The 72,089-nt window shown below is 33.2% G+C and overlaps 5 protein-coding genes across 5 annotated transcripts; all 5 read left to right on the top strand.

Moving 5' to 3' along the window:
- Nucleotides 1-14,463: 14,463 nt before the first annotated feature.
- On the top strand, nt 14,464-15,390 carry LOC113199127 (olfactory receptor 4K15-like). Its single transcript, XM_026412015.2, has one exon. The coding sequence runs from the start codon at nt 14,464-14,466 to the stop codon at nt 15,388-15,390; it is 927 nt and encodes a 308-aa protein (XP_026267800.2).
- A 10,360-nt stretch (nt 15,391-25,750) lies between these two features.
- Nucleotides 25,751-26,722, top strand: LOC113199132 (olfactory receptor 4K5). The gene has a single exon (XM_026412020.2). The coding sequence runs from the start codon at nt 25,751-25,753 to the stop codon at nt 26,720-26,722; it is 972 nt and encodes a 323-aa protein (XP_026267805.2).
- Nucleotides 26,723-36,523: 9,801 nt separating this feature from the next.
- On the top strand, nt 36,524-37,459 carry LOC113199140 (olfactory receptor 4K1). The gene has a single exon (XM_026412026.2). It carries the CDS (start codon nt 36,524-36,526, stop codon nt 37,457-37,459), a length of 936 nt encoding a protein of 311 aa, XP_026267811.2.
- A 1,952-nt stretch (nt 37,460-39,411) lies between these two features.
- Nucleotides 39,412-50,884, top strand: LOC113199168 (olfactory receptor 4K15-like). The gene is made up of 3 exons (XM_077800130.1): nt 39,412-39,460; nt 48,629-49,583; nt 50,833-50,884. Exons 1-3 carry the CDS (start codon nt 39,412-39,414, stop codon nt 50,882-50,884), a joined length of 1,056 nt encoding a protein of 351 aa, XP_077656256.1.
- Nucleotides 50,885-62,151: 11,267 nt separating this feature from the next.
- Nucleotides 62,152-63,196, top strand: LOC144255361 (olfactory receptor 4K15-like). The gene is given in 2 exon segments (XM_077799860.1): nt 62,152-62,495; nt 62,497-63,196. Coding segments are annotated over 2 exon segments (972 nt in total). The 5' UTR covers nt 62,152-62,223.
- Nucleotides 63,197-72,089: the final 8,893 nt, after the last annotated feature.

Below are 72,089 nucleotides of genomic sequence, written 5' to 3'. Positions count from 1 at the left end.
AATTACAAAGTACAGGGCTTGAAGCTTTAGACAAGCTGTAATAAAAATTCATAAAAATAGAACAAGACCCCTCACACATGCTCACAACCTGGCCCTGTGATGATATCTGGACACTCATTTGAAGGATAGCAGATGCAAAGCCAGCTACTGCAGAAAACAATGAACATTAGGATCTGGAAGCACATTAGGATGTTGCCACAATGCTGGGCTCTGAATGTCTTATCCAGATACTGAAATCCTCACCTCTAGTATATAGTATTAGGAGATGATTAGATCCTGAGAGTGGAGCCTCCATGAATGTGCTTTACAAAAGAGGCTCTGTAGAGCTCATTTGTCCCTTCTGTCATTGTGAGGTAATTGTGAAAAAGACGTAAAATACTGACATAAAATACAGACAAATATCACATCACTTACTGCATGGAGGTATCCTATTATGTTTTTACCATGTTTTTAAACATAACTCATTCCACAAACTTGTCACCATCATTACTTTCCCCCCTCTTTTAAACTGGATGAATTACCAGTTCTATATTGTGCAGTTGCATCTTTCCTGGTATCAGCATTATAGTGAAAGATTACTTGGACAGCAATAACTGTTATAGACACCCCACTTAAAATTTTTCATCATTTTCTATATAGTTTTCCATAGAGAAGTAGTAAATTAGTGGTCACTTAAGGATAGGAACCGTAGGAGGAATAGTGTAGCACAGCAGGTAACTGTAGTTTACAATTCATTATAATCTCATAAAGAACTAGAAAAAAAGGAGTTTAAAGTTTCCAGAACATAGAAGTGATAGATATTTAAGGAAGAAGAAATGTTAATTACCCTAGTTTGATCATTATACTTTGTATACATGTATTGAATTATCATCTTATGTTCCATAAATATGAATAATTAAAAAATACAACAAAAATGGGTTCTACTCATAAGAAATGACATAAATCTACACAGAGCCTTATACAGAGATATCTATAGAAAGTTTTTTTTCTCATATTTGCCCCAAACTGGAAAACAATTAGATATTCTCCATCTGGTAAATAGATAAAGAAAACTGTGACACATCTATAAATAGAATATTGTTTGTTGATAAAGGAATAAACTATGGATGCAAACACCATCATGGTTGTGTTTTAAATACATTTTGCTAAAATGTCAGAAAGAAGCCATGTCTAAAAAAATATATGACCAAAGTCTCCTCCAGTCTTTTTTCTTCAGATGCCATGATGGTTCCATAAGGACATCATAGTTATAACAATCTATTTTAAGGGATAACAACTTAACTTAACCAATGTAAATACTCAACACTTCAATTTTTTCTCTATCTTTTCTCTATGTTATGATCTCAGATTTTTCCTCTTTTATATCCTGTGCATTCATTAACACATTATTGTAGCTGTAGTTACTTTGGTACTAATACCAGAGTTAAAATGATTTATGCAACACCCATATGGCCACTAAAACATTCTATGATTATATTCTTACCTTTACAGTAAGCTTTATGCGTCTATGTTTTCATGTTGTTGGCATTCTTGTAGTTCAACTTGAATAACTCCCTTTAGCATTTTTTGTATGGCAGGTGTAATGGTGATGAATTCTGCAGCTTTCTGTATCAAGGAGTATATCTATTTTTCCTTCATTTGGAAGGAGAGTCTCATCAGATGTAATATTCTTCATTGGCAATTCCCCCCCCCAGTATTAACATATCATGTTATGTAAACATATTTGTTTATTTTGGGTTTAGTATCCCTTTTTCTCAGGTGCCTGTCTGTTACTTAATGTGATTTTGGAAATCAGTTTTTCAAATGATAGATAGTCAAACCCATATATTTTTTCTTTAAATGTTATTTTATATTCTTATATATACTGCATATATTGATATTCAGAAACAAATTTCATATGGTATCTTCTTTAGATTTCTTTTGTTTAAATGTTTTCTTGTAATAATGATTCTATTTCATTTGTAATTTACTTGATATAATATATAAGCTTTTATGTTCTTTAGAATTTATGAATAGTTTACCAGTAGTTCTGGTGATCATATGTTGAATACTTTCTCTTCACTAATTTGTGATAACTCTTTTTAATGTTAAAGACTTATCTGTTCTAAGACTTTAATCCTGGATTATTTGTTATGTTCTTCTAATTGATTTGTCATTTTTTCTGCTAAGTCTGCTGATTTAATGAAAGCCTCATAATATCCTTCAAACATAGTAAGATTGTTATATCATAATTATTATTTTTGTCATAACTAACCTTTAATTTTCTTATTTGTTTAGATAAATTTAAAAGAAATTGTCATATACTTTGCAAAAAAAGCATGTTATGTTTCAGTTTGGATTGTACAATTATCTGAAATCATTTTGTTAGTTTTGTATACATGTATTGTGCCGTAGTCTGGCTGGGCACAAAAATCACTAGCCACTCAAGCAGGAACAAACTTTATTTTTGAAACTCCCTGCCAATGCCCTGTACGCTCCCGGGGAATCCCGGGGGAAAAAAATGCCAACCAACACAAGCAGAGTTCTCCTGGACCCTCCAACAGGAAATCCCTCCTCCGGAATTCCCTCCTACCGAACTTCCCCAACCAATGGGAACTCTCCAGGAGTCCCTAGCAGGCCCAGGTGGACAGCAGGGGTCTAATATCCATATGAATGCAGATCTTAAGATAATCATATCATCTCAATGGCTTGCTGGCATCACCTTTCAACCCAAAATGCCATGCATCATACTACTTGGCTATGGCTCTTAGCAGTATTGAATTATTATCTTATGTTAATATTTTTTCTTCATCTTGGAAAATTGGATGTTCTTTATTTAGTGAATTCTTCTTTTACTTCATGTAAGTTTTTTTTCCTTTTATACAGTTTTACTTTTAAAATATACTACCTTCTTTTGTAAAATTTTTATCTATTTAATTATGTGATGAAATTGAAGGGTGCAGTAAAGTAAGAATTTAATAAAATTAAAAATAGTTAACTACACATTATTCTAATTTACACTTTTCAGTTTTGAAAATACTCAGTGACTTCTAAGTCCAACATCAGAGTTAAGACAATAATTTTTGCAGCCCATGCCCCAAAGAGATCTATGATTATTAAATTACATTCTCCTCATTAACTTACTCCAAAGACAGAAGATTTCATTTCAAACTATACATGTTAAACACCCACTTAGTCACTTCATGGTATTGACAATGAGGAGGATACATTTTAAATTAGTTTCCAAATAAAAGAATAAGTCTTATAGCAGTTTCTCAGACTAAATATTCCTTCACTCATTATCTCTGCCTCTTAAAGCCTTTGTTCATTCAAGGCACTTCATGCATAGTGCACAGTGGCAATCCTCATTGCCTTCATCCCTTCCAACATGGTTTTCCTTCTTTATATGTTATTTCCTGATTCTTTTAACAAAATATAACCTTTCCCAATGTTAAAATTGATGGAATTTGTACTTACGATATGTATATTATTCTGTTTACATTTTGTGACATTGTTTATTTTCTTTAATTGTCTTCTAAATTGTGAACTACTTGCAGATAAGCACTTTGCACTCATTTTGCATTCTTATTCTGTGGTTTTACATGTCATAGGTATGCAATTATTATGCATTCCTGAATTAAATTTAATTGGGAGATGGAGAAAAAGACATTGTTTTGTCTAAGTGATTATAGGTTTACCATAGTGCAATCAGTTGTTGAATCAGTTGTTATGCCTACAGATAAAAGTAATTTGAATATGGATTGAAATGATATGCAGTGTGTAGAAAATAGTAGTATTTGGGACTATATTGAACCTACAGAGGGAGAATTCAGTATTAATGGTTAAAAACAGAAATTTTGCCTTTGCATATATTTCCTTAGAAAATAAACTCTACACTAGTTACAAGAGGCTCTCACAATATCTAGTATATAGATAAACTGGGAATATGATTTTAAAACCATGAATCCCTAGATAGAAATGATATTTGCTAGTCTATGATAAAAAAAGAAAGCCTTGTTAGCAATAGTCCCACGGGACAAAAACTCATCAATAAGAAATACATTTTCAGTTTTACCTCCTCTTAAATAAAGTATGTAGAACATAACAAAATCAGTATGAAAAGAACACACTCCTGATACCATTATCATACTTCAGGGTTTTCATGCGGCACTTCTAACATTAAAAGAGCTGAAAAATTCCAACTCTATCTTAGAGACATCTCTATGGCAGCCTACCAAAGACTCATGTAAGTTTTTCATACTCTGCCACTTCAAAGAGCTCTATGTGGACCACCTATTTTAATACAATGTTCCATTGCTTTTGATTGCATGTGAGATTGAATGTCCCTTTTTATATCTGAACTCCCACTTAACATTCTGAGATTTGCTGGCTTTTTTTCACATGTCAATATACTTCACACCCTTCTGCGGACTTAGCCATTGTTCTCTGAGTTTATTCTGACAGTTACATATCACATAGTGTGGCACCACAGTAAGAGGCCAATATATTCACTTAATCTAAATCTCTTCTTTGTATGAATAGGTACACACATATATTTTCAGATGTGGCTTCCATTTTCACACACATAATTATGTCAACATACTATCTTAAAATTCTTAACCTGTAGTTTCTGCCATGAAAATGTTAGCTTTATCACTTGTTTACCATATGATTGGACAGTTATTAACCTGAGATTATATAATAGATGGACAGAACTAAACTTCAATTGTGATTGTGAGAGTTCCTTGTAGATAGGCATATTGCTCATGATTGTGAGAATGTGTGTAATCCATTTTGTAAATATAATATCCATACCTATACTCATAGAAAAATCTTATCACATAGTGTATAAGAAATGGTAACTAATTTTCTCATCCCAAAGTTATAAGGGAACACATATAATCCAATTGTATTCTGTATTTAATAACTTCTAGATTTTTGCATTATTCTTTGAATATAATTGAATTAGAAATATATATATTATATACATATGTAAATGTGTATATATATATATATATATATACACACACAAACATACATGTTCACATGAAATCTTTCTGTTGTTTCTTTACTCCTTCTCTCTTTCTCTTTCTGTCGTCTCCCTCATTATTTCTTTGTTTAGCAAAATCATGATTCAAGATGATTAGAATGTGGACTGGCTGTTTTTATTTTTATGTCTTCACTTTTAAAAATGCAATAAATTATTTATAACTTAATTATTTATAACCTCATTTGTATGGTTTCTTTCTTTATAAACAAGAAAACAACAATGATGTAATAATATATATGTATGTGTATTTGTATTCATACACACAGACAACATATATACATAGTATCAGAGAAATTAATAACTGAAAAAACCTGATTGTACTAATTTACTTACTTCTATAACTTTTTAAATTCTAATTAAAAATTATTGATGGACAATTTACAGATTGATGACACTCGGTAGCATTTTTAGTTTAGAATGAATTAGATTATTTCAGGTGCTATAATTTTGGAGATTTCATTATTTCTATACTGACTTCAGTGATTAAACTGCTTTGTAAGTGAAATGTCCAAAATTTAGTGCCCCCAAAAATCACCTATATAAAAATCTCACTATCACACCTTCATGAGAAGTATGAGAAGCTGTCCTGTGTTTTGCATATAGCTTTCAGCTTGCCTTTTAATGAAGTTTGCTTTTTCAGACTTCAAAGATTTATTTATTTGTTCTTTCATTTACCTATTTAAAAATTGTTTTTAGTTATAGATGGACACAATATCTATATTTATTTTTATGTGGTGCTGAGGATGGAACCCAGTGCGTCATGCATGAGAGGCAAGCAATCTACCACTAAGCTATAACCCCAGCCTTCTTTTATTTACTTTAACATACTTTATAATGACCTCAGGACAGAAGAACCTACCCACATCCATTTCCATAATGTTTCTATTAGGTTTGTAAGGTGCAGAATCAGTGCACCCTTTAAACTAGATTACTCAAAATTAAATGGTCAAAGGCAGATATTTAGCTAGAGATTTAGTTTTTGCTTCCTATAGAAATTACATAAATGAGTGATCCAGAAATTTTGTTTACATTCAAAAATTAGGGCAAAAAGTTATTTGTTATTCAAAAGTATTGATTTAAAGTGAAGTATTGTTTAAATGACTCTAGACCTTTAAATTTTCAATAAATCCACTTTTGCATTTATTTTTGTATTATTACTCAGCTACAAAAACAGAAAGAATATGCTGATGATTATTAAGACAAAACAAGGACTTTACTAACACTTAATAAATTAGAAGAATAATAAATAAGAAATATAATTAGTCTTAAAATATCCTTTCTCCCCCTGTTCTTTTCTGTCCGTCCTCTCTTTTACTTCTTCTTTTCTTCCTTCTATCCCTTCCTCCCTCTCTCACCTCCTTTTTCTTTCCTCCCTCCTTCTTCTTATTTTCCCTGTCTTCTTTCAACAAAGTCATGGTTCAAGATATATATTGGGATTTTTAATTAATTCATGTTTAAAGTCTAATTAATTAATTACAACTAAATTACCTATTTGTTTATAAACAAGAGTTTAATGATGATGCAATAATTGTATTTCATTAGTCATTATCCTCTCACTCAAATGGCATTGCATTAAATCATTCACACATAAAATTATTCATGTGATCATTTATGACTCTGTTCATTAATTTGGCACTATTTATAAATCAGTCCTTTGTACCATTTATAAACAGGTCCTTTTGACACAGGCTTAACTGTGATGGGAGGAAGACATGAATTTTTCATAGAGAAATAAATATATAAAAATATAAATTAATATGTAAATATAAATATATGTAAAACTTCTGAAATGCATACTTGTGATATATTATAAGTAAATTATATATATATATATATATATATATATATATATATATGTGTGTGTGTGTGTGTGTGTGTGTGTAAAATATATAGAGAACCTTATCAACTTGAGGTATTATATTATTTGAGAAATGATACTTCCAATTTCCTTAGCACCTGAATATGATGTAAAGAAGAATTTGATAATGTTAAGCTAATTTTTGTTTTGGGTTAGCTATCCTACCATAGATAATAAACAAAAATGCCATCAACTACATTCTGATGAATGAATTTTTAGTTTTCTCTGGAAACTTCTTATAGTAAGGCTTGGATTATCTTAGGAAATTAAACACAGGGAAAATATATGTTCAGTCAAAAGAAACATACAAAAGTGATCAACTTACAGTAGATTCCATAGCTTAGTATTAGAAAATGATCACAAGCCAAATGAAATAGAAATTTTGTGGAGTGATTTCAGAAGTATGCTGAAAAACCTCATTTCTTATCTTCTCAAATCTTAGGTTGTAGTCGTAATTTCCATGAGAGAATTTTTATTTTCTTTAGTTAAGGTTTTTATTGCCCTAGAAATGCCAGTCTTCAAAATTATCTTCAGTTAATCTTGGAGCTTCTACCTTGTCCAATAAAAAGTGGTATTTAAAGCTGTGACCTTCAAACTACACTATTAGAAACTTACTTAATATTCTTTTTTCCATAGTGACCACTGTTTGAAGGGCTTTGTTTAAATGCTGAATTTATTAATTAATGTTTTGGTACATTTTTTGAAGTAATGAATATAATCGATTGCACAGAAATCCTTTAGGTAAGACAATAAAGGGGAAAGCCACTCAGCAAAAATAGATTTTAATTTACTTAAATATTTTAAGCAATTTAAGTAAAAATAACATAAATAATATTAAAATGAAAAGAGTAAATTAAAATATCTATTTAATATCTGTACAAAAGATAATCCCATAGTATGGAAAATATTATAAATACATATTAAAAAGATAAAGTTCACAGTAGAAAAATGGGCAGCAGTCATGTACAGGCAAATGAGGAACTAAAAAAAAACAGTTCACACATAACTACAAATAAATGGTCATCTTTATTATTTAAGTGCATTAAAACATCAATATGAGTTTTTATGTAGAAAGTAAAAATAACAGGCATAATAAAGTAATTTATTTTAAAAAACAAATTGTGGAATGGTCATTCTCATATATAATTTTAATAAAATAATTTTTCATATAATGAATAAAAAACATTTGAAGATTATGATCATATATTCTAAATAAATTATATAAACCCATAAATTATAGCTAAAATAAAAAGTAATTTATTATATATTATTTATTTATTCTAATTTGCTCTATATGACAGCAGAATGCATTTCAACTCATAGTACATACAGAGAGCAGAATTTTTCATATCTCTGGCTTTACACAAAGTAGAGTCACACCATTCCTGTCTTCATACATGTACTTGGGGTAATGATGTCTATCATATTCCTCTGTCATTCCTACCCCCTGCCCACTCCCTTCCCTTCCCTCCCTTCCCTTCCCTTTCTTTTGCCCTATCTAGAGTTCCTGCATTCCTCACATGCTCTCCCCGTCCCCAGTATGGATCAGCATCCTCATATTAGAGAAAACTTCGACATTTGGTATTTTGAGATTGACTTACTTCACTTAGCATAAGATTCTCTAACTCCAACCATTTACCTGCAAATGCCATAATTTTATTCTTTTTTATTGCTGAGTAATATTCTATTGTATATATACACCAGAGTTTCTTTATATATTCATCTACTGAAGAGCATCTAGGTTGGCTCCACAATTTAGCTATTGTGAATTGTGCTGCTATAAACATTGATGTGGCCATGTTCCTGTAGTATGCTGTAGTATACCTTTGGGTATAGATGGAGGATCAAATGGTGTTTCCATTCCAAGTTTTCCAAGGAATCTCCATACTGCTTTACATATTGTTTGAACCAATTTGCAGTCCCACCAGCAGTGTATGAGTGTTCCATTCTCCCCACATCCTCACCAAGAGTTTTTTTTTTTCTCTCTCTCTCTTCATGGTATATTTTGCCAAGGATGTTCTGTTGTGCAGGTTTTTGAGTTGTAAATTTTTTTAAACTTTTGTTTATCTTGGAAGGGTTTTATTTCATCATCAAATCTAAAGCTTAATTTTGCTGGATATAAGATTCTTGGTTGGCATCCATTTACTTTCGGAGCTTGGTATATGTTGTTCCAGGATCTTCTAGCTTTCAGGGTCTGGGAATAAAAATCTAAAAATATCTTTATTGGTTTCCCACTATATGTAACCTGATTCCTTTCTCTTGTGGCTTTTAAAACTCTCTTCTTATTCTGTATGCTAGGTATTTTCATTATAATGTGCCTTTGTATGGATCTGTTGTGATTTTGTACATTTGTTGTCCTGTAAGCCTCTTGTATTTGATTTTCCAATCCATTGTTCATGTATGGAAAAATTTCTGTTATTATTTCATTGAATAGATTGTTCATTCCTTTAATTTGGAAAACTCTATGCCTTCCTCTATCACAATAATTCTTAAATTTAGTCTTTTTTGGTTATAGCATAATTCTTGACTGTTGTGTTCATGGTTTCTTACTATCTTCAGTGTTGGTTAACATTCTTTTCAATATTACATATTTTGTCTTCATTATCTGAGGTCTTGTCTTCCAAGCGATCTAATCTATTGGTGATGCTTTCTATTGGTGATGCTTTCTATTGATCTTTTTATTTGGTTTATTGTTTCTTTAATTTCAAGGATTTCTCTATTTTTTTTCAGAATCTTTATCTCCTATGGAAGTAATCTTTTGCTTCCTATATTTGCTTATGTAGCTCTTTCTAGAAATGATCATTCTCTTCCTATATTTGCTCTTCTATATCATCCTTTAATTCACATAACATTGCAATTATGTACATCCTGAACTCCTTTTCTGTCATTACTTCTGTTCTTCTGGCCATAGATTCTAATAATGCAATATCTTGGTTTGTTGGAGTCACTTTCTTCCCTTGTTTTTCCATGTTGTTTCTGTGTCTTCTCTTCTAGTAATCCAAGGCATTACTGCTGTTACCCTATAGACTTATAGTGCCCCTGAAGGTTTCCAACACATCTCCTTTAATGGGGAGAACAATGTGAACAGATCCCAATACAAACAATATACAACCTTAAACCAAATAGCTGCTATTAACATGTTTACGGATTTGTCACAATATACAGAAGTTGTAAGTTCAATTATTATCTATAATATAAAGAGTAGGTTTGTAAAAGGGACTACAATTTCTGATGTTGGACACAGCATTGGGGGTGAGGTGTAGGATGAGACATTGAGGGGGAAGGAGGTGAGGATATAGAGTTATTAGATCTTAGAAAGCATGAAAGGGGAATCTAAATAAGTTGTTTAGTATCAGGAGAAGAGAGAGAAATTGATTTTGGTGAGAGAAATTAGTGGGAAGACAGTAGATTACACAAAACAAATATAATATAAAACGTAAAAAATGTAGAAATAGGACATAAAAGAATATACAACACCATTGCAATATACTATTCAGACATCCCCGTCCTCAGTCTCCTAATTCATACAAATTACTTGGTTTCACAAACTCTGGGGATGTGAAGGTGGAAGAAGAGAGAGAGAGTGAGAAAAAAATACCCTGAAGAAGATACAAGGATTGTATTTGTTGGAGACCAATATCTTTCCAGCTTCCCTTCTCATCCAATAGGTGAATTTGTCTGTTGTTTGCTCCTATCTCCACCCTCAAGATGGTGAAGGTTATTATGGTGGGATGGTTGGTCTTGGGATGTGGCTCCTTGAGGTGGCTTGTAATACTTGCCGGTTCCTGATGGAAGACTGCCCCCCAAGGATCTCCTTTGGGGCTTGCTTGTGTGGTGTGGGTGCCTGGTCTTATCTCCGTATATCGCCTATAGACCTCACAATTCCTGGTCTCTAATTTAGTCTCTAAACTGTATCTCACTCACTTCCTCCTTTTCTACTTCCCAATCAGGAATCTTTCTCTCCAAAGGTCTTGTGGGCTGCTCTCTGGGGCCTGTGCACCTGTCTCAGAGAGCTGTTTTATATTGGGTAGTTCAGGACCTGGTTTTGCAACCCAGTTTTGTGAGCTATGGACCGACCACGTAGCTGGAGGCACTGTGCAGATTTAGCAGCTTCAGGGGAAAGAGGATGAATTGGAGACTTTTGGTACTTTGATATTATTTCTAAGCCCCAGCCAGTGTTACAAGTTGGGAGTTGCAAACTAAACATGGCAATGAATGTGTTGTAAGATGGAGGCTTCTGCTTTCAGCAATGAGGAGTGGGGTCAGGTGGGGCCTGGCAGTGGTATTGAGCAGTATGTTCAGAGATGTAGCTCTGTGGTGTGCAGTATTGTGGCTGACAGCTCTCTCTGGAGCCAGTGCAGTGTCCCCAGGTGCAGGATACTGCCTGTAGGGGATGATGGGAGTGGTTGCAGTGCTCCAAGAAGGAGGCCACCAGAGGAGCCCCACATTGGTAGATGGGGGTCCACATGGGAGGGGTGACTAGAGTTCCAGTGTGAGCTACAACTGGGTGTCCTGCATGGGTGGGCTATCAGGAGTCCTGTATGGGTGCTAATGCCGGTGGTCCTACCTGGGTACCTATAAGATCTGCATGGATGAGTGGCTAGGAATCCTGTGCTGATGCTGAGGCCTGGAGACCTACATGGTACAGAAGCTGTGATTCCTACATGGGAGCAGCTGTTGTGGGTTCTTCCATCACTTGCAGAGAAACAGTATTCCCACTACTTGAATCCCAGGTCCTGGAGCGACACAGAATGCAGCCTACCCCTAACTTGCCATCTTAGATCTTCCTGATTATATGTTAATAGGGAAAATTTAAAACATCCATGTAATAAAATAACACAAATGTACAAAAAAGCTGGCATACAAAAAATATTCTATTGATATAGAAAATATTTATAATATGCTGTTGAGTAGTTGATTATAAAATAATATGTATGGTACATGCAGTTATAGGGTATATTTGCATTAATATTTATTATTTATGTGTGTTCTTTTTAAAAATTATTTTATTTCATTTTGTTAACTTTTGATTTTTCTAAATTAAAATTAATAAGCAGTGGAGTAGATGAAGGGGAGGACAGAAGGGACGGAAAGCACATGAATGGTGAAATAAAATTGAGCTAATTATGCTATGTTTTCATATGAGTGTACCACAGTGAATTTCACCTTTATATGTTAAAATAAACTAAATAAAAATTTAAAATTATAAATAAAGGAAAATCATCAGAGAAAGAGGAGCAGTATATAAAAATCATATTTCTTGCATGAATGGTTATGTCAAAATGAACCCTAATGTTATGTATAACTATAATGCATGAATTTTGACATATATATATATATATATTATAAATTAATTTTTAATTTATTGTTTTCTGAGCCAAAAGATATTACATTCTCATTGCATAACAAAAATAAACTCAGGCTAGACACAATAGTGCATACCTGTAATCCTAGCAATATGGGATACTGAGGCAGGAGGATCCCAAATTTGAGGCCAGCCTCAGCAACGTTGACTCTCAGCAACTTAGTGAGACCCTGTCTCAAAATAAGAAAAACTAAATAAAAAGAACTGGGGATGTAGTTCAGTGATAAAGTGTCCCTGGGTTTCAACTGCAGTATCAGAACAAAGAAACAAAAAAAAACAGTAAATACAGAAATATCTTATGATTAAATTATTGTAATCTCTCAATCTCTCACTTGGAGACAACCACTGTTTATACTTTGGGCTAGACCTGTCAAAACGTTTTTATGTATATGTATTCTATAGCAACAGTAGCAAGCAATTCTCCTAGAAGTGAGTTTAGCAAATGACTTCTGACCCCAATAGTATTTTCTTTTCATTCCAGGTAAATAAAGTTTAGAAAATTGAAAATAATTACTTTGTCTGACTTTGGGTTTTGCCAGCTCTCTGGCAAAAAGGACGTAATAATCTTATGACCCTAAAACGGAGCAGTCAGAAAGGAATTCCACTCAGTTGGTGAACAAAGGAAATTGGTGGAAACAGAGGGACTGAGGATAGACTTTAGCACCTTGGCTGTTATATCTGCTGTTGGAAAACAATTTTCTGCCCCACAATGACGTCCTGGCATTTCTTCCAGAAACAGTGCAACGTACAAAGAGTTAGCTCTGTCTACCCTCCCCAGGACCAAAGTGAGTGCACATATCCACACAGGTGAGCTCCTTCAGTGTGGAAAAAATATTTACAGTGATCTTTACATATTTGAAAAAACATTTTTTCTCAAATTTCAATTCCATTTCATAGGGTATGTATATTAATGTAGAGGTATACATATGTAACTTATAGGTTATTAAATATACATTAACTTAGCCCTTTTGCTAGTAGAGGAGTGTAATGAAAAACAAAATTGTAGATTACCTTTAAAACGGTAAGTTTCCATCTGTTGTTGCATTCAGGCATTCCTTACTATGCATCCTGTTTCTTTGTAATTATTTTTAGTCAATTAATTTTCACACTTGATCCAACTTTTCGATTTGTCAAAATAGAACCATTTTTGTAGAATAGAATCAGAAAATTTTTTTTAAAGTTTTATTAAAAGTACACAGGGATAATTTGTAAAATAAAAGCAGTTATTTTTTTAGCTGACATGAAACTGAAAATGCACTTAGATTAACAAATACCGTCTATGGTTTATATAGTGTGAAGGAAATAAATACAAGGATTTTTTAGAACCATAGACCACATTTACACAAATTGTCAGGGAATATAGATTGATAATAGAAAATAAAATAGTCTGTTTTGTACTTGATACTAAATGAAAATCACATTAAATTCACACAAATTCAGTCATGGGGTAAAGAAGAGTATGCATTAACAAAGAGCTTGAAGTAAGAATTGTCTGACTAAAAATGGAAAAATGGGATATTGTTATCTCAAATATTAACATTGTTCAATGTAAAACATGATATTAAAAGTACACATAATAGCTATTTTTAGGAAGAGGAAAACACATTTTGATATTTTAGGTACCACCCTAACTTGCACATGCAAATATTTTCATCATTGATGAAATAAAGATAGGTATATAGTATCTAACTTTAACTGAATACTTACTAGGTCAGGCACTCCACTACACATTTCAATTATTATAATTCTTTTAATCTTCACAATAATCCTAGAGGTCATATGCCCTTATTTTTGTTAATTTGCACATAGAAAACCTGATGTATGGAGAGCTTAACTTTCACAAGTTCACATCTCTAGGAATTACAAATGATAGAATTGAAAACCTGTCACTATGACTAGAGTTTATCTGTCTCTTTTTATAAGGAAACTCAAAATTCTAAAGGTAAGGTTGTACACTGGTATTTTTAGAATTTACACCTGTCATGAAACCATGAAAACCAAGGACACCCAGTCACTACAAAAGAAATGATCCCATGAAATACATGTTTTGTTTGCTTCTGAGGATCTGAAGTAAATGTTGGATAGAATTTGATGCCAGTCTTGGCTTTTCTCATGTACGCTTACAATCCTGTAATATTATTATTTGTAACATTATTATTTCCATTTCATGTTACAGGAAAATTTCTGATCAGATCTCTGAAATTTGAAACCATGGATCAAGGCAATAAGTCAAGAGTGACTGAATTTGTACTGAACAGTCTTTCAGGTTCTCGAGAGCTACAATTTTTCTATTTTGCATTTTTTACCGTTTTCTATTTATCCATTGTGCTGGGAAACCTCTTCATTTTGCTCACCATCATCTCTGAACCCATGTTGCACACACCAATGTACTTTCTACTCAGCAACCTCTCCTTCCTGGACGTTTGTCTGTCTACCTTTGCTACCCCTAAAATGATTTTCGACTTCCTTATGGAACACAAGACCATTTCTTTTGAGGGCTGCATGGCTCAGATATTCTTTCTGCATGTCTTTGCTGGTGGGGAAATGATGCTTCTTGTGGCCATGGCATATGACCGATATGTAGCTATATGTCGACCCCTACACTATGCAACCATTATGAATGTACACAAGTGCATTGTCCTCGTGGTGGGCTCCTGGATCATTGGGGTCCTACACTCGATAAGTCAGTTGGTCTTCACAGTAAACCTTCCATTCTGTGGTCCCAATAAGGTGGATAGTTTTTTCTGTGACCTTCCCCTGGTAATCAAACTTGCTTGCACTGACACTTATATTCTTCAGGTACTGATGCTTTCAGACAGTGGTCTAATGGCCATGATGTCCTTTTTCCTCCTGCTGATCTCATATACAGTCATCCTGGTGACTGTGCGACGTCGTTCCTCAGCAGGCATGGCCAAGGCACGGGCCACCCTGACAGCCCACATCACCGTGGTTACCCTCTTCTTTGGCCCCTGCATCTTCATTTATGCCTGGCCTTTTAGTGACTTGCCCGTGGATAAACTTCTCTCAATATTTTATACTGTTTTCACCCCTCTCTTAAACCCCCTGATCTATACCTTAAGAAACAAAGAGGTGCTATCAGCAATGAGAAAACTGAGGAATCGACAGATAAGTTCCTGACTGTCTCCCTTCTTTCTCCTGTGAAAAAAAATGGCACATAGTAAAGGCCAGGTTGATATACTTTCCTCTGTAATGACTGAAATAGCATAGGACATGTTTTATTTTTCATAAAAGTAAATAGTAAACAAACCATCTAGGATAACCATCTTGGGAATCCCTACCTTTGGCTTTTGAAAGAATTTTTATTTGATCAGAATGTAACTAATTTTAACAATGATTTTTTTTTTCACTAAAAATATAAAGTGGAGGGCTGGGATTGTGGCTCAGCAGTAGAGCACTCGCCTAACACCGGCGGGACCCGGGTTCCATCCTCAGCACCACATAAAAATAAAAGCATTGTGTTGTGTCCATCTACACCTAAAAAATAAAAATATTAAAAAATAATAATAAAATAAAAATATAAAGTGGTCTATCAAATTTGTTTCTTCGGATTAATTTGCTAAATGTGAACACATAAAAATTCCAAAGTAATAGGAGATATGTAAGTAATATATATAAATCATAAAATATATTATACATAAAATATATACAATTGATATATATATAAGTAATATAAAGAGTATAAATGTAAATCAAATTTTTGAAAATATTTCAAAATAATAATTAAGAGGCAGGGTATGTGGATCAGTAGTAGAGCACTTGCTTGGCATGCATAAGTCCCTGGGTTTGACTGTCAACATTGCAAAGATGAAAAACAATTGAAAGAAAGAAAAAAAAGGAAAGGAATAGACAAGGAATTAAATTGCAGTTATTTTTCTGTTTGGTATCACAAATTAGAGATAGGTATTATAAACTGTATAGAATGAGGAAAACAGTATAGCTTTCACCATTTTTAGGAGGCAGAAAATGTCTTCTGATAACAGATCTTATCCCTCTCATGTCTCTCTACTCTGACTATCTACAAGCACACACTGAAATCTCTTGCACTCTAAGCTATTTTTACCTAACTAAAGAATTAAATACATTGAATTATTTTGTATATTAAAATGGTATTTCCTGCAATCTACATTCTCACTATAACTATCCAAATTTTGCAACAGAAAGTAAATATATTATGACAGACATTATTGTCTGAATTCAGAAATCAAATATTCCATATTTACATTAACCATGCTCTAAATAGCAAAACCTAAGCCCCAAATTGATGTTTCTTTATATCACTGTGTTAAGTTGAACTTTAGATTTTCACTCAGTGATCTCAGTTCAATGACTACATAAAAACTGGTAGCTCTCTGCATATAGGTGGATTGTTTTCATCAACAGTTTGAATATGTATTTGTTCTGTATATTTCAGGTCTTGCTCCCTAATTTATACTAGCAAATAAAATAAAATTGAGGACACATTTTTAAAGTACCTCTAAGAGTAATGATTATTGTTTTGACTTTTTTTTTAAAACCACAGATTTATACTTACATTCAATACTTATTAATCTTTCATTGTTTAGCTCCCTTTTCACCAATTAGGAAAGGAAGAGTCAAGTATACCAGTTAAGTGAATTAGACACTGCTATCAACTGAAAAGAGTCTCCCCAAAATTAGAAACTAAAACCCAATCTGTCATATAATATTTGGAAGAGGGGCCTTCTGGGAGTGATTAGGCCATGAGGGTTGGGCCCTCATGAAAGGTATTAGTGAGCTGATAACTGAGACCCCAGAGAGGAACTTCCTCTCTTGTGCCACTCGAGGTGTCAGAGAAAAGATGACTGTTAATAAACCAGGAAGTGAGTTCTCACCAGATACTGCATTTGCTGGTGCCTTGGTCTTGGACTTCCCAGCATCCATGCTGTAAGCAATAAAATTCTTTCCTCATAAACTACCAAGTCTGAGGCATTTTGTTAGAGTGGTATGAATAGACTACTAATATGCATCTCAATAAATTATTTTTTTACTAGTTAGAGCAAATGAAAAAAAAGAAAATTGATACATGTAATAGTAAGGATAAATTTCTAAGAAGTAAGCCAAGTGAAAAAAGTAAAACCCAAAGGTTTTATACTGTTTTATTATGATTATATAACATTCTTGAATGTTTTGTTGTTACCAAGAGCTAAAGAAGGAGTGGTTGGAAGAGAAGTGGGAATGGCTAAAAAATGACAAAATTAGGATCTTTATGTTGATGGAAACGCCCTATATCTTGGACCAACTAGTAATGCCAATATCCTGGTGGTGATAGTGTACTACAATTTTAGAAGATATTGCTATCGAATGAAACTAGATAAAATGAACACATGATCTCTCTATACTATTTCATATAACTTCATGTGAATTTGTCTCATAATAAAAATTTAACTTAAAAATCAAAAATTCATAACAAACATGAAGTAAAATTTCTAAAATTTAAATGGCAGTTGCTGATAACTCAGTAATTGGGCTAGTGGACATCTTCAACATACTTTATTAAATAATTAGTGATCTTGAAAACAGATCTAAATTATTTACATAAAAGAATTACTGATATCTAAAAGAAGAAATAACAAAGAGAAATTAAAAGACCAAGGAAAATTGTGTCCACATAAGTAATATATGTTATCAGATGGTGAGAATGGGAAGAAGCAGTGCTCAAAAGATAAAAGGCTGATCATTTTCAGCATTAAAGTTCTAAATTCCAGATTAATAAAGCATGATTAATCTAGAGCTGGATAAGTTAAAATAAGTCCTTATCTAGACTCACAATAGTGAAAGGGCATAAACTTACACACAAATGAAAATAGTATAAAAGCAACCAGAAAGTAAAAAAAAAAAAAAAAATGGTGATAGCTACAACACAATGATAGCTGTCAATGAGATTTATCTATAGAAACAATAAAGTCACAAGATAATGAGACAATATTGTCATTTAGCATAGAGGAAAAGAATCAATTCCCTGTACTGCTATGCAATCATTCAGGGTGAGAGAAACTTTACTAAATTTTTAAGTCAATGACTGAACATTAACTACTTATAGACCTTCAATTAAAGGATTTTCTGAAAAACACATTTTCTCATCAAGGAAATGGAGTCTGGGAGGAAAAGTCATTAACAGGAAAGGAATATAGACTTTGGTAATGTGGATAGGCTTAGATCATAATAATAATATGACGAATAACATGGAACATAAATTATCAAGTGAGTAGGAAGAGAAAGAAATTAAGCCAGATGCCCTGCTGTCTGTTCACTACTTTTAATGTGGGACACTCAGGTTTTTGCAGGTGGGTGACTTGGTCTAATCTTTAAATATGCTGCTAACTACACCACTTGGTAAAGATCGTAAGGGATATGCTAGGAAGATAATCCATATGTCTGGAATATAGAAATACTCTTATATGGATGCCTCTATTGAATTATTTATTACGGGAAGCAAATTAAGAAATTATAGCTTTATGAGGCAACAACTCCTTAATCATAGTATAAGAAAATAGAAACAGTTCATAGAATTGACACATTTCTGCTAAGTAGTTAGTTCTTCAAACCTTAAATTTGGAGAGCACATTTATTATGCTGGATTATGGAGGCCCTGTCAGATGTGGTTGGAAAGAACAAAGAATCCATTTTTGATGTTCCAGATCTCTCCCTGATTTGCTTATGAGCCTTGATTGCTCATGTCTCTGAAGGTATTAAGATATGATTAGCATAATAAAGGTAAGATCTCAGATTCATTAAAGTCAGACTTGACAACACAGTCTTTTGCATGAGCAATAACAGGAGGGATTGTTGTAAGATCTGTATGGTCTTACATTTTTAGGGGGAGGATAAAAATATCCATTAATTTTGACTTACAATGTCAAGTATGCATGTTAAGATTGTAAGGGGAAAACATGAAGTAGGAATAGAATACATGATTTTCAAGCCAATAGAGAGAACACAATGAATCAAAACTCAATCCTTTTAAAGGAAGGCAAGAATGAAGGGGGAAAGGAACATTGTAAAAACAAAAGATAAAAAATAGTGAAAATAAATCTAAATACAAAATAGAATTAACAAGATATTTATTTCACCAGCTTTTAATTTTGAGGGATAAACTTTTATGATGTTTAACCCCTACTAAGCAATATGGTAATCGAAGACTGAAAAAAAAGAAGAAAATAAAACAATAAAAGACAAAACATAGCTGATGGAATTATATAAGGTTTATTAATACCAACCAAAGGGCAATTAATGCAGAAAACATTATAAAACATAATTGAGCGAATCTGTATTGTTAAAAGGGAGGGATTTTAGTAAGAGCTGTACGGTCTTACATTTTGAGGTGGAGGATAAAAAATATCTGATTCAAATGTATGATATGTCAAGGTCATTGTACTGTCATGTGTAACTAATTAAAACAAATAAAAAATAAAAAAAATAATTAATTTTGACTTATAATGTCAAAATTTTTCTGGGATTATATCACCTTCCTAATATGATACAGGTGCTTCTTGATGTACAAGGGGGTTACATCCCAACGAATTCACCACAATTGAGAACATTGGAAGTCAAGATGTATTCAATGCATCTAACCTGCTCAACATCATAGCTTAGCTGCTCATCACACTGTACAGCATCAGTGTACCTTCTTGATTTCATGGCCTGCTGAGAGCTGTGACTGGCTGCCACTGCCCAGCATGGAAACAGAGCACTGTACCACATAGCACTAGACAGAAAAAGAAAAAAAAAATTAAAGTACATTTTTTACTGAATGTGTATCACTTTTTCATTATGGTGAAGTCCAATATCCCAAGTTTAACCATCACAAGTTTCATACAGAGAACTGTCTGCATAAACCTAATGACTATTTCAATATGTGCAAAATGCAGAACTATAAGGATATATATATATATATATATATATATATATATATATATATATATATATAATGGTCATCATTAGATTAGAGATTTCAATAAAAGTAAAAAGAAAAGAGTTTTCTAAACATATAGGAGCAGAATACACTTACTAGAGGATAATAAGATGGAGGGACAGGGTAAATAATAAGAGGGTAGATAATGTGTACCAAAACACAGTTAGAGGAGAGAGAAGTAGTCCTAATGTAATATAGTACTGTAGGGCAAGTCTAGTCTACAACAATTAATTAGAAGAGAAGAATTTAAAAGTTTTCAACACATAAGTGATAATATTTAAAGAATGTAAATGTTAATTTCCCTGATTTGATGTTTATACATTGTATACATGTAAAACATTACAAAACTGTACTCCATAAATAAGTACAAATATTTTATGTCAATTAAAAAAAAGAAAAAAAATGCTAAGTCTTTAGATCAGTTGAAACATAATAACCTGACTCTAATAAACATATAGGTAAAAGAGATTGCATAATTACTTTACTTACAGTTTATTTTCCATACATTAGCATACTTCTACCTGAACAAAGTTAACTGGAGTTCTGTGATGAGGGAGAAGGGGGATATGTTTGTTGGGTGTTTATTACTAGATTCTACCAATGCTAAAAACAGGCATTTCACAGGAAGAATTTAAATGTGTAATAAACTTCTGAGACAAATTATAGCTCACTAATAACCAAGAAGAATCTTTAGAATATATTTACTCATGTGCTTTATTTATTTAGTTTTAAATAACAAGAATTTGGAACAACACAGATGTCTATTCACCAAAAATGGACAAGTAAATAATGTATTTAAACAATGGAAAGACCTGCACAGTTAAAATGAATGAATTAAAGGTGTATTCATTACTATTAAAAACTGCTCAAAACAAATTGCTGAGTGGGAAAAAAGTAAATTGTAGGGATGGGGTTGTAGCTGAATGGTAGAACGCTCGCCTAGCACACTCGAGGCTCTGGATTTGATCCTCAGCACTACATAAAAGTAAATAAATAAAATAAAGGTATTGTGTTCAACTAAAAAATAAATACTAAAAATATTTTTTAAAAGTATTTTTTAAAGAAATGCAAAGAGAATAATACCACATATATGAAGTTAAACAAGCTATTTCTTTATAGATATGTCCTATGTGGTAAAATTATTTAAAGTCATAGGAATTTTCAATACTAAACTTAAATTATGGATTAATTCTGGGAAACTGTTTGGGGGCATTATATAGTATGTTTCCACTAAATATATATTTTTTTTGTACTGGAGATTGAACTCAGGGGCATTTGATCACTGAGCCACATCCCTAACCAGATTTTGTATTTTATTTAGAGACAGGTTTTCACTGAGTTGCTTAGTACCTCACTTTTGCTGAGGCTGGCTTTGAACTCATGATCCTCCTCCCTCAGTCTTCGGAGCCACTGGGATTATAAGTGTGCACTATGACTCCCAACTACATTTTATTTTTAATAACAGAAGTAGGGCAAAATATTAAGATTTGGCAAACTTGACCATTGTATGCAAATAATTTATTTAATAGTTCTATTTATTTTTAACATCTTTGAAATACTAGAAATCATTATATAGAAGGTGAACCAAGGTTTGAGAGTTAAAGAGATTTGCCCAATAATTTAGTTATTGGTCAAATTGAGAACAAGAACACATTACTTTTAAATTCTAATTAATTTCCCATTCTTCTACATCATCACTTTCTAATGTAGCAAGAACACAGTATGTCTTTTTATTCTCAAGTCAAAGTATTCATAATTTAGACAAAAGAATGTAATTTTCCACAAATTTCCTCTGAAGTAGCATGTTCAAGTTTATAGAATTTACATGCTGTCCAAGAACCCCATTGACTTCCCTTTTTCTTCTATGTTCTGATGATCCTCATTGTGATTGTCAACAATATGGGATGCCATTTACTTTGTTCCAATGGGAATGTCTAGTGGAAGGTATTAATAATTCCCATTGGAAGTTGAACCTTGCCTATTGATTGCTGAATCTCAAAAGCCTCAAATGGTCACTTAGCTAAATCCATGTACTCTTCTAATTTGAAAATGCAAGAGGCACCTATAAATAACACTACGTGAAAAATGTTAATCTCACATTATAAAAATTGAAGAATTTAGTTTACATTTCTGATATGCATTATAACAGGTAGGTTATCCCTGATAAGGGTATACATCATAAATAGGTGTGTCAATTGCATATGCAGTTTATTTATTATCTTGTACCTTTGAGTGGATTCATAAAAGGAAGAAAAATGTTTTTGATGTAAAAGAAAGTAAGCCACAATGAAGATGTTTATGTTTCTGTGTTTTAGCATACTTGGGAGTATCTGCCAAAAATTCTATAAGATGGTGAGGTATTCTTGGGGAAATTATGAAACATTATGATTGTACTTTGAAAAATCCATTATGACATTTTTATCCATCATCTAAAAAATGAAATAAGCATACAAATCAAGATTATATATCTTTTTTGTAGAGTAAGGTTATTAAAAAATAATGACAATGTTAAATACCAAGATCAGGGAGTAGGTTTACAGTTATAGTATGTTTGATTCAATAATTTGTTTTACTTTGTATGTAAAAATGGATTAGACAGTAGTTTCAAAATCAGTATCTCCTCATTTTTATCACTTTTTAGTAACTTGGTAATCTAAATATTTTTTACTTCTGATACAACAAACAAATGCTTTTCTCAATGTTGCAATTTAAATAGAATATTTAATTTAATTTTTATTTTCTAGTTAACTATTGGCATTGATTTTAACGATTTAAGTATGGTCTTGCATTATCAATGAGATGAAATATTTTTGTTCCATGTAAATATGGAACTTATGTAGGTTAACCAAGGATTCTGTGCATGAGAAAATTAAAACGTAGAAATATTGAGTCAATGACAGAGATGAGGTAAAATCTATTTGAGGTGAGATACATTTATGGAGAATTTACTCCTGCATATCTTTATACAAAATTCTGAGAATAATGCAAAGAAACATGAAAATTCAAGAAATTCTTAATGTTCTAGGGAAATGATATGTACAAAAAATTCTCTTTTCTTGGGACAGTATATAAGCAAAGTTGTACAACACTATTAGGAAACAGAAATTTCAATTTTTAAACCTTTGGGAAGGCTTTGGAGGAGATGGCATCTGTGAAGGATGTAAGATCCTTATGACTTAAAAAATAGAAGTAATATATTAGTAAATATTTAATAGTCTGATTGTGGCTAGGGAATAGGGTATGGTATAGACAAAACCACATTATATATGCTTGGCTGTCATAGGACTTTAGATTTAATATTTTTTGACTTAAAGAAATAATGGGATGTTATAAGTGTGAGATCGAGGAAAGCTTTTTCCTTATAGTTGCATGACTCAGAAAAAATTTTTAAAAAAGACTGAACTGAGATGGGAAAGTATAATCTGAGATCTTAAGTAGCTTTTTGATACTCACATCCACAAAATTTTCAGAAACATATTTGAGATACTGGAGTGAGGTGAGGAATGGTGCTGTAATATTAGAGGTTGTCACATGAACTTGGTGATTGACACCACAGAGGTGAATAGAATATCCAAGAACAAGGAGAGAGAGAAAGAGAGAGAATAAAAGTTCCAGGAGATGAATATTTCTTGCACTTAAAAGAAATGCAGAGAACAAAGGAAAAAAATGTGGAAAATCCAGAGGCTAGAACCTCAGTGAGAAACAGCTTGAGTGGAAAGAGGCAGGGATATGGCATGTGATTTAAATGTTCCTTGAGGAAAACCTGGAGTTGGTTCACTGGTAAGTATAACAAATTTAGCTATTATTACCAGGTCTTAGAGGACATTTGATAAAGTAATTTCCCTGACTGCGGCAGGAAAGTCATAGTTGAGTCTGTTAAAGTTCTGAGTAATAGAAAAGAACACAAAGGAAACATGTAGTAGATATTTCTTCAAGAAATTTGGAGGAGAAATTAGGAACAAAAATAAAAGGCGATAGATGAGTTTAGGAGAGGTTTATTTTTTATATTCTTAATTTGTTTTTTATCTGAGCAGCTTGTCAGTGGATTAAAAAGTTTAAGTGACAGATGGAGAGACTAAAAATGCAAGCTGAAGACAGCTTAATTTGGTAGTTCTTAAGTGGGGGTTATTATGAATCACAAATGGACATTTAGTAATGCCTAGAGACATTTTTGGTTTAACTTGGGAGAAAGTGTGATTGGTATCTAGTGAGCAGTATGGGAGATGCATCCCTCAATATTCTACATTAAAAGTACATTAAATAGTTCTTTACTTGAAATCCTACAATTGCATATATGTCATAAGGGGCCAGAGCAGGATTCTAGAGACACAGCAGCAATTTTGGCTTCTTATATAAAATAAACAGACAGTGGAAGATACTTGTGTTCTTACACAGGGCTAGAATTGCATCACACTTAGGTTCCTTACGATGACTGTTGTCAAGAATGTATTTCAGAGCTAGCACAGTTTACTAAAATAGAGCTTGTTGAAAGTTGTTCTAGCACCTGAACTAGATTTATATAGTAGGAGTGTATCTTTACAGGGGACTAAAACAACAGATACAAATCGGAACTAGTCATTAGTATTATTCTGACATCAAACATAAGTTTTTGAGGAATACAGTAGGTTTATAATCTAATTGTTTTACCTCTCAAAGCTAAAAATTAACCCTAAAAACAATACTATTCCTTTGATCATTATAAGAATGTCTTAAGAAGTTCATGAAGAAAACAAGCGTGAGGAACACAAGTGCACTTTATTTTTATAGGCAAAGAAAATGGAATATTTAGAAAATCAAGTTAAAGTGAGTTTTAACTAATTAAAGTAAGCCATGATGTGAACTTATGGAATTATTTGAATGATTAATTGACAAACTGTTGGAACTAAAAACCTGAATAATATGTTTACAATAGCATCTCTTTAGTAGGAATTGTCTAAATTCTATATATTCCTGCAACAGCAGTAAGATTAAATTTTGTTGTTATGGGATATTAAAAACAATTAAAAAGATCCATTAAAATATGTGTATCTCTTGGAGAGTTAAAGAGAATCTTGCATTTAAAGACTTATTAAAATGAATGCTAGAAAATGATCATAAGGCCAACAGATCTGAATTGTCTTTGCCATTCTCCCAGGCCTATGGAGATGGGTTTTAAGTTACTGCTCTAGTCATGTTATCACAGATCAGCTCATGAATGAACTTCTTTACTACTATGTAACACATAGAGACCATTCAGAAACTCTAGGGTTTCTGCCAAGACTGAACAAATTACTAAGCATTATTTAGACATTCTCATAAGCTCCTTTCTACTCTCTCTCTCTCTCTCTCTCTCTCTCTCTCTCTCTCTCTCTCTCTATATATATATATATATATATATATATATATATATAAAATCATGATCTTTTCAAAATGTTTGTATTTAGCAAATACATATTATATATGAGGTCTCGGACTTCTTCACAATAAATGTTCTTAGTTCATAGTTCTAACCCCTCTTTCTTTCCCCTCCTTTAGGGTCGTTTCAGAGCAGGTCTGCCACCTGGACCCATGGACAAGGCCAATTCTTCAGGAGTCTCTGAATTTGTATTGCTGGGACTTTCTAGTTCTCAAGAACTCCAGCTTTTCTTTTTTGCTTTCTTTTCTGTGTTGTATGTAGTCATTGTGTTAGGAAACCTCCTCATTATCATCACAGTAACTTCTGATATCAGCCTGCACTCCCCCATGTACTTTCTCCTGGGAAACCTTTCCTTCGTTGACATCTGTCAGGCTTCTTTTGCTACACCTAAGATGATTGCAGATTTTCTGAGTGAACACAAGACCATCTCCTTCAATGGCTGCATAGCCCAAATTTTCTTCATTCACCTTTTTACTGGAGGGGAGATGGTACTGCTGGTCTCCATGGCTTATGACAGATATGTGGCCATATGTAAACCTCTACACTACCTGGTCATCATGAGCTGGAGGACATGCATGGTCTTAGTGGTAATCTCCTGGACTGTGGGCTTGGTGCACACATTAAGTCAGTTATCATTTACAGTGAACCTGCCTTTTTGTGGGCCCAATGTGGTGGACAGCTTTTTTTGCGACCTTCCCCGAGTAACCAAGCTTGCCTGCCTGGACTCTTACATCATTGAAATTCTCATTGTGGTCAATAGTGGAATTCTGTCCCTAAGCACTTTTTCTGTCCTAGTCAGCTCTTATGTCATCATTCTTGTCACTGTCTGGTTCAAGTCCTCAGCTGCAATGGCCAAGGCATTTTCCACTCTGGCTGCCCATATCACAGTTGTAATATTATTTTTTGGGCCTTGCATCTTCATCTATGTGTGGCCCTTTACCACCTACCCTGTGGATAAAGTTCTTGCCATATTTTATACTATTTTTACTCCCATCCTAAACCCAATTATATACACATTAAGAAATAGAGATATGAAGTCTGCCATGAGGAAAACTGTGGCTCATTATCTGAGGTCCAAAAAAGTTTCTGAAATTCCACTAGTGGTGAGGAATTCCCTTTATTAAGGCAAAACTCCTTCAACTTCTTCAAATAAATAATCTACCAACAGATATTTTTATTGTATTCATATGGCATATCTCTGTAAAGAAACTCAAAGAAAGGAGACACAGAGACAAGGTACAGGGGCAGGGAAGGTGGCAGAGTGGCTCCTTGTCTAAGTGGTCACGTTTATTTATAACAATGTTACATTAGATCATTAGTACCATGACCACATTGTTGTTTAGAGTATTGGGTAAGGTTGCTTATTCTGCAGTTACATTTCACAGTTACAATATGCAATGTTAGGAGCTTTGAACAGTTCTCAAGAAGGTCCATTGTCTGAAGTTACTGTTAGGTGGGCAGCTCCAGGAGCACTGGTAAAACACTGTAGTTATCTAGCAAACAAGTTCTATTCCCAGTAGCTATGTGCCTAAGATTAAGGTTGAAACCAATAAGACTCTATCATGGAAGACATTACCATAGCAACTGGGCATCCTATGCCTTTGCACAGAAACGTTCCCAGGCACCAAGCATGCCACATCCATGAAGTCATCAGGGACCCCAATCCCAAACACAGAACCCCTACATATCTCAACAGTGGGGAAAATAATAAGGAAGATGTTACAGAGAGTATTCAGTAGATGTTAACAAGTCTTTTCCCAGTATCACCTGAACAAAAGTTGTGTATCTAAACATATGAAAACAAAACTACTGTGTATATTATTACTGGTTGTAGAAATAAAGTAAGGATATTACATGAATAGAATGTATGTATTGGCTGGTTCTGTTACAAGTAGATATGAATAAGATGGGGGAAAAGGATGGGAACCCAATTCTTTGGTGGGCATAAATTTAGACATGTATTTATTTATTTTATCTTAAAAGTTTACTTACTTATGTGCCTAAAAAATCTACATACATGAAGACTATTTAAGAATATAGACTGAATTTTCCCAAGTTGAGTGGATAGCCAATCTGCTGATTTATGATAAGTACATTGGCTTAAGTGGAGATTCCTAGGTTATGAAATCTTTCCCCCAACATCAATTACACTTGTATGGTTTTCCAATAGCTAACAATGCTTTAAAATATAATGTTACTTAATTATGGGTTTCCATTTCAGACATTACAAGGAGTGGAAATTCTCTGATCAATTTTAGGATAATTCCAATTTCCTTTGAATGCCTAACTTGTAGAAGAGAGGAGATGCTAGATAGATGAACCATTTCAACATCAACTTTTTCCATGTGTGATATGAACAGATTTACAACTTTACATGTGGACTAAATAGGAAGTATTTAATGAAAAAGAACCAGAGTTAAACATACATCTTGTTGGTGATCCAGATTCCATAGCTAGCCCTTTGGCCTGGACCACAGGACTAGCAAGAGATTTGTTAATGCTGATTAGAGATCTCTTTAACTTTACTTGCCCAAATACTTCAATTCCTAAGAAACAAATAGACTAATGTAGATACTAATCTTTCCTTTATACAAGGAATGAAAACATCAGCTTTGTTTTTTGTTTTCTTATCCTTTCAATTCAGTTTTTTTCTGAATCCATCCCTAACAAAATTGTCATAAAATAAAATATTGAGGAAACCTTAATGATCTCCTCTTCTCCCACACTACTTACTTTTGCTCTCTCAATAGCATTCTAGTTCTCCTAAGATTTGATACTTTCTTTTTCTTTAGGGTAAGGATAGTATAAGAGTAATTAATACCTTAGTATAAATTTGCATTCATTATATACCATTCTAACAATTTATACTTAATAATTTCTTTCTAATTTTGGAATTCCTTCAAGATCAAGAGACGAGAGTTGGCAGATTGAATATAAAACCAGGGAAGGAAGAGGAGATCTTACTAATGTCCACTGACTTTGGACCATGTAGGCTTCCTCATATTCAGTTCATGAAATGAGGCTGGACTTGTGGTTATTCTCAAATGAAGAAGTAGATACTGTATGATTTTCTCCTTATCAGCCATTTCAATGCTAGCAGAATTACTTGCTCTAAATTAAAATTAAACCTCTTTTCTGGTGTTTCTTTGAAGGGCTACATTAAATCCATTAAATAATGAGAATCAATGTACCAAGAAGTCCAGAAATTATGAAATCTGGTTAGCTATGCTACTATTTATTACTCAGGCACTCAACATTCTTTGACTTGGTGAACTTTTATTTGACTATCATAGCTGTCCTTCCTAAGAACCAGTACAAACGCACACAAGATTCTATAGCAGTATATTTATGTTATAGTTTGGATATGAGATGTCCCCTGAAAAACTCATATGGCAATACATGAATGTTCAGAGGTGAAATAATTAGATTATGAGAGCTGTAACCAAATCAGTGATTAAACCATTTGATGGGATCATAATTTGAATGGACTATTGGCTTGCAACTGTGGGCAGGTGGGCATAGCTGGAGGAAGTAGGTCACTGGGGTGTACCTTTGAAGGATTTATTTTGTGCCTGGCTCCTGGTGCCTACACACTCTGTCACTGCTTCCTATCTGCCATGAGCTGAGCAACTTTCCTCCACCATACCTTTCTGCCTTGATTCTGCCTCACCTCAGGCCAAAGCAATGGAATTGGCCAACCATGGATTGAGTAATGGCCATTGCTCTAAAATTATGAATAAAAATAAACTTTTCATGAGTATATCAATATGTAAATCAATGGAAGTGTAACTGATGTGATTCTGCAAGCTGTATACAGGGTAAAATGGGAGTTCATAACCCACTTGAATAAAAATATGAAATATGATATATCAAGAACTATGTAATGTTTTGAACAACCAACAATAAAAATATATAAATAAATAAATAAATAAATAAATAAATAAATAAAAAATAAACTTTTCCCTCACTAAGTTTTCTTGTGGGTATTTTTCTCACACTGACAAAGAGCTGACTAACAGTTTGTTAACTTAGAAATGTATTCCTATTACTCAAATTTAAACATAGCTTCAAAAATAATAATTTATTATTACAATTTTTATGTAAAAGTAATATAATAATTTTAGTGAAAATAATGTTAATAAAAGGTATAGGAGTGGGGCTGGGGATGTAGCTCAAGCGATAGCGCACTATCCTGGCATGCGCAGGGCGCTGGGTTTGATCCTCAGAACCACATAAAAATAAAAAATAAAGATGTTGAGTCCACCAAAAACTAAAAAATAAATATTAAAAAATTCTCTCTCTCTCTCTCTCTAAAAAAAATTATAGGAGCAATTTTAATTTTTATCATTTGTACATTTTAATGTGAAGGCATTTTTATTCAGTTTTGAGAAAGATGACATTGTATATAATGATCCTTGAAATTAACATGTTACCTATGATATTAAATTAATTTCAAATTTTATTTTTGTTTAATTCCTGAGATATATGGAAGTATTAAGAAATAGAGTCAGCATTCCCATAGCTAACACTGACAAAGGAGGGAATGTGTGGGTTAAAAAACTCAAAAATTTCCCAGGTCCTTTGAATTTTTTTCACATATCTTGAATTACATTTCTTGAACACAAATAAATTAAATTTGGAAGTTCTAATTTATTTGTATAAATAACATATAATAGCATATTTTCATGAATATTTCATGTTTTATGAAAAAATTATGTGTTATCCATATTTCAATTAAATACCTTAAAAGAATGTTTAAAAGTCAATCAAGTTTTTCAAGTAATAGAGAAAAAAACATTTTATTTTTAATACTTGGTAGAATCTCTTAACACAGTAGACATTCTAGGTGCTTTACTTAAATGTCAATGGAGGCGACTACTTTCTTAGCAATAGACACGATTTCATGATTGTGAAATGAATTTCTACACAATGCATGGCAGGATAAAGAACAATGGCCATAGTGACTGAAGAGTTTACATTCATTAACAGAATAAGAGAAGTAGATATGTCTCAGAAAGTTACAATTCCTGTATTTAATAGAGAGGATCCCTTCCTCTTTGTTTCTTTTGTCTTTGTTCCTTTTAGTTACACATGACAGTAGAGTTATTTTGTCATACTTATACAAACATTGAGTACATCTTATTGAGATTAGTGTCCCAGTCTTGAGGTTGTACATGATGTTGAGATTCACTGTGATGTATTCGTATATGTACGTAGAAAACTTTCATGTCAGATTCATTCTACTTTCCTATTCCTGTCCGCCTCCCTTCCCTCCTTCCCCTTTGTCTAATCTACTGAACTTCTACTCTTCCCCTTTCTCTTCCTTGTTGTGAGTTAGCATCCACACATCAGAGAGAATAGTCAAGCTTTGGTTTTGGGGGAATGGCTTATTTCACTTAGCATAATAGTCTCCAGATCCATTCATTTACCAGAAAAGGCATAAAGTCATTAAATTTTAAGGCTGAGTACACACCACGATTTTCTTTATCCATTCATCTGTTGAAGGGGGCCTTTGTTTCTTGACTAAAAGCTCTTATGAACGCATTTTCTCTTCACACCAAATCCACCTTTTGTGATAAGGAAGCTTGACCTGGTAAACCTATCCACTTTGCCAGGTTCATGAAAACATGCTGGATGTATATCACAGTAGGAAGGGGCTTCTTTTTTCTGTCCCAGTGGGTGCTGCTTTTTTCCTGGTTCCCATACTGCATATGCCAGAGGCTTATGTTCATAGCATCTGCCCTCCAGCAAATTTGTTGCCAGCCTCAGCCTTAAATGTCCTGCTCCACATTTTTGACCAAATAATCTGTAGAGCAACTCTGGTCCATGGCCACGCAGAGAACCTCAGGGGACTATATCCACCACCTCTCCAAACTGTTGTAAAACTCACCTTTGGGAAGCACATCCCCTGCCAAGTTTATTTCTTCCAATAGCTTTAGGTATTCTTTAGAGTTCTTTCACCATGTCTGGGTAGCTAAGAACCTATTACCAGCTAAAAATTCTTTATATTGAGTGTTCTTTGTTCAAATTACCATTTTTGGTTCTATCTCCTGTTTGAACAAATACAGATAACTTTTAAGCATTTTGAAATATTGAAAAACCAGCAGCATCTCAAAACACCTCATGAAATACAACAAATATAATAATGAAAACTAGAAGTTGGCTGGATGTAGACATGACAGTGTTTCATTTACATAACACCAAAGTGAAAGTTATCTATGGCACACTTCAAAAATAGAAGAAAATAAACCATTTATGAAGTGGATACTATGTTTAAAATTTCTTTGTTCCAAGCTGGCATGAAAACTGACATAAAATGAAGTTGAAATGACTATTGAGATATTTTGGAAGAAGAACAGAAGCTTTGTCATGGAGAAGAAATGAAAGCATCTTCAAATACTTGAAGAACAATCATGCTGAACTAGAAATAGCTTTCCTTTGTGAACCACGGGTGGTAGAACTGTTCAATATATTGAACTCTCTTGTGACGTGTGAGCTCCTTATGGTTGGAAGAATATACCTTGAGGCTACGTGATCATCTGTAAGATTGTGTGACTGCTTATTGACAGAAAATTAGTGGTTGAAAAATAGCTGAGAGTCAGTTAAAATCAGGTAAACTTTTTCTTTTATGTATGTATGTGGGTGTGTATGTATCCACAACTTCCTAAAAGAAACTTTTCCATTCCTGGAAAAATCAGTTGCAAAACTTAATTGCTCCCATTGCAGGGTGACCCAGATCTCTAAAGGGTGATTTCTTACTTCCCCAGTGAAATCAATTTCCTGGAATGAGGACACAAGGCTTTATATTGCATTGTGGTAGGATATGGTAATTATATGGCCCAGGGCTGGAGGAGCAAAGCCCTTTCAACCTCAGGGCAGGCCCTAAGAGGCTTGCTGCTGCAAATCTCAGTGCAAGTTAAAATGCATGAGTCAAGATTTTAGTACGACTATTTTCAGTATGAAGACCCATGGTAGAAAGTGAAAAGCTTTCAAATAAACTGGGGAAACCATATTTGGAAAAAAAATAAAGAAGAAGTGAAAGAAACCATTAAAGTGTAAGTACTGCACATACATTATGAACATATTATGGGACTAGACAAATAATAGATAAACTCTCTTCCAGATGCAAATCAGCAGCTAGAAGATAACAAAGGAAAAACTATTATTGTCTCAGGCAAACTGGAAACTCCATTTGGAAGGGGCAAGTTCTCAGTCTCAGTCATACCTGTCTGTATGACTCTCCTACTGTGCTGGGGTTGTGTTGTGTTGATGGGAACAGGATCAGAATCTGATTTCAGAGGTGGGTAGTATGTTATGGCCATTATGTATTCCTTCTCGGCCCCTTTTAATGCTTTCTATTCAGAGAACATTTAGCTATTAGTTTATACGTATTTGCTTACAAATATTTATCAACTCTCAAAATTTGCCTTTAATGTAAAAAAGGAATAGCTACACAAAGCAGAGTAAGGATCGATAGTGTATGCATTATTGCCTTTGCTTCTAGTCTTGTAGTAAATCAAGTGTTTTAAGTTAAAATAAGGAGAAGAAAAATTATGCATACTTATGGTTTCTGAGTTCTTTGATACCTTTTAGAAGTGGATACTAATGTAACATCAGTTTTTGTCTACCTAACTTAGTCTTAAGCCAAGAATGGGGAAATTCTCTTATAATGTTGTCTGGGATCTGAAAACACTTCTATATCTGAGGTACAGCATCAATGAGAAAGTGAATGATTCATTAATGGAGAAATTTCTAGGTGCACTTTGAAAAATCTCAGGAATTTTCAGTGACTTTCATAAACTTTGTTTCTAAAACATAACTGCCTCTGCACTTACAATTTTAGAGATGAAATGACTTTAGAACTATTTTCTACCTAAGCTCAGTAACAGCTAGTAAGTGGCAAAAATATTCTTTTTTTTTGGTGGGGGGGGTACTGGGGATTAAACTCACTCAACCACTGAGCCACATCCCCAGACCTATTTTGTATTTTATTTAGAGAGAGAGAGTGTCACTGAGTTGCTTATTGCCTTAATTTGCAGAGATTGACTTTGAACTTGGGATCCTCCTGCCTCAGCCTCCTGAGCCACTGGGATTACAGGTGTGTGCAGATGTGCCTGGCCAAGTGTATTCTTCTTTACTAGTGGGAAACTATCTTAATTATTACAAGAATATAAAACATAATATTGCCCCTCATCTATTCTACTTGAATTAAGAAATTATAAGAAGTTAGTGTGGAGACGATTTTGTAGTTGTTTCTTATATTTTGAAAAATGAAGACTGACAAACATTATCATTTATTGGATTTGGAAAGGTGGGATTTGTAGGAAATTTGTTTATTTTTAGAAGGTATTTCCTAGATGGTTTTTGAAAAATGTGTAATCACTAACTTTAACACACAAACATAATGCTTCATCTCTTTTTCTTTTCTTCTTTCCTTTTGCTTGTTTCTTTATTCTTCCTCTTTCCTCCCTGTCTGTCCGTCTCCCCTCCATCCTCTTTCTTCTCTTTTTCCCTGTCTCTCTCCCCTCAACCTCCATATAAATGCCTGTTTTGTTCCTCCCTGAAATACACAAGGGAAATTGCCATTTCACATTTTTGAAAGAAAGCTGAGCAAGATAATGGAACTGTTTCTTTTTTTTTCATTACAGAAGTTAGAAACAGATTTAATGACCACTGTTTTGTCATGTAAGATTTAGCTTCATTTCTTCAAAAGTTTCTCTCAGTCTACCATAGAAGTCCTTATTCTGAGTATGCAACTTACTGATTGTGAAAAATAAGAATATTTGCTAGTCTAATCTTGTCTGTATCTCAGTATCTTCAACTGTAAACTATATGTGAATGGCAGCTACTTTGCTATGTTAATATGAAGATTAAATGTGTAAATACATATAGTATGCTTAAGTGAGTCCCTAAAATATAGGAAGTGCTATTGAAATTATTTTTGTTATCACTATTATTATATAGAACACATTTATAAAAATTTCTGAAATAGAAGTGTGTACAAAATATTGTATGATTCATTAAAATATGAATCCTATCACAAAATAAAAAATCTTATCTGGATTATCTTTTTCTGAAATTGCGATCATTTATCATTATTATTACAAAGCATAATAATGTATCAGTAGTAGTAGTTTCAAAATATATCTGCATATTCTGTAACAAGAATAATGCTTTGCTTATTACCTGGTTCTGAGCTCTCTATGAAATTGCAATGTTATCCTAATTCATTATTATAGTATTTAACAAGGTTTACAGAGTGGATTAGATGTTTTAAGCATTTCCTTTGTGGTATCAAAAACTACCTTTTAAAATTGACAATTGTGACTCTTCTGAAACTTTTGTAGTCTTGGAAATGGGAAAATTATTTCCTTTTCAGTCTTTTTTGCCTCCTTCTTTCCCATAATAAAGACATTATTAGATATTCCAGCATTAACCCAAATTTTCTATAAGGAGGTAAGAATCACATTTTCTCATGATGGAAGTTTGTGCATAGGTCTGTTCATGCCTCAAAAGTCTCTTTGTATACTTGGGTAACTTAAGTTTCTAAATTATTCATAAAACTTGATATTATAAAAAAACAAGATGGAAGCCTCTGAAAGGGTAGGATTTAGTATTTCAACATTAAGGTTAATTAAGGTTAAAATTCATAATGAAGATTCACAAATAGTTCAAACATTTTTAAAATTGGTTTATTCCTGTTAACAGATACAATTTTTGCTTTTTTAAAAATTAAATATTTATTATTTAGTTATACCTAAGATATTTGGTCCCAGAAAACCACTGAAGAATATTAAATGCAGAGCTTTGATCAGTATATGGACAAATAAATATCAACTGTTTACTGTTGGATACAAAGAATGGAAGTCAAAATGTGTCCTGAACCACTGCAGGAAGACTGTAGGGTTTTCTTCTAGGACTGAGTTATCACATGTGTTAACCTAAACATTAAAAAAAAATGAAAAGGCAATTTACACATTACTTAGCTTTTCTTTTTTTGAGAATTTATTATGTGTTCAAAATGTACTATGTAAAGTTACATGAGTCATTTTCAAAAAGACTATTTCTGAAAGGCATTGTAGGTTTTGAAAAATTCAAATTTTCAGGTATGTATGTAAAAAGAAAAGAATAAGATTAGAGATGGAAAACACATTGGTGGTCATTGGTTCATTTGTAATTAATTAGTCACTATGTGACAGAACATGAATTTTGATTAATTATTTTTTAAAAAGGACCTTCATAAAAACTTCCTGAACATCACCATCATCATTGACTCTTTTTGCCATAATATGGCACTTATCTCTATTAAATTCCTTTAAACAGTGTCAAGCACTGTATTTTTCTCAATTTCAGGAACCTTAATCTAGTCCATTTGGCTTTGCATTGAAGGTTAAATGGAGCCACAATTTAATTTTTGTTTCTTCATGGCATGTCCTCTCCTATAGCCAGACCATTCAGCTGATGGGTTGTCTTTCATACAATGAGTATTTCACACTTATTATCTTCATTCCTATTATTCTTCTGTCTGAAATGGCTTCCCCTTCGTTTTTGACTAGCAAATTTCAAACATTCAAACTTTCAAAATTTCTAATAATTTTTATTTGAGCTAAAACTTTTCCTATCATTTAGATATCATTCATCTTACTAATATATATGGTATTAGGGTATTACTCATTTTTAGATTCTGATTTGATATTTCATTTTGTAAAATGTATATCTTCTTTTTCTTTTTCACACTCCTCCAACTTTCCATATCAATCATGAGTATTAAATATTAGTACATTAATACTTTTGTATATATTTCATTAAATTAAATTAATTTTAAAGTGTAACATATTTATTTTGTGTAGGGACTAGGTATATTATGTCAATCAGAATGATATCTTCCTAATTTCCTTTTCTTTAGGTACCTATAGACTGGATACATGGCTCACACTAATGAATCAATAGTGTCTGAGTTTGTGCTTCTGGGACTTTCTAATTCTTGGGAACTTCAGCTTTTCTTTTTTGCCATCTTCTCTATAGTCTATGTGACATCAGTATTAGGCAATGTCATGATTATTATTGTCATTTTCTCTGACTCCAACTTGAACTCTCCTATGTACTTTCTGCTCAGTAACCTTTCTTTCATTGATATCTGCCAATCAAACTTTGCCACCCCCAAGATGCTTATAGACTTTTTCATTGAGCGCAAGACTATCTCCTTTGAGGGGTGCATGGCCCAGATATTCCTTCTTCATAGTTTTGTTGGGAGTGAGATGATGTTGCTTGTAGCTATGGCATATGACAGATTTGTAGCTATTTGTAAGCCCCTCCACTATAATACAATTATGAACCTGAGGCTATGTATAATTTTTGTGTCTGTTTCCTGGGCAGTGGGTATTCTTCATTCTGTGAGCCATTTAGTTTTTACAGTGGACCTGCCATTCTGTGGCCCCAATGAGGTAGACAGTTTCTTTTGTGACCTTCCTCTGGTGATCAAGCTGGCTTGCATGGATACATATGGAATGGAAGTTATGACCCTGACTAACAGTGGCCTGATATCTTTGAGCTGTTTTCTGGCTTTAATTATATCCTACACTGTCATTTTGATCACAGTCCGGCATCAGTCCTCCAGTGGGTCATCTAAGGCCCTTTCTACGTTAACTGCCCACATCACAGTAGTAATTCTTTTCTTTGGACCTTGTATTTATTTCTACATATGGCCTTTTAGCAGACTTTCAGTGGATAAGTACCTTTCTGTCTTCTACACTGTTTGTACACCCTTGTTGAATCCTATCATCTACTCTCTGAGGAATGAAGACGTTAAATCAGCCATGCGGAAGTTGAGAAACCATCATGTAAACTCCTGGAAGAACTAAGATTTCCAAGAGGGAGCCTGATCTTGAATTAGAATGAGTTTCCTGTGGATCCCAGCACCGTATCAACTGTCTTTGTTAGTGTTATTGAGTTATAGAAATGACCTTTTGTCTTAAATGCAAGGACTACTTAAAACCAGTTTCTGGTTCTATTTAAATATCATTTTAGCCATTTTTTTCATTTTGTATAATTCACAAGTATAAATTGTCTTGAAAATATTTGCTAACAGTTTTAAAATATTTTGTAAGGAATTTTGATATTCTAATATGTATTAAGTATTTATGTTACTAAACTAGTAACTTTTTTCAATTAAACAAATATTTATATACCTCAGAATCAAAAATAATTGAATTCCTGACATCTTTTTTCAGCTTATTTATAACATTATCACATATATTGTTATGGTAGAAAAAAATGCCCTATTTTACAATAAGAAGCTCACTTTTCTTGTACATTGATTATTTTGGTTATTTATACTCACACATTTGTTTACTTATAATATCTTTACTGCTTTATTATCATAAAATTTTTATTTTCTTGTACTTTTTTATGTTTCTACTTATTATAAAACATTTTCTAGGTAGTTGTTGCCATTACCAACATATGCGTCTCTATTGCAAGTCTACTTGTTTTTATAATAGAATAAATTGATTATAAGGAATTTTATATTATTCACAGAATGTTGTAAACATTTGAAGTTATTTACAAATATGACAAATGTTAAATATATAAATTCAAATAAAAAGTTAATTCCATTTGTATCTAAAACATACAAATACACAAAGTAACACTGATTATTTACAATACAGAACCAAATCTATTCTTACATATTTCTTTGAAAATAGAAGGAAAATAAAATTGATGTGCATCTAATAATAAAGATGAAAAGCATCTATCAAGTATTGTTTGATTTCTTAGCTAACAAATTTCCTATTTATTCTCCCACTGAAATTTTCATTTAAAAATAATAATTTGGATCGTATTAGGTGCATTTTAACAATGGAAAATGGAACTGTTTATCAAAAAACAGAAAACCTGCAATTGTTATCACTCCAAACTCAATATTTTATTTATATTCTAAGTGGTTATGTGCATAGGTATTAACTCTGTATGCTAAATGTCATTGCAAGCAGAATGTTAGTATAGAGACACAGGCTTGTTGAACCATCAAACTATAACTTTGTAATTTTGGACAACTTCATTTGTACAATGCCAAATATGGTAATGATCTCTTAAACTTGACTTTCTGTTGTATTTTTTGTATGGTGCTGAAAATATTCTTGCATATACAATAAACATGAAAGCAGTCATAAAATTGTTGGTAGTGTTTTTATTCCCTATTTCCTGCTCATGAGAGGCATTGACTATACAAATTTATTTCACTGCTTGATTCTTTGCTTTTTCATATAAAAGACTAAGTAGTTAATAACTATTTCATAGGAACTACAAGAGGCAAGAAGATGTAATTGAAATAACACTAACAGAGTAGAAAACACTACACAAATACTTGTAGTGCTCTTACTTTTGAACAAGTAGTTCTGTAGATGTCTAAACAGGTAATCAATTCTCTGTAGACAGGATTTTGCCATTTCAGCTATCAACTGAACTACATTCATGATGCATGTACACACTCCCTCTGACTGTTTTCCCTTCCCATTGTATTAAAATGTATAACTTTAAAGTTAGAATTTTTCAGTGTTCACTTATTAGCATCAATTTGGATTTCAATATTTGTGCAGTACATTGATTTCTAGGACTGCCATAACAAATCTCCACAAAATGGGTGGCTTAAAACAACAGAAACTTATTATCCTATAATCCTGGAGGCTGGAAGTATAATAGCATGGTGTTAGCAGAGTTGTTTTTTTTCTGGAGTTCTGAGGTAAAAAATAGTCCTATGATAGTCTTATGATTTTATGTGTCACCTTGACTGGGTTGAAAGTTGCCCATCGAGATGGCTAAACATTACATTTGTGCCTGTGAGGGTGTCTCCAGACGAGACTGTGAGTCAGTAGATAGAGTGAGGAAGATCTGTCCTCACCAATGTAGGAAGATATCCAGGTAGAGTAAAAAGACTAATGAAAGGCAAATTCTCTCTCCATGAGCTGGGACCTCTATCTTCTCCTGTTCTTGACATCAGTGCTCTTGATTCTTGTGCCTTCTGGTTCTGGGGACACATACATTATTTACCTGCTACTTTTGTACTCTTCATTTTTTTAAATAAAATCTTTATTCCTTGCATGCTTCATAATATGAAGTTCATATGCATTTAGAAATAAAAGATATTTAAAATATAGAAAAATTGGAGGAGAAAAAAATGTATCATTATAAGGACCTCACCATATTATATGACAACATATAAAATATTATATAAAATAATATTGTATGTTCAATAATATAATGTCATAATGAAATATGTAATAATGTACTAATCATTGTATATTATGTATTACAATGGTTTTAAAATATAACATACTATTACATAATATGTATATATGTAGCCAATATATATTACCATATATATATATACTATTATATATTATTAATGTAATGTTTTAATAATATATATATGATTATTTAGTAATCATATTATATAATGATATAAATGTAATCTGCTAGTAATAATGGCATAATATATAATTTATAATCAATAATCATATTAATAATGACATAATACAGATTATTATTTTATAGATTATTATTTCATATATTATAGACTACACCATTTTATATTTTTAATTATATAATGATTATTATATATAATACAAATATAAAAATGATTATTTATACTATTATGTGTAGAGTATTAAAAGTTAAAATTGTACTTTGCAAACCACAGGACAACGACTAAACATACAAGCAAATAAGAACCAAAGATAACTAAAAACCCAAGATAGAATTCAAATAGTTATTTAACAAAGACTCAGTCCACAGGAGAAATGAAAAACAAACAAGACAAATAAAACATGAAGATCAAGAAGGCAGTTTCAAACCCAGATAGACTGAATACCCTATTAAGTGGCAATAGTAAATACACCAGTTAAAACAGAGATTAATTGACTGGCTAAAAGAGCATTGCTCAGCTATATATTGTCAACTAGTAATCCACTTTAAATACATAGATCTTGATAGCATATAAATAAAGTGACGTAAAAATAAATTTTATGCATTAATCTTGTAATACTTCAGATTATAAAAAAACTGGATCCAAATAAATTTATCACAAATTCTTTATTCCTAATTGGAAATTACACACATGGATAATATGACAAAATTTTTTTGATGAGGAAATTGTAAACAAAGATACTTATTAACTTTAAAAATAATTATAGATTCATGAAGATACAGGTTTAAAGTATCAAAATTATATTCATTCTTCCATTTAGGATAATAAGGCTTATTATAGGCCTATGGTTCTGTAAAAAAAAAAGACAAACAAGATGTCATAAGCACCTATTGAAAGATATGGGATTATTGTGGAAGCAAGAGGGAAAGCATGGGTCTTGTTTCCCCATAGTTAAGGACCTTGGCATGGAGAGCTGGCAGCCTGTGCTTTTCTCTTGGGGGCATTTGTCGATTGTTTCCATGGCAGATCTGGGCTCTGCATGGCAAATTTTCTCAGGCACCAAACTAAGGAGATTTGATGGTTTCTTGGAAATTCATAGCTAACATTTAGAACTCATGAGACTTCAGGGACAGAATTTTTTTTTCGGGATTTGCCAGTGTGAGAGGCCATGTGAATACATAAATTCTCCTTAAAAAGATATGGAAGCCTGTACCTACATGAGGGGAGAAAACCAGGGTACATGTACTCTTGCCAAAATGAAAATTAACTTATATATAGCAAGTTGGATTGTAGCTTTTGGCTGCTCTACTTGTTGGCAGAGGAAAAGGAGAACCTTTTCAGATAAAGACTAGCCTTATTTGAAGGCTGATATAAAACATCTACAAATAGCCTTCATTAATATCACCATGAAAATATATCCCATGATTGAGAATGAGACAAGGATACGCTGTTACCTCCATTCCTCTTCAGTGTGCTGAAGATTCTAGGGAATTTCATGGGGCAAGAATAGAAATAGAATATACAAAAGTAGATAATATTAGAAAGCCAATGTGTGTGTGTATATATATATATATATATATATATATATAGAGAGAGAGAGAGAGAGAGAGAGAGAGAATATTGTAAACTATTAAAATTAGTGCATTTAACAATGTTATTTAATAATGATATTTTTTCCTAAATTGATCAATAGACAATGCAATATCAATCAAAATTCTCATACTACCTTAAGCAAATTGTTGTTAACACCTACATAAAATGCAAAAAGACAGACTATCCAAGGAAATTTTGAAGGCAAACAGATATTATCATTTTTTTCAAGATTTCTAATGTTAAGATTAAATATTAAGATTTTTTGGTATTGGTTAAGAAAATAGAAATATGCTAATGGAACTTACTAGAGATTCTGGCAACAAAAAGCACACAGAGTCACCAGATTTTTGCAAAGAAGGGGTAAAATTATGGTGTGTGATCAACTGCATTTCTACATTAAATTAACAATTTGGTTTTAACTGCATGCACTTCATTAAATTAATTTAAAATAATATTTACTTTATGTAAGTTGGAAAAAAATAAAGCTCTTGAAAGATATTGGAGAATGTTTTCACAGACTTTGTATAGGCAATGATTTCTTAAATATGATACCAATTACTTTAAACTTAAAAGAAAATATGTGCCATCAAGGAAATGCAAGTCAGAACCACAGAGATGACACATCATTCTAGTTACAATGGTTATTATAAACATAAAAATAATAAATGTTGGTGATCATGTGGGAAAAAAAGAATTCTTATTCACTTTTGATGGGAATGTAAATTAGAACTCTATAGAGAAAAATATGGAGGTTCTTCCAAAAAATAATATACAGATGCCATATAATGCAGTTATTCCACTGCTGGCATCTATCTATCCAAAGGAAATGAAATCTGCATACAAAAGTGATACCTGCACAGCCATTCTGATTGAGGCACTGTTCACAATAACTAAGATATGAAATCAGGGAGGTCCCCATCAATACCTGAATGAATAAAGAAAATTTGGCATATATTTACAATTGAGTATTATTCAGCCATGAAGAATAATTGAATCATGTCTCCTGCTGGGAAATGAATGGAACTGGAGAACATCATGTGAAGCGAAAAAGGCATATGAAATCAAGCGGGAAAAAGGCCATAAAAAAGTAGAAGGAGAACTATTAAGAAAGAATAAGGGTGTCAAGAGTCTGGGAGAGGGAAGGTAAGAGAGGATAATGGAAGGGCTCAAATGATCAAAGTACTTTGTATGTATGCATGTAAATGTCACAATGGAAGCCATTAACAAAATAAACACCAAAACCCTCTGTGTGTAATGAACATCTCATCACATTCCTGAAAAATCAGAAAGGGAGCATGTGAGGAGCCAGAGGAAAAAGTATTCAGGTAGAGAAAAGAGGATGATAAACTCCCCAAAGTGCACAGGAGTGGTTTCCAGGAAAGAAAAGCTGCAATTCAGTGAGAGCAGAGCAAATGAATGCAATGAAAATGGCAAGTTTCAGGAGGAGACTGGAGTATGGGGCTGTGATCATCACTATTGAGCTGTTGGACTTGTTCTGATTTATTTTATTTTGAAGATTATTAGAGGCATCAATTGGACATAATTAGAAATGATTAGAAGGCCTTTGAAATATATAAGGAGAAAGATCCCAATGGTTTAGACAATACAATGAAAGGATTTGATGAATTAGGAATTTTTGCAGGAATTAAAATGCTTTAATTTGATTTTTTTTCATTGAGGACCTTTTCTAGTTTCTATTACTTCATATTATCTTGCATCAAAAATACATATAATTTATGTAATTGTTAACCCCATATCACTACAAGACAATTAACAGCAGGTTTGGGGGAAGGATTGATGTTCCTGCCTGAAACCTCTAGGTCAACAGAAACACCATTGTCTGGAACAGGGCCTACTAAGGAGGACTAGGTTTGGAAAAGAAGAATCAGGATGTCTGGAAACATTTCACAGAAGATTCAGGAAGAAAGTTGGTGTATCAGTCTGGATCCTGGAAAGGCCTTGCTCCTCTATGAGGTTCATCCAATTTCCTGAGCACTCACTCTTGCTGTGTCTCAGCTTTGTATTTTCCATGTCACTACTCTTCTCTGAAAAGCTCTGAAGTCCTTCTACAGTTCTGATAATGTATCTTTCCACAATTTCCAGAGGTAGGCTATGCCTGTATCTGAGTTGTCTACCTCCTTAGGACAAACTAAGCTTTCTTTCTGATTCTGTTGTCTACTGAGCAATGACAATTAAAATATTGGAATTTTAGAGGTAGAATACTGTGATGTATGGAGTTTGAAGACTATTATCATATATGCCTCCATGAAAGAAAAAAATTAATTAAAGGAATAGAGAAAATAAAATTCTGTTTTTTTAAAAGTCTACTGCCATATTTATACTTCTGATTAGATTCCTTTAGTCTCTGGACACATGGGTTGATAGTGAAGGAGGGAGGCAGATTGTGAAATGAGGTAAACAGAGAGGTTGTACACTTCTGGGCCACTACATTTCTCCCTTGTGATATATGTCTTCTCTTGCAATTATAGGTGAAGAGTTTCAAAATTCTCATCCTCTTGTTTTTGGAAAAAAAAACCCAAATGATGTTAATAACTCCCATAGCAAGAGGACTTAACTTCACAAAGAAAGTTCTTTAATTGTCTGTTGTAATCCATGGGATTGGTTGTCTGAGATTTTGGGGTGTGTGGCATAGTATTTAAATATTTGTTTATGGGTACTTGTATTTGTGACTCATGTAAAAAAAATGGGTTTCAGAAGCTTTTTCTGCCTATTGTTACCCTGGGACATCTCTAAAAACTGGTATGTAGCATGTAATCACATTGAAAGAGAAAATATAGCTGTTACCATTCAGAGAGTTAAAAGGGGTTCTGGGCTGAAGTTATTACTAGAGTCAAAAATAACCTGGGTTCTTAGCATGTAAACTTGGACTTTGTACATGAAATTATAAAATCTGAAACAAAATATCAAACTATGTTTAATTATTGTTATGTTAACCAAAATGATGCACTGAGGTAGGTAGATAAGGGAGAAAGTATTGATATATGGTTCAGAAAACATAGAGACGATGGTAGAGAATAGAATGGGATAAAACAGCAAACCCAGGTAGACTTCCTAGGACACAAATTCTCAGTCAAGAAGTTTTTAGTTAGCAATACATAGTGGTGAAATACATGATTAGTTGATTATGCAAACTCCCTTTGACTAGCAGTGTGCCCTGTGACACTAACTATGCTGCTAAGATTTGGCTTCTTCTACTGAAAAGTTAAGCTGATAATAATACCTTCTATATAGGATTATAATATAAATAAGATAATACATGAAGTGCTTAGCACAGTGCTTTGAATGTAGTTGACTAAGAAAATACTGACAGTTATAATTACAATTAGCAGAGGCTCTTTTCTCCCAACATTTAATAAATATAGAACGCTTTAATTTGACTTTTTATCATTGAGGACATTTTCTAGCTTCTATTACTTTGTATTACCTTGCATTAAAAATACACATAATTTATGTAATTGTTAACCCCATATCACTGCAAGACTATTAACTTATACCGGAAGGCCTCTATCTACTTTCATTTAACAACAAGAAAAAAATTTCCTCCTATAAATATGGTTATATTCATGACCAAATGTCTTTGCTTTCTTCCATGTCTTGCATTGACTCTTTTCATGTCTGACATCCATCACTATCACCAAGACCTTTCAATCATTGCATTTGTCAATCTGAGCTGAACAACCTAGAATTTGGCGCAAAGGAGAAGCTTACACTATTAGATTACTTTCTTTCTGCTTGACTTGAATACTTTTCATTGAACCTCCTCATTAGCCAAACTAATTTTTGAATCCAGAAAGTATTGCATTTGAATGTCACAATTCTTTAAATGGAAGGCTGGTGGTTTCACATTCAGTTGGTATCTAGCTTACGTAGAGACCTGCAACTACTTTCTGAAATCAGTGACCAAGGGAAGATTATCCTAAGTTACCCTGATGTCTAAGACAGGGCACTGTTTCACCCTGCATTTGAATTCTGAAGTACATTTGATAACGAAGCATCAAAGGAGGTCCTCCTTTCTTTCATGGTGATAGCCACTTGGAATATAATTCGGACTTCAATTTACTACACTTTCTTTTTGTCTTTTTCAGTTTAAAGAATTCTAATGACAGGAGGTAACAACAGGTGAATACAGAGAGAACTGTGAAGAGCCCCACAAGGCCTCTCTTCAGCATCTACTTCTCTTTTTTGTCAGATTTGCTTTCTGTTGTTTCAATAAATTATAGATTTATTAAAGAAAAATAATTTCATCATAATATTACATTTTAATATTTTTTAAAAATCTCATAGATCATTAATATTCTCCAAATTGGATGTTTTCCCACTCAGATTAGCTTTGCATGTTTGAAAATAATACTTTATTATGTAATTTTCAATAAGAGTACTATATGAACATAACTAGTATTTATCATTTTACAGTTTACACAGCTCGTTCAAATGCATGCTTTCCCAAACAAGGAATTAAAATTGCAGAGAAATGTGGTGAATTTCATGAGGTTATGAATCCCATCCGTTTCAATCGTCATTATATCTCTGTTATATCTCCTACTGATGACCTGGTGCTTAAGTACGCAGATGTCAATAAATTAGAATGAATGAACAAACATGATCACAAAGAGTAAATGAAGCTAGGTGTTCAAATAAGATCTTCCTTTTTGGGAGAGGGGGATACTGTGAATTGAACCCAGGGGAGCTTTACCACTTAGCTACAACTTCTGTCCTTATTTAATTTTATTTTGAGACAGGATCCCACGAAGTTGCGGAGGCTCTTCTTGGAAATTGTGATTTTCCCAACTAAACTTCCCCAGTGCCTGAGATTACAGGTGTGTACAACCATGCTTGGCAGACTCAGATCATCTCATCTGAATATATAATGGCATCTTGTGGAAATTTTCAAAGTCTTTCCATTTTGGATGGTAATGCAAATGTGAATAACAAACATAATTATTGCTTACTATGAAAACAAATACATTTGGAGTGGTTTTAGAGAAATTCTTCCTACATTTGTAGAACTATGGAAGTCAATTAAATTATAATAATTGTAGACAAAGTAGAATAGTTTTATATCAAAAAATTTTTGTTTAATACATATATTATTTTGCCAATTATTATTAGGTATTACATACACAAAACTTCAGTACAGGGAAATATTTTAGAGGGTACAATTGATACTATAATACCAAAATCTTAATTGATTTTTATAATTTTCATGGTCTCAATATTTGAATGAATTAATAATCTATACCAATTAACTGTCAAGTATGACTCTAAACTTTGACAGGTAGCTCTTTCCCACTTCTGACATCTAGTCATAAAATTTAATTTCAAAAGACATTTCCTGAATAACAGATTGTTTCAATTTTATTTTAAATGGTAAGAATAACATTATGCATTTATATGAAAATATAAATTTATTTTCAAATTGTATATATTGATACATACATATATATGTACATATCTATGTGTTTGTGTGTGGTGGTGGTGGGGGGGTATACAAAATTTGGAAAGCAATCTTATACCTACATTTCATTCTTAAAAACTGGAAGTCTAGATTTTAGGGTGCTTTTTCATTTCAAAACTAAATTTATAGCTTCTTAAAATTATAAACATATTTAAGCCTATGAGGGAGAATATTTTTCAAAAAGCTCAATTTTTCCATTCAGTTTATAGTAAGGTTAAAAGTTAAATTTCCATTTAATTCATTTATAATAGTCTTCCAACATACTGCCAATTTCACATTGATGAATTATTGAACATGCTTTCTTCTCTCTTTGTCTGCAGTAGATTTCTTCAAGGCTCATATCACATTGTCCTTGGTCTGAAGTATGACATCTTAATGAGGTGTTTTCTGACCATCTGGGTATAGTCCATATTCATTTGTTCTCCTTGATTGTTTCCATAGTGCTTATCATTAATTGATATAATAATATTTTACTTATTTATTTTTAATGTTCTCTGCCAGTGCTATTATTAAAATATAAGCTATATAAAGATGGGATAGTTTTCTGTTTCTTTTTTTGTCCTTGCTTTGTCTCAAGAGTTTTTAAGAGTGCATGTTTCAAAGTTGAATAAATTAATTACATCAGTGATACTATTCAATAAGTTTGGGGAAGCAATTTTGTTATTGAAATAACTTTACATATAGATTATCTCATATAATCATTAGCAAAGTAATTTAAATTAAATTTAATTAGCAAATATGTCATGGTCACTAAAATTGCATTTAGTCCTATTTTTGAGGAGCAGATATCTGATCAATTAAAGAATATTAAATTCAACTTAGACAAAATGCAACTCATTTTGAGAATCAAAAAGATATGACTGTGATACTAAAGCAACCATTTTTGATTAAAAATAATGTACACTAAATTGTCTAACTCACTATTGTAAACTTCAAAATATTTTAACACAGAAAGGTGAATGTTTTCTCTCACACTAATTTAACTTCTTAAAAATTAAAATTTCCTCCTGATCTTATTACTGCAGATGCTCAAATACATGGCTACATTCGATTCTTTTCTCCGATAACATTTACTGAAGTAACTGGGATGACTTCCATCTCCTTATACTTAGCCTAGATTTTCTCTTTCTCCAAGACTTTATAGAAGGCACTAGACTTATTTTCAACTATTCATAATCTGAATGTGTAAGTAAAGCAAGTGTGACTTTCAAAGTGGTGTTGAGAATTTTGTACATTTTTACAAAAACATAATTAGAATACATTTGCAAATCCTGGTATATCTCAACTTTCCTACTTCCCTATAGATTTATTTGTTAGATAACTCTGTCTACCTATCTGTCTATCATTCCAATCCATAATGAAAAAATAAAGAATAATTCATATAAAATATCAATTTCCAACAATAATGTGAATATACAGTGTCTTTTAGCCTCACAATATTATTTTTATATTTATTAGAATCAAATCTTCTATTTCACTTGATAAATGATAAGCAAGAGGCTTATCCTTATTAATTATTGTTTTCTTTTCTTCTAGATAACTCCAACAACCCAGACTCAGTTAATGGATGGAGCAATAAGTCAGTGGTTACTGAATTCATTTTGTTGGGCCTGTCCAGCTCTCAGGAACTCCAACTTGTCCTTTTTATAGTCTTCTCTGTGTTTTATGGGGCTGCAGTGTTGGGAAACATCCTTATCATCCTCACAGTAATTACAGACTCTCGCTTACATTCTCCAATGTACTTTCTTCTCAGCAATCTCTCCTTCATTGATGTGTGTCAGGCTACATTTGCTACTCCCAAGATGATTGCAGATTTCCTCAGTGAACGTAAGACCATCACTTTCCAGGGATGCATGTCACAAATATTTTTCTTGCATGTTTTTGGGGGCAGTGAAATGGTGCTTCTTGTTGCCATGGCTTATGATAGATATATTGCTATATGCAGACCTCTGCACTACCTGGCCATTATGAGCCGAAGGGTCTGCACTGTTCTGGTGGGAGTCTCTTGGGCCATTGGCATCCTGCACTCAGCCAGTCACCTGGCATTCACAGTTGATCTTCCCTTCTGTGGACCCAATAAGGTAGACAATTTTTTCTGTGACCTTCCCCTAGTGATTAAACTTGCCTGCTTAGACACCTATGTTTTGGAGATCCTCGTACTCACCAACAGTGGTCTGCTCTCACTTATCTGTTTCCTCCTTTTACTCATTTCTTACACTGTCATTCTTGCTACTGTTCATCACCAAGCCTCAGGTGGGATGTCCAAGGCACTTTCCACCCTGTCAGCCCACATTACTGTTGTGGTTCTGTTCTTTGGTCCATTAATCTTTATCTATATCTGGCCCTTTGAAAGCTTTCCAATTGATAAATTTATCTCTGTCTTTTTCACTGTCTTCACTCCTTTCCTTAATCCCATGATTTACACTCTGAGGAATAAAGATGTAAAGGAAGCCATGAAGAAGCTAAGGAGCCGAATATTGGTTCCAAGTGAGTTTTCTAGACAACTGTGAGAAACTAGCACAAATCCCTACTTCTTGGTTTTATACTCAGTACATATGATTGTTACTATTGTTTCTATAACAAGTAGACTTTAATTGTTATGGAGCCTGAATCAAATGTCTAAAAGTTGGTAAGGGCAGTGCAGAATCTCACATTATGCTACTAGTTCCTATCTTCTTTGTTATGGGTTAGATATGAGGTATCCCCCAAAAGCTCAGGTGTGAAACAATACAAGGAAGTTTACAGGTGAAATGATTGGGTTTTGAGAGCCTTAACCTAATCAGTACATAGATACACTGATATGGACCAACTCGATGATATTATAACTGAAGACAGGTAGGGTGTCACTAGAAGAGAAAGACCCCTGGGATAAACCTTTGGGTTTTATATTTTCTCTGAAGCTCACTCTCTCTGCTTCCTGTTTGCCATGTTCTGACCTCTTTCCTCCTCCACACTCTTCTCTGATGTTCTGCCTTACCTCAGGCCCAGAGCAATAGAATCAATTATCTGCTGACTGAGACCTCTGAACTGAGGTCCAAATAAACTTTTCCTCCTTTATGTTGTTCTTGTCAAATCTTGTCATCAGTGGTGAAAAAGCTAACTAAAACTTCTGTATATAACATTATCTTTCCTAAAATAAATAAATAAAACAACTACATATATTAAACAATTATATATACTACAACTACATATATCAAAATTCCTAAATCATTTTCCTTTCTATAGACATTAAAGTATTCTTTGTAGTATTTTAATATCAGCTTCATATTAAATAAGACTAGATAACACATGTGGCTCAATTTGGGTAGCACAGAGAAGAACATAGCTTTGATTTTTTTTTTTTTGGTTAAAAAATAGAATTTGCTTTGACACACCAGACTGTATGGAGACTCTAAAAGTGCTCATATAGCTTTCTTGTGGGAGTTCTGTGTTTGGGAATGGGGTCTCTGACAAACTTTGAGATTGTGACATGCTTGGTAACTAGGAATTTTCTCTGCAAAGACACAGAATTCCTGGCCACTGGGAAACTCCTGTACAAAAGCACGGGATGCCTGGCTACTATAGCCATGTTCTTCACAAGAAACCCTGTTTCTCAGGCTTGGAATGCCCAGCAGTTTCCCCTTGAAGCTATTAGGATAACTATGCATGTGCACTACCTGCTTTCCATGGTAATGTCCGTGGAGGAAAGAGGCTCTGTGTTTGTATTAACCTGAATCTTCTCTCAGTTAGCTAGCACTCAGGGTTAAAGGAATACTAGTTAGAAATGTAGTCATTTTAATGGGTAATATGTAACCTTTTTTGAGTTAATAAACATGGTGTTAGGGAGGAGCCGCCACTTGTCTGACTGCTTCTACACTGTGTGTGTGTGTGTGTGTGTGTGTGTGTGTGTGTTTGTGCTTTGTCCACTTCTTTACAGGTTTCTCTGCAGGTATTCTTAACACTTTCTCCATTTTAGTTCATAATTATTTTAGCTAATAACTTTGTTCCTATAAATAAATGCAAAAATTCCACATTTAGCAATAAGGCATTGACACTTATAAAACTTTATTATACTTATTATTCCTAATTTTTAAACACATAGAATAGCATAATATTAATTACAGGACTGAGTTTTTCTGCTTTGGCTCTGAAACAAATAACATCAATAAATATAACCAAGTCTATAGTTTTTCACAGGACTACTTATACACTGTCTACAGAAATGGTATGCCACTTGCACACGAATTTCACATCATCAATAGTAAGCCCACCATCAATTGAAAATGACTATAGAATGTCCAAATAGTAATTTTGTTTAGCTAGTTTCTCTTGAAGAGTGCAAAATTCAAAGTAGTCACTGAAAACATGTTGCATATTTCTCTTTATCTCAAACTTTGAGACTTCAGAAGCATGTCAGCAAATGACAGAAAGAACAGGAGAAGGAAATAAGCTCAGGATTGATATTCATTTATCAGCCACAGAAACTGGCACTGTCATCACTGCTTTACTTAATTCAAGCCAAGGGAAGTATTCTATGTTAACTTTTAGTTCATAGTTGTAAGCTTCAGACTCGAGACATGATTGTGTGTTTCATTTTTATCACTTAGAATAGACTTGAAGACCCTAAGAAAAATATTATTCTAGCTGATAACACATAGCTCTTCCTACAGCTGTAAACAGTAACAAAAGTTCAACATGAAAGTACATGCATTAAGTGTCACAAAGAGATTATGATACCAAACATTGATTTTCAGGTAAGTTCTATTTTTTTAATTATATATTTGGAGTTATGGGTAGGAAGCAGGTGGAAAACGTGTTTGTTCATCTCTAAGTCTCAGTTTAGGTGGGTCAATGCATTCTGACAATGCAATCTTGTTTTTACATTTAGTTATCCATGTGTGAGATTACTGCCTTGGGTGCTCCTTTAATAAACTAATGTTGTTTTAAAATGGACTTTATGAAAATCATCCTAAGGGGCAATGCAGGGTCCTAAATAAAATGACAAAAGTCAATCTCCTGTTCCAGTAAAGCTTTCAAATTAATCAGGGTAACATTAAAATATTCACTAATGAATTAAAAAAGAGCAAGTAAAGAATATAAGTGATATTAAAAACACATATGTTAATTTGTAATCTCACTATGTAAATATTCTGTTTTGTTCAATTCAAAGCAACACAGTCATTTCAGCAATTTTGCTTTCACTTAATTGATGACAGATATTTTGCATACATAAAGGAGAATAAAGAATGTCCCTGGCCTCATGGACATGACTGCATATTAAGGAGGACGGGAATTAGAGAAAATTTTAATGAAAAATTTACTTACCATGTACAAAGCTGACAGAATGGAACGATCAGGTCAGGACATTTAGTTGTCCAATCATCAGAAAGTTTCATAACTAACATTAAGTTATTAAGTTGTCCCAGTTTAAGTTTAGACCTATAGACTCAAAAATCCAGACAGCCTAACCTGTTGATAATTTCAAGAAACTCAAAAGAAATTTGTCAAAATATATTGACATATATGATAGTAAAACAAATCAGTAGTTATAGCATCATGATTAGGTTAGAAATCATATTATTAGTAGATGCTTTAGGTACATCTTCATTAAGATTAAAAGTTTTGGTTATTTGAATAACATGTGTAAGCTAACCAGATTCTACTAGCCTGACAGGAAAATACCCATCTGAAAAGTGTTGGGAAAAACTATTGTTGGTTGTCTCAGAAAGTCCCTCTATTTTTATCCATACATTCATGGCTGAATATAGTCTTTTCTTAGCTGTACTGACACCTCTAACCAGATTAAAATCAAAACACATTGGTATGTAAATTACTGCAATTGAGAGTAGTCATTTGATTTCTTATAAAGGCATTTTCTTTAAAAACTTGGCTTTCAAATGGCAATCTCATTTTATTACTTCTAAAGTTTTGTGGGTCATATGTCATGAGCAGAAAAAAATTCAATTACATGGTAAATTTTGAGAAATGAACAAATAGGTAGAAATAAAAAACTCAACAACAACATACTCCTAAAATCCAAGAGTTCACTGGAGAAGCCACTAAGAAAATTATAACCTATTTTGAGATGAATAAAAATGAAAACTTTATATATCAAGGCATAAATGTAAATATTTGTGACTTGCATTGGGCAATGGTCTCTTATTTAGAAGACATAAATACAAAAAAAATGAAAAAAATAAAAAGTAGATCTTCAAGTACATGAAAATTAGAAAATGTTGAGGTTCAAATGACACAATGTAGAATGTTTAGAAAAACCCCTGGCCATCTCACCCCCTACAGGTCAGGCTTGGATCCAATTGTCCACCTGACAGACAAAGCAACAAGTCTAAACATAACTTTATCTCCCAAAGCTTGGTACCTAGTTATGCTGATGTTGCCTCCTGATACCTTGAAATTCATTCCCTCTTTTTTTCAACTCCTAGTTCAGGCTCTTGGCCTGGACTCCAACCACAACCTCCCAGCTGATCTCCATACCTTCAACCTTGTCTCTCACTGAATCTAAAATATAAGGTGTCTCTTTCTGAGATTTTGTATCCCAAACATTAAAACCCATTTCCCCCTTCAATGTATGCCTGGCATTGGCAATCTCCCAGTTTAGACTTCAGCCTGCTTCTCTACCTTCATCCCCCATTAACCCCAGCTTGTGTTTTCTCCCTTAAAATGGGATAAAATATTTGCAAATTTATAGCTATTATGGGTCTAGTATTTAGAATGTATTAATAACTCTTATGAATCAATAACAAAAGATAACTCAGTTTTAAAATGGGCACTGGATCTGAATAGATCTTTCTCTGAACAAGATGTAAAGTAACCTGAAGCACATAATAATGTCTGTAATCACAGTCATTAGGGAAATAGAAGTCTGAACTGCAATGAGATACCAGTTCACAACCATTAGAATGGCTATTTTTTAATGAAAAATAACAAATATTGGAAAAATATGGAGAAATTGAATCCCTCATCCATTTCTGGTGGGAATGTAAATTTGTGCAGTCACTGTGGAAATCCTTTTGAAAGTTCTTCAAAAAGTTCCACCTCTGACCGAGAAGTTCTAATCCTAGTAGAAGTCATAGTTTTTTGTTTTATTTCATGCCAAGAGAAGAGAAAGTATGTTGCCTTAAAAACATGTACACAAACATGAAAATAGCATTATTATCAATAAACCAAACACAGAAATAACCCAAATTTTCATCAGCTGTTAATGGATTAAAACATGTTGTATTTCCTTAGAGTGGAACATTATGCAACAATAAGAGGGAATAAAGTATTGGACCACAATATAGCATAGATGAACATTGAAAGCATCATGATGAGACAAAGAAGTCAGATGCAAAAAAACTCATTCAGGGATTGGAGGTGTGTGGGTTTTGATGAGTCATAGAATATCAAAGACCTTAGTAGATTGTGGGTAATTTCTTATTACTAGATAATTCCTTAATACTAGGGATAAAGTGGCTTAAAAAATTCTACTCTAAATCTTAAAATACAAAAAATCAAAACTTAATATAATTAGACTTATCCACAAATGACTTCACTGATTGGCTGAACAAATAACACTACTTATGAAGGAAGAAAGGAAGAACCAAAGGAAGAAGGGGAGAGAATAGAAGAAGGGAGAAAAAATGAGAAGGAGAAGTAGGAAGAAGAGGAGAAAGGGAGGGAGGGATAGAAGAAGAGTGAGGAAAACTCAGTCTTCATAAATATGAAATTTATAGTGTTCTCCATCAATCAAAATTACTAGAAATGCAAAACAGAAATATGAATCATAATTAGGAGAATATATCTATTTTATTTTTATTTTTTGCAGTACTGGGAATGAACCCAGGGTCTAGGGCATCCAAAGAAAGCACCATATCACTGAGCAAGCATCATCTACAGACCTTTTCATTTTATTTTGAGACAATGACTCACTAAGTTGCCCAGGCTGGCCTCAAACTTGCAATCCTCTTGCATCAGCTCGGGTTACAAGTGTGCTCTACCATGCCTAGCATAACAAGGAGAATTCAAAATCAACTCAAATGTGCTCAGAAATCACCAAGGTGATAAACAAAATAGAAGAAAATAACTTTAAAAGAACTGTTATAACTATGCTCAAGGATATAAAGAAACATATAAACTTAGTGAAGTAAAAAATGAAATGTCTTAACAATAATAAAATTTATATGGGTTAAAAATATTGTGTCAATAGCAGATTAGATTCCACAGAAATTCAGTAAATTAAAAAAAACATAGCAAGATAAAATCTCTAACAAAATTACAGAGACAAAAACTTGAAAGCAGCAGATTCATAATGTTATATAAATGTATCAATTGGTATAACATATATGTAATTGGAGTTCTAAAGGACAGGGGAAGAAGTATTGTAGAGAAAAAAATTTTAAGAAATATTGACCCAAAGTTTTCAAATCTGATTTTAAAAAAAGTTGTAACCTACTCTTTAGTCTAGTAGACCTACAAAACTCAAGCAAGATAAATTAAAATAAAACCACACTGTGACATACCACAATAGATGCTAGAAATTTTGTACTAAAGAAAATTTTTACAGCAATCATAAACTTACTGCTTATTTTTTCCTACAAATATTTGATTTTGGAATCACCAGTCTAAAATCTGTGAACATAAGTGATATTCATGGTTCCCTATTTCTGGATTAGAGCCATAGATTTTTATTTGGAAAGATCATATGCTGAGGAACCAGTTTAAGAATAATTGAAGAAGTCTTATCAGAAGACAGAAATAAATAACACCATGTAAGGACTAAAAGGAAATAACATATAGGCAATGTGAATGTTGAGGCAGGAAAGACATTCTTAGAAAAGTAAATCATTATCAATAAAGACTTTTAAGTCAAACAAAACCCAGAAAATCGATAAATTTCTGCTAAAACAAAACAAAACAACACAAAGTTAAACAGGTGCTTAAGAATGAAGGAAAAAAATATATATATATATACTCGATTATATAAGAAAGAGTAAAAAATACTTGTGATAACAGACATGTGGAAAAATCTTTTTTCAGAGAAATAGAAAAACAAATATCAGATATAATCTCCTGTTTGAAACAACCAAAATCAAGAAGCATGTACTCATACATGCTAGGCAAGAACTCAAACATGAAGCTACAACCTTGACCCAAACGTGTTTTATAAAGATAAGTGATCTGCATGTATAAAATTAACAGATGATCTCAAGTAAAAAAAAAAATAGATTTCAGACAATGGATGTTTAAAGATTACCTGCACCAAGAGTAACTGAAAGAAGAGGTATTAAGGAAGGAAAATTGATCAAAAGGTATTTAGAAATGCTAAATATGCTACATGTCATTATGACATGTATCTCGGAATCAATAAAGAATTCATTTAGCTCTAATCATAAATTCATTGTGTTCCACCCTGTGGAAGGTACAACACAATTGAACAGAAAGGGCACTGGACAAGGAATTAGAGGATGTGGCTCTAAACTCAATAGTACAATCTGGGTCCTACAATTAAGCATTCAGAACTCTTTCACCTTAGCTATAGATTTAGGATGTTGAAGTGATTGATTTCTAGTAGTCATACCAGCATTTCAAATCTGAGATTATAAGAAGGACTTTATTCATTTTGGGGTCATCTTTATTTTGTTCTTAAATTAAGACTAAACTTAGAGGAGGAAAAAAATCTGAGTTTCACTTAACAGCATTTTTTGTAAGAATTTGAACTAGGAAATTAAAATTCCTGCAAAATCATTCAGTCCCTTTACTAGAATCTATTCTGTAGTCTGCAGTTTGGGTTGTAAAATAGATCCCACTGCCCTACCCTAGAAACCTTGTCTTGGAAACCAAGTATGTGGCCGCTCTGAAGCTGACAAAATGTCAAGGTTTTGGTCCTGCTGTGTAGTACATAGGGTCACATAATGACTTCACACGAATTACTTTTCCGTTTTTATTAATTTTAGTTATACACAATATTGGGGTTGATTCTGACATAATTATATGAGCATGCAATATAATTTGCTCCAATTCATTCACTGGAATGTCCCCTTTCCTTTCCCTCCTCCCTCCTCCATTCCCTTTTTCTTATTCTATTGATCTTTCTTCTTTGTATTTATTTATGGTTTTAATATGAGTGCATAATGAATCTACACAAAGGTGAAATTCACTGTGATATATTCATATATGTACATAGGAGAGTTTGGGCAGATTCATTACAACATTACTCCCTTTTCCTGTCCCTCCCTCTCCCCCTCAACCTCTTTCTCTGCTCCACCTCTGCTTTTACTATTTTCATGGAATTCCCTGAACTTTTTTTTTAAGCTCAGGTTTTTATTCCTTTACAAATCATTACAAAACCAAGTCTGGGGCTGGCACCACCCTCCATGATCCCAATATGCAATTCCTCGAAGCTGGCCCCCACCCCACCAACCCACCCTCTGCAGCCTTTTCCTGGCAGTCCTTCACTTCAGTGCTCTGGAAGAGCAGGGAACAAACACATCCCATCAGAGGCCAGTTTCAATAAAGTGCTTTAGTGAGGAGACAGGCCCAGATGAGAGAGCTTCTGGCTCCCTCCAGCCACCCTACGCCTAGCTTGGGGGAAACTGAGGTAAGCCCTTGGCATCTTCAAACAAAGGCAAAAGATGGCATGGAGCCCCAGTGAGGCTGGGAACCACTTTCCTCTCTCTCTGCCCTGAAGGCTCCTTTGAGGTTGGGACTTCGTCTTCATGAGGGTAGAAAAGGAGGCCTGGCCCATGAAAAGCTGTTGAGCTGAGGGGCTGGAACAGATGGAGGTTTGTTCCATTTTTACCAGAATCTTCTACTCTTGGAGAAGTTTGTGCCAAAATACCCTAAAATTTTCCAGAAGGAGGTGGGAAAGGCCACCCCTGCATACCTAGCCCCTGAGACTCCCAGTGACGGACAATTCGCACCTTTTTTTTTTTTCAATCTTTATTTTGGTATAGCTTCTGCATATAAGATGAAATATTTTAGCCTTGAAATTCTGAGTCTGGCTTATTTCATTTAGCATTATGGTCTTCAGTTCCATCCATTTATCAGCAAATGCCATATTTTGATTTTCCTGGAGTTGAGGAAAATTCCATTGTGCATAAACACCACATTTTCTTTATCCATTTATTTGTTGATGGGCACCTAGGCTGGTTCTGCAGCTTGGCTCTTGTGAATTGTGAACTGCTATAAATATTGATTGACACAGCCTTAGCTTCCTTAACAGGAATCCTAAAGCATAAGAAATAAAACCAAGAATCAATAATTGGGAAAGCATGAAATTAAAGCGCTTTTGCATAACAAAGGAAACAAGTAAGAGCATAAAAACAGCCTAAATCATGGGAGAAGATCTTTGCCTCCTGCTCCTTAGATAGGAGATTAATATCCAGAAGGTATAAAGAACACAAAACTTAACCTCCCCCAAAATTTAATCCAATTAACAAATGGGCAAAATATCTAAATAGACATTTCTTGAATGAAGAAATAAAAATGTTCAATAAATATATGAAAAACTGTTTAACATCTCTAAAAATCAGGGAAATGCAAATCAAAAGTACATTGAGATTTCATTTATTTCTAGTCAGAATAGCATTTATCAAGAATGCAAGTAATAACAAATGTTGACAAAGATGTGGGGAAAAAAGCTACATTCATGCATTGTTGGTGGGACTGCAAATTAGTACAAACACTCTGAAACACAGTATGGAGCTTCCTCAAAATGATAAGAATGGATCTACCATATGGCTCAGCTATCCTTCTCCTTGGTATTTATCCAAAAGAACAAAAATTAGCATACTATATAGATGCACTCACATTGATTTTCAAAACATTCTCACTACTGCTTTTCTATGTTTGTCCTGAAGCAGAAAGGACTAGCCAACAAAATTATTCATCATTATCCTTTCTGCCTTGTTAAATGTTCCCTAGCAGGATAAAGCATTTCCACTAATCTGCTGCTTGGTCCAGTTGTAAAATCCTCAAGATAATGCACTATACTTCTCATGAGCAAACAAACTCTCAAAGGTAATTATTCCTAATGAAGGTAATTTCTACCACTACAACTCTCCTCTAGGTCTCTTGGTCACTACAGTCCAGTGACGTCAAATGCCTATTAGTGTCTAATCTTTGTGATGACTTTCCTTATATCTGTGTACTGAAGATATTGATGCTCTGAGTGTGAAGGGTGAGGATTGAAGACTGGACAGGCATGGATTCCCTCTTCTGTTCCCCACTGAGAGGCTTCTGAGGAACTTTGTGTTTCCTAGTAGGTGCTGACATTTTAAGATCAAAGACAGGAACAGCATTGCTTCTGGACCAGTCAGATGAAGTTAATTTGGAAGATAGCATTTTCCTCACACATGTGAGTACATACTTCACATGTAAAGTTGAGACCAAGAAATGGTCCTTTCAATGTGACTCTTGGTGACATGTGATTTAATTTCTAGAGGTTTCCATTTTTTCTTGTAATCTAATTTACTGCCATTGCAAACAGAAGCAATATAGCTATAGTTAGATTAAATCCTTTGCAAAATGGTGAAACAGAATATTTGTTTTCAAAATGTTTCATTTCTTCCTTTTATTCTCCTTCTTTCTTTCAGAGTTCTGTCTTCTCTGTGTGCTCATTAAGTTTCTTGGGTCTTAGGTTAGAATACAGCATTTAGTCCTGTTTTACCTCCTGGAAAACTCATTTTTGCTACAAATACCCTGAATCTATTTCCTTCTCTCTCTCTTTTTTTAAGTATACTTTATTACTTATCTCCACAGCACTAGGTCTGATTTCTAAGGAGATGTGGGAGTAACAACCAAGGTCTTCCCAAGTATTAACAACTATAACTTCATACTCATTTTAGGTAAGTAAAAGTGTTTTTTTTTTTTCCCTGAAGGTAGAGAGATTCTCCTAAAGAGTAGATACCATTATTTGCCTCCAGTACTTTTATTCACTTCACTTCACCTGCCAGTTGTAATAGCTGAGTTGTAAGTACTGGAAAAAAATTCAACCTTGTATGCATGTATTAATTCATCTCCTAAAACTACAAGAAATGAAAAATTTGTCTTTACTTGACTAGTCCAAAATTGATTCTTGTGCGAGTTAGACCACACTATGTAAAATTATTAGAAATCATAATTTATTCTGATCTGAAATAACACATTATTAAGAATGTTACATATACTTAGTCATTATGTTGTATTACAGAATTCTCTCCTATGTGATATTTTAAGAAACATTTTCAGTGTGTATATAATGATAATAATCTAAATATTTAATACATAAGGATGATAAGTGATGATGAATGGCGAAAGGACCTGCTCAGTGTCATGCAGCTACTCAAGGACATAACTGTGGTTTTTAACATGGGTTTGTTTTTATTCTAAAAGCTCTGTACTGAGTATATTACTGTGAGTTAATTTGGTATCTTGTATGCTAAGAAACTCAGCTCTTAATTAAATCAATTTGTTCAATGTTTTTCTTCATGGAAAATAGAATACTTTCTTTTTCTGGGAACTCTGAGAAACCAGTCAGCAAAAGAACAGAAAAGACTGTGGAAGGAGGATTCTTTTTGATGCCTTTCTCACAGAATTAGATAATGTGTTTTTTCTCAAATTTTTGCTCACAAATGCCTCTGATTACACTCTGTTGTAGCACCAGAAGCTTTCCTTCCTTGTAATTAATGCCTCTTTCTGATAGATGCATGTGAAACCCTATTAGCTGATTGTATTGGGTATTATTTCCTTTCCTGTCTTAAAAGTTCATTGCAGTATTTATGTCTTGGAGTCTAAGAGTCAGAAATCCTGAGTATATAGAAAGAGGTGAAAAAGAAAATAAAAGAATGTAGTAGTACTTCAAAGTTCATTGTATTAATTTCCTGCAGTCTGTTATACCTCCAAATTCAATTTGTTAAGCTTTTCAAAAGTCCTAAGGTCATGATTTGGATATAATATGTGATAATATAAAAATTAATTTTTTGGTGAATTTTCTAGAAAATTGGAGATTTGAGATATAAGGTGAGTTTCTGATTTTGATTTATGGTAATTAAAATTATTCATCACATTACCTGTCTTCATGCATAAAACCTTTGGTAAAACTCAAGGAGAGACTAGGAAATTCATAGTTATGATCTAAGAAGATGTTAATATTAAAAATAGCAAGTTGTCAGAAATCAGTAAAATAAAAACATCTACTATAAATTGATTCCGATGTAAAGAAGATTTTTCAAATTTGAGAAGTCTAATGTTCTTTTACAATTTGTTTTTATTTTTATTATTCTGTATACAACTTTAGAAATTTCTAGATAGCTTATACAAGTGAAAATAACATAAAGCAGAATAGAACATAGGATAAATGAAGAGGAAAGGAAAATAATTTTTCTCTTAGTCTAAATTCCTTATGAGTTCTCATCCTTCCCAACTATAATATTTAAAAGCCTAATGAAATCAAATAAAATACTATTAATAACCCAATAAAATATTCATGGTCATTAACACCATTGGCTGTGTATAAAGAAGTTTAATATCTTCAGGGATTAGTTGAAATGAACTAATACTAGTTTTCTTGATAGGGAGGACTCCATGAGTACTCAAGTCACATACAGTGTGATCTGGGGAGCTCTGAAACTTTAAGTATTGTCAGAATTTTGTATTCTAGTATATAGAATTATAATGCAAGAAGGAGGAGATAAAATAGAATACCTCAAGGCAATGATTCCTCCTACTAACCTATGTACACAAATGCAATGTTGTCTCTCTTTCCCTCCTGGTTAATCTTTTATAAATATGTATGTTCACAAAGGTACAAAAAACAAGTGCGCATTTTCGTAAGTTTTTACAAAGTGAAAGCTACGATGTAACTGTCAACCACATCAACAAACATAATATTTCCTGAGCTTAGTCCTTTTCCCTAGACCCCTTTTGAGGTTAAGAACTATTGGGCTTTCAACACCCTCTATAAGCTTTGCCAGTTTTTAAACTTTAACTAAATTAATGAGGCATTTTCTATTATCTATACAATGTCTAATGATTTAAAAATAGGCCTATAAAAATAAAGAAGAATTAGAATACCGAAAGCATAACTGGGAAAGGAAAGCATGCTTACTTAATGGATTGATCTCTATCTCTCTGCTATTCAGGTAACTGAAGATAGGTCCTTTCCAAAATCAATGAATGAGACAAATCATTCTCGGGTGACAGAATTTGTGTTGCTGGGACTCTCCAGTTCCAAGGAGCTACAGCCTGTCTTGTTTCTCATCTTCTCACTGCTCTACCTTGCAATTCTGCTGGGCAACTTTCTCATCATCCTCACCGTGACCTCAGATTCCCGCCTTCACACCCCCATGTACTTTCTGCTTGCAAACCTCTCTTTCATAGACATATGTGTTGCCTCTTTTGCTACCCCCAAAATGATTGCAGACTTACTGGTTGAGCGCAAGACTTTCTTTTGATGCCTGTCTGGCTCAGATTTTTTTTGTTCACCTCTTCACTGGCAGTGAAATGGTTATCCTTGTATCCATGGCCTATGACCGCTATGTTGCCATCTGCAAGCCTCTGCATTACATGACCATCATGAGCCGCCGTGTTTGTATAATTCTTGTCCTCATCTCATGGTCTGTGGGCTTCATCCACACCACTAGCCAGTTGGCATTTACTGTTAACTTGCCTTTTTGTGGTCCTAATCAGGTTGACAGTTTTTTCTGTGACCTGCCTCTAGTGACCAAGCTAGCCTGTAGAGACACTTATGTGATCAGCTTACTAATAGTTGCAGACAGTGGCTTTCTTTCATTGAGCTCCTTTCTCCTCTTGGTGGTGTCCTACACTGTGATTCTTATCACAGTCAGGAGCCGCTCCTCTGCCAGCATGGCCAAGGCCCGCTCCACACTGACTGCTCACATCACTGTGGTCACACTCTTTTTTGGACCCTGCATTTTTATCTATGTATGGCCCTTCAGCAGTTACTCAGTTGACAAGGTGCTTGCTGTGTTCTACACCATCTTTACTCCTATCCTAAACCCTGTTATTTACACTCTGAGGAACAAAGAAGTGAAAGCAGCTATGTCCAAGCTGAAGAGTCGGTATCTGAAGCCTGGCCAGGTTTCTGTAGTGATAAGAAGGGCTCTTTTCCTACAGTCAAAGTAAACTTGAAGGAGTTTTAACCTTTTCTGAAATTTCTGTGATGTAAAAGTAAATCATTTTAACCTGTAGAGTTGATTAATTTAAATTATAGTTTAATCATGATAATAAAAATATAATAAATTTTTATCAAATTTAATCATCTTTCTGTTGTGTTTTTAGTTCTTCATTGACTTTCTTTGACTCATATTTTAAAATTTGAAATGGTTTTTAAGTGAAGTGTTATTGGTTTTCAAGTCAACAATAAGATCTACTAAAATGTAAACACTTTGAGCCTTGTATGGGTGAAACTTGAATTGTTCATATTTTAATCAATAGGGTGATTTTTGCTCTGTGTGCAGAAGGGAGTATGTTTTCTAAAACAGTTTTTTTTTTTATTGGAACAACAGTGATGAGTAGCTACTGTCTTTCTGAGCTATGTTGTCGTCTTCTTTCTGTCATCATATACTTGTGAATACATCTGTATTACAGGTATTGGGGTCACTCATAGGATGGTTAGTTCAGAGGATCCCTGCATCAAGTCCATTGTTCAGTAAAAAAGATTCCTTGCCTTTTGCTAATGGAATGCTCGATGTATAGAAGATAATTCAATTAAATGGAGATATTTGTGAAAAATAAGGACATTGATCAAGAAGGAGATGAGGAACAATGTTAATGGTTATTTTTCTAGAGGAAAGCCCCACATCTTATAGAAGAGCACATATAACGTTTGAAAAACAGATTCTAAGAGGCTACAGGGTGGTTTGCACTCAAGATGAGTTGTGTTCATCATGGAAATCTTTGGATAATAAGTAAAACTGAATGAATTAATAAGTAGATAAATAAGGAGGCCCTCTATTATTAAAATTAGTATGCATAATTTTCATGAAAAACTAAAATTGGGCAGGAAAAGAGTATGGCCGAAATTTAATGAATTCACTGGAGTGTCTTTTGGTGTTTCTGTGCCCTGTAAAATAGGAAGAAATTGGTTTTGACAATTTGCACTGACCATGCCTCAATAACAAAAGTTTGAGCTACTCAACCATGTAATCAACAGGATAAACTGAATGACTAAACTAGGATGAAGAAAAATCTAACATGAATGTTGAAGGAAGGAAGGAATCAATTTGAATTATGACTTTAATTAGTTGCAGACTTGTATTATAATTTATTCCAGCAACACTCTTGCAATAAGTTTTTTTAAATTATATGATCAATCACCTTCTACAAGACTTAATGACAGAGTAGACTTATTCTAAGCATAAGGATATCTTAATGCAAAGTTAGCAAATATTTTTTCTACATTCCACTATACCTTTTGCTTTGCCTGTTTTCAACATAGTGGACAGATCTGTGAAGGTAGCCAATGTTCTCCATCAAGGACTGTGGTTCACTTTACCAAATGCTTATTCTAAACCCAGGGAATTCTGCTCATTATCCAGGAGCAGTCAAAACTGGGAAGGTTTACACCCTTATAGAAACCCCTGAATTAGTGGATATTGGCATATAGTGGGTCAATATTTCAGAGTCTTATGGGGGCACACTACACGGTTCATTAAAGAATATTCTAGGAACACTGAATATTCTGGTGGTAACCAGATCATTAAAAAACTATTTATAGGATTTCATCTTTTATATTGCACTTCATCAACTCCCTCAGTTTCTATTATTCGGATGCTGTCCCCAATACACTATTTTCCCAAATCAAACACCTTCTCAAACACACTATCCCAGATGCAGTTCAAGACTATTTCAGGTGATTTTCTATTGGAGGAAACCTTTATAGAGCATTTTTTATAATTAAGGTTCACATTTTTATTTTTGCTACTTTTCAAAATTTTAATAGATGGTATTTTTATTTGTGTTATAGTATTTACAAATTTCCATTTCTACTTGTTTTCTTTGTCCTTTAATAAGTACTTTTATTCTTTTTTCCTTGTTCATGAGGATTTTCCAGATATTTTATTTATTTAGTTGTATTTCTAGCATAAGATTATTGTGGTCACAGAACAAACTCTAATTTCTGGCAGTGTAAAATGTATACCCACAAGTCTATTACTCTTCTTTACCTATCCATGTGTGTTTGTATGAGGCTCAACATGAGTTAATACTGATGTCTCTGACTAATCTAGTACCATGTCTTTATTTTACATCCTTTCTTTTGTATCTGTAATTTTCCTGAAGAGCAGCGAAAAATTCTCCTACACTTTGTCATCTATTTACGTATTTTTCTAATTGCAGCATACTTGAAAATAGCTTTAGAGTGGTACACCTCCAACTGCACTAGAAACAAATTTGTCAACCTTTACAAAATGTTAGTGTACACATAGCCTTCACCTTTCCAATTAAATCAGAATTCTTCAATTACATGGGGCAGCTGCTTCCCGCCACCCTCACATATTTCAGTGCAGTTATACTTATCTTTTCAGCTTTATTGAGATAAAATTGACATAATTTTTTCATATTTGAGTTATTCAATGTGATACAATACATATTGTAAAATGCTGACCATAGTCAGGTTGATTGAGGATAGTTACCTTTGTGTGTGGAAGAACCCTTAAGATCTATTTTAAAGAGATTTTTAAGTGTGCAGTTATTAGCATGAGGTACTATTCTGTGTATTAGATTTCCAGAAGCAAAACCTTGCATTTTTGACCAACATTTTCCTTACCCTCTTACTCCTGGAAACCACTGTTCTGCACTCTGCTAATGTGACTCAAGTTTAAAATATTCCACATATAGTTGAGTTCATGTGCTATATGTCTTTCTGTATCTGGTTTATTCTAACTTAGAATAATGTCTTTCAGTTTCATACATGTTGTCATAAGTGTTAAGACTTTCTTCTTCCTGATGACTGAATATTATTCCAATATATGTGTTCTTTACCTATTCATTCATTAATGAACACTTAACTTGTTTCTGTATCTTGACTTTTGTGAATAATGCTGCAGTGAACATAAGGAGCTGACTTCCTTCCTTTCATTTGTAGCCAAAAGTTGATTGGAAGATCATCTGGTAGGTCTATTTTGAAATTCTTGATAAAGCTCCAGTTCAACATTGTTCTCCATTAGGTCTGTACCAATGTACATTTTCATCAATGGGTGTTTAAGGTTTCCATTCTCTCTATATCTTTAACATTGCTATCTTTTGTCTTTTTGAGAGTAATTATTCTGACAATCAAGAGGTGATATTTCATTGTGGTTTTCTTTTGCATCTTCCTGATGGTTAGTGATATTGAACACATTTTTAAATATATTTAAGCCATTGTATATCTTCTCTTGAGAAATGTTTACTCCAGTCTTTTATCCACTTTTTAATCTCATTGAGTTCCTTATAAATTGCAGATATAGGCTCCAATTTCATTTATTTGCATGTGTATATCCAGTTTTCTTAATGTTACACATTGAAGAGATTGTCATTTTAACATTGTATGTTTTGGCACCTTTGTAGTAATTTAATTACATATAAAAATGTGGACAGAAACCTCTCAGAAGAGGATATACAATCAATCAACAAATATATGAAAAAAGGCTCATCATCTCTAGCAATTAGAGAAACACAAATCAAAACCACTCTTAAATACCATCTCACTCCAGTCAGAATGGCAGCTATTATGAAGACAAACAACAATAAGTGTTGGTGAGGATGCGGGGGCGGGGGAAGTTACACTCATACATTGTTTGTGGGACTGCAAATTGTTGCAGCCAATATGGAAAGCAGTATGGAGATTCCTTGGAAATCTCGGAATGGAACCACCATCTGACCCAGCTATCCCTCTCCTTGGACTATACCCAAAGGACTTTAAAGCAGCATAATACAGGAACACAACCACATCAATGTTTATAGCAGCACAATTAACAATAGCTAAACTGTGGAGCCAACCTAGATGTCCTTCAGTGGATGAATGGATAAAAAAAAATGTGGCATATATACACTATGGAATTTTACTCAGCAATAAAAAAGGAGCATTTGCAGGTAAATGATAATGCTAAGTGAAGTTAGCCAATCTCCAAAAAAACAAATGCTGATTGTTTTCTCTGATAAGGAGGCTGACTCATAGTGGGGTAGGGAGAGGGAGCATGGGAGGAATAGATGAATTCTAGATAGGGCAGAGGGGTGGGAGGGAAAGGAAGAGGGCAGGGGATTAGCAGGGATGAGGGAATGTCATGAACAGCATTATCCAAAGTATATGTATGAAGACATGAATTGGGTGTCAACATACTTTATATACAAACAGAGATATAAAAATTGTGATATGCATGTATAATAAGAATCATAATGCAAAAAAGTACATTTATAAAATCATGAATTGGCATGAACATACTGTATATAAAGAGATATGAAAAATTGTGCTCGATATGTATATTAAAATTGTAATGCATTCTGCAGTAGTGTATTTTAAAAAATAAAATCAAATAAAAAGAGACCACTTTGGATGCATATATAATTTTACACTTAATTAAGCTTTTTTGACATGAAAATATAATAAAAATGTGGATTTATTTATAGGCTCTCTGTTGTGTTTATTTGATCGGTGAGTCTGTTTTTATATTGATACCATGTTGTTTTGATAACCATAAATTTGTAGCATATTTTGAAATTAGGTAGTGTGAAGCTTCAACTTTCTTTTTGCTGGAGCTGGTTTTAGCCATACTGAATTGTTTGTTTTGTTTGGTTTGGTTTGACTTTTGGTATGACTTTTAGGATTTTTTTCTATTTCTGTAAAAACAAACATTGGGATTTTGATAGTAATTGTACAGGATCTTAGATTGCTTTGGATAGTATGAATGATAGTATGATGCAATATCATTTCTTCTACTTCATGAATATGAGATGTCTTTCCACTTATTTGTGTATTTTTAAATTTCTCTCTTCAACTTTTATAGTTTTAGTGTACAGATCTTTCTTGTCCTCGGTTAAATTTATTCATAAGTGTTTTATGAAGTTCACAAGTAAAACTGTTTTCTTGCTTTCTATTTTGGATAATTCAATGTTGGTATATAAAATTATTATTGCTTTTTGCATGCTAATTTTTGTCTTATAAACTTACTGAATTTATTTATTAATTCTAACAATTGTTGGTAGATACTTTAGGACTCTTTATACAAGATCATTTTCAAATAGAAATGGTCTAACTTTTTTCCTTTCTTATTTGGATTCATGTTATTTCTTTTTCTTGCCTAATTTCTCTAAGTATTTCAGTATTATGTTGAATAAAAGAGATGAGGATGGGCACTCTTGTCATGCTCCTGATCTTAAAAGAAAAGTTTTTCACTTTTCACCATTGAATATGTTAACTTTTTGTTTGTGAAATGTGCCCTTTATTGTGTGCCTAATATGCTGAGAACTTTTTGAGTATTTGTTTTATCACAAGCAGATATTTGATTCCATCAGTTTGGTGGGCATTGTTAATGTGAACACAGATGCGTAAAACTCCTTCTAGTCCTTTGGCAGAACAGGCTGTTAGTAGAATTGCAAAGAAGTGGGAAAGGAGTAGTTCTCCTAAGTTGCTGGGGCTCTTTCAAGTCCACAGCAAGGACTGTAACCACTAGGACTGCAACAAGTGCATGGGTATCTCCTCAAAGTGACCTTTCTCAAACTTGGATTTACCAGGATTTCAGAAAATTCTACTTGGTCCCAAACCCTAACAAAAAGCTCTTTATTACCTTAAAAGAGTGTACTATAGGGATACTGCTACATCGATGTTCATAGCAGCACAATTCACAATAGCTAGACTGTGGAACCAACCTAGATGCCCTTCAACAGATGAATGGATAAAAAAAATGTGGCATTTATACACCATAGAGTATTACTCAGCACTAAAAATTGACAAAATCATGGCATTTGCAGGGAAATGGATGGCACTAGAGCAGATTATGCTAAGTGAAGCTAGGCAATCCCTAAAAAACAAATGCCAAATGTCATCTTTGATATAAGGAAAGCAACTAAGAACAGAGAAGGGAGGAAGAGCATGAGAAGAAGATTAACATTAAACAGGGACGAGAGGTGGGAGGGAAAGGGAGAGAGAAGGGAAATTGCATGGAAATGGAAGGAGACCCTCATTGTTATACAAGATTACATATAAGAGGAAGTGAGGGGAAAGGGAAAAAAAGAGAGAAATGAATTACAGTAGATGGGATAGAGAGAGAAGATGAGAGGGGAGGGGAGGGGAGGGGAGGGGGGATAGTAGAGGATGGGAAAGGCAGCAGAATACAACAGACACTAGTATGGCAGTATGTAAAAACGTGGATGTGTAACAGATATGATTCTGCAATCTGTATACGGGGTAAAAATGGGAGTTCATAACCCACTTGAATCAAACGTATGAAATATGATATGTCAAGAGCTTTGTAATGTTTTGAACATCTAATAATAATTTTAAAAAGCTCTTTATTAAAAATTTTTATTTATTTTATTTTTATTTATTTATTTATTTTTTTGTTTATTTATTTATTTATTTGTGAATGGCTGCTAAATATTTGTTTCTGTGAGGAGATGTGGGCTGGGGATCTTTTATTAAGTTATTTTGATGACATCACCAGTGACAGACATTTTTAACAATTAGATTTGATTGTCATATTTTGCATCCCAGCTGAGAAGCCCTGTCATTCTGCTTGGTGTTTTGCTTGTTTGTATGTTTGTTAGTTTGATTAAGTTCACCATTCAATTTGGATATTTGTGATGCATTTGTCCATGGGCTTTCACTGCATGGAGTTATCTATCCACTAATTTTGTATCATACAGAATGCTATGGGAGTCACCTTTAGTCTTAAAAGTTCTAGATAAAAACAAATGAATAGGGTAAAAATCTCTAATACTTTCCCATATTTACCTCCCATATAAAGCAAATATTGTCCTTTTACCATGGCTGCTTTAGATCTTCAAAAATATATGTCATATTGTTGATACTGTGGTCATACCTATCATCAATTCTTGACATTTTCTGTTAGCTCCTCCTCTTATATTACTTTTAATTTATTTTTATTACTCAGATAGTGTTTAAATTTTATTTTATAGAAGTATATCCATACTTGATGTTTACTAAAAAATTTGGGTATTTTTCAATTTATTTTATTCTTCAACATTGTTTTTAAAAATTTCAAAGTGTTCACACATGAAATCTAATATTAATTAATTATTAATTGCAATCATTGTGGAAGATTTTATTGCAGTGAATATTGTAAGTTGTTTGACAACTCCAACATGGATTGTTCCTATTATCTCTTCTTTTGTTCAAGAAAATGTTGCAATGAACACACTTGTACTTGTTTCCTTGTGTATATGAACCTTATTAGAAAATATACAAAGAGTTGAATTTGCTGAGGGAAAAGAATCCAATCTTTACTTTCTTTATAGCTGATTAATTACAAGTCATAGTTGAACTTCCAGACTGAGAAACACAGAAAAATAAGTATTATAAAAAATGTACTTGACAAAACTGTTGATGTTGCTAAGGCAATAGAAAATTTGTATTGGAAAATAAATGAGAGTATCTTAAAATATTTGAAAGGCCATCATGTTGAAGGAGTAGATCTTTCTTCTATTAAACTACAAATGGCAAACCCAATTGAGCACCTTAACAATAGATTTTACTGGTGTGATATAGTAATTGGAGGAAACCATTATGGGGCTTGATGATCACTCACAGGATTGGCTAACTGTTTAATGACAGAAATTTAGGACTCAGAAATTCTTTACACACCAAGTTGTAGTGTATTCACTAATATTTTGCTTTCAGATTTACCAACTAGTTGGTAAAAGATATTTTTAACCCTGAAAAAATTATTATCTGTAATTACTCCCACTGCAAGGAATTTCTCATTTCTCCAATAAAATTCGTTTTCTGGCATCATGTTGTAAGGCTTTACATCACACTGACTTTGTGTATTGCAATGGTAGTTTACATCAAAAAGGAACTCAGTCCTCACTGGCAGGATGTGAATGATTACTGTAGCACACCTTAGTGCCGGAGACCAAATTAAAATGCATCAGGTCAAAAGTATACAGAAAATCCATTCATTATAGAAATTCCCTAGTGAATGGAAGTTTGGAAGAGTTAGAGATATAAGGAATAGGAGATTTACTAGATTGTATGATTGTATAAGTGTTCACTTGTACTTTGGACATACAGCATTACAAAAGTAATTAAGGAAGTGCAAATTTACATCAGAATTTGGTCAAAAGGAGATCACTGGAAACTCCATCTGGAAAAGGTGAAGTTCTGTTTTCTAGTTCTCTGTCTATAGGAGTCTTCTACTGCACTGGGTGAGGAGTAACCCTGATGGGATGTGTTTAGAATCTGAGAAAAATGTGTTACAACTGTACTCTGTCCCTTCTCTACCTGTTAGTGCTTTCTATTGGGGGGAGGAGGGTTAGGCACTTGCTAAAATTTTTATCTATTACTAAATTCTCATAGAATGAAGACAAAGAATGATGTTCTAAGTCTAGTAAGATTAGGGGGGTGACATTGACATTTGCTTCTAGTCTTCCAGGAAAGCAAGTTTTATAACTTATGGACAAAAACAATTGTGTATACTTATATTTTTATTGTCTATGATCATATTTTGAGGTTGATGATAATGTAAGATTATTTTGCTAGATATCAAACTTCATCTTTACCAAGAAATGAAAAATTCTCTTAAGATGTATTTTGAAATCTGAAAACACTCCATGTTTGATGCACACTGACAGTGACTTAATAATTAGGTAAACGAGAAGCTGCTGGATATTCTGTGGAGAGTTTAAGAAAATCTGACTGAATTCTGATTTCCAAATGTTCTTATGTGTAGCTACCTTTTAATTTCAAAGTTTAGAAATGAAAATATATTTTGGAATAATCTATACTTATTTCCTATGCTAGCAACTGGACTACTAATATTCTTTTTTTCTTAGTATGAATTATAAACCATTATTCTTAAGA

Source organism: Urocitellus parryii, chromosome 6, assembly GCF_045843805.1.
Source record: "Urocitellus parryii isolate mUroPar1 chromosome 6, mUroPar1.hap1, whole genome shotgun sequence".
NCBI classification, from domain to species: domain Eukaryota; kingdom Metazoa; phylum Chordata; class Mammalia; order Rodentia; family Sciuridae; genus Urocitellus; species Urocitellus parryii.
The sequence above is the reverse complement of the archived record's forward strand: the minus strand, read 5'-3'. Positions and strand labels throughout refer to the sequence as shown.

What these genes read in the sequence shown, in the direction of transcription:
- LOC113199127 (XM_026412015.2), top strand. Translation starts at nt 14,464, where the DNA reads ATGGATCAAGGCAATAAGTCAAGAGTGACTGAATTTGTACTGAACAGT.
- LOC113199132 (XM_026412020.2), top strand. Translation starts at nt 25,751, where the DNA reads ATGGACAAGGCCAATTCTTCAGGAGTCTCTGAATTTGTATTGCTGGGA.
- LOC113199140 (XM_026412026.2), top strand. Translation starts at nt 36,524, where the DNA reads ATGGCTCACACTAATGAATCAATAGTGTCTGAGTTTGTGCTTCTGGGA.
- LOC113199168 (XM_077800130.1), top strand. Translation starts at nt 39,412, where the DNA reads ATGGCTAAACATTACATTTGTGCCTGTGAGGGTGTCTCCAGACGAGAC. An exon ending in GGGTGTCTCCAGACGAGACT is followed by an intron (nt 39,461 to 48,628) that starts GTGAGTCAGTAG and finishes CTTTTCTTCTAG; the next exon opens with ATAACTCCAACAACCCAGAC. An exon ending in CGAATATTGGTTCCAAGTGA is followed by an intron (nt 49,584 to 50,832) that starts GTTTTCTAGACA and finishes GCTAGCACTCAG; the next exon opens with GGTTAAAGGAATACTAGTTA.